Below are 60,948 nucleotides of genomic sequence, written 5' to 3'. Positions count from 1 at the left end.
ACACATCAATCTTAACTACAAGGTTGGGACCATTCTGCCAATTTGTTTGGGGACCCATAAACACCCTCCTGCGACCCTTCTGTGGGTCCCAACCCAGACTTTGGGAAACACTGTCATTAGAATGCATTTTCTGTGGTCGTGATTACACCTGTAGGTGCTGAAAATGCATTTTAACATCAGGTGTAAAGGCTGCTTTTCCAGTGCTCATTAAAGAACGAGGTCGGCCTCAGCGTCACATAGTAAATATCCATTCAGGCTGCAGCAGTAAACCAAGGCTCTTGTCCAAAGTACATATAAAAGACTTATTCTCAGGCTAAGAAAACCAAACACTGGTGTTTTTAAAGAGATTCATTAGAGATACTTACACTGGGTACACTGAGAGATAATGGCATCAGCAACTGGAAACCTCCAGTGTAGTGTTTTGGTTTATTTCCCTAACTTAAAACAGTTGATAGTGAGTGCCATGAGGTCTCTGTGAATCAGTGGAACAGTACACAGCTCTGTTGACACACACAAACTACACAGGGGCGTTCAAAGACTCACAGACCATCTGAGGTGACATGTCAGCTTTCATTTATTTTCTCAGTATTTCTACTTTTGTTTGTCTTCTCTGCATAAGAAGCTCTGTTGTTGAGTTGCACTGGAATCTACAGATGTTTATTTCACTGGAGAGGAATGCGAAGGCCTGTGAAGATCTTGGACAGATGTCAGTTCAGCTATTTACTCGGAGTGAGTGATAGAGGCAGTGTTCCCAAAAAAATCCCCAAGATCTGTGAACGCTATCTGGTTAAATATGAAGTTGGCGCTATCATGTGTATTTGGTGAATTCCTGCTGCACCAGCCTCTGCTGGTGATTTCCCTGAGAATAACATTCACTTTCACAAGTCATGGTGAGATTACAGCCACTCCTTCCTTCACGATGTGTACTTTCCTGCGCAGAAGAGATGAATGCACGATACTGGCAGTTCTTCACTTGGAAACACGTTTGTGCTTTCTTTGGTTATGTCCAGCGCAGAAAGAATAAAACTAAAACATGCCTCTGTAGTTTAGACCCTCGATGGCAATCAAGAAGAGGTACAGCAAATTGAAAGTCAGTTGCTTTCTTTTTCTTTGTGTTTTCCAACAGTTTCACAGATCCAGTTACCCTGTACACCCCACAATCAGCTGACTATTTCAATATACTACAGGTTTTTGGCGGCTTATTCATAAGATGTCAAATCCAAGATTCATCAGGGTCAACCACGGAGCTTAAAGCTGCAGTGAGTAACTTTTGGTCACATTTCTGACTGTCGATGTTATTATTCTGCCTCTATTTGGTCTTCATGAATACAATGCTTCAATACTATCAGACCCACCTGAGGGAGTGTTTGTGTGTATACAGCAGCAGTGCTAGAATCCTTTATCTGCTGCTGCTGCTGAATGATTGTGTTTTTTTTATCAGTATCAGAATCCACTTGTGAAACTTTGTGTTTTCAGTCATGTTCCAACCTGTTTACCTCTGTCCGTCATATAACAAATCATTTCCTGTGTGCGGCGCATGGATGTTAGCGGGAGACACGAGATCCAAACACTGAAACTCAGAGAGAGTCGTGTGGAGCTGATAGTATTTGACAGTGATTTGTGTTTTTCTTCTTCTTTTTTTTATTATCTACTTTTTTGGACTCATTTTTCTCCACTATTGTTCTTCCCGCTCTCCCATCTTTAAAGTCACGGCTTTGCCGCTCCCAGCGCCACAAAGCTGCGCGTTCCTGCGTAAAATAAATAAATAGTCCCACGCTCAGACACTCGCCAATCCCTAACACACTCAGGACTTAAATAAACCAAATACAGCCGGTCACTCACTGTGGACCGCTCTGCCTCTATGTGTTTTTTTGGTGTCTAATGAGCCTGCATGTTTACTGTTTACCTTTCACTGTATTTTTGTGTTTAACTTCATTTAATTGTTCTGTGGGTTTATTGTTTAGAGTGTGACTGTATTTTCTCCCTACTTTGTCTGGGAAACACAGTCTGGTGGTATTTTCTTTGTGCCGTGTGTGTGTGTGTGTGTGTGTGTGTGTGTGTGTGTACACGAGGCAGACATTCAGTGGGTTGGGTTTTCAGTTGCTTGTTTTTTTTCACCACGGAAATAAACCAATGTTTGTTCAGAAGTTACAGAGACGTAAATACGGTAGAAAACAAGTGAAGAGGAGGTGTAGTTTATTTACAACAGCAGTTCAAAGTGAGCGGCTGCAGTTGTCTGTAAAAGAAGATTTACAGAAGGTTATGACCCAAGGAAGAAATTGCTAAAAAAAAATTAAAAACGGTATTAAATTATACTTTAACTGTTACATTTTGTTACAATTGTCACTGGTTTGAAGCATTCTTTTCCACTTCTATTGGTGCTTCTATTTTACATGGCGCAGGAAGGCAATTATGCTCGGAACCTACACAGTACATTACAAAGTGACAACCGTAATGTGAAAAACAGCCATGTGACATATGTACAGTAGAGGTAATGTCATTCCAACGCAGCCGTAACCTGGAAATATGTCCACAGCAGTCTGAATGCAGGTCATATATTTTTTATCGCGCTCACTTTCACGGTGCATTAAAGAGTTTTATTGTCGCGTCTCACGCAAGAAAAAGCCAAAGGAGAAAATATGTGAGCTTGAATGCTGCAGGAGGTGTTTTTAGACAATGAGGCAGGTTTTCAGCATATGTTTACAGCCAGTGATGCATTTTAGTCACTGTAAGAGAATCAGCCACGGGGAAAATGAAGTAAATATGATGCAACATCAGCACAGGAAGTGGTACTTTCTGGGGGAACTTCCATGATTGTTGACATGTCTTGTTGAGATCTAATTAATGATCCTTATCCCTAATCATCAGTAAGTAACAATAATTGATAATTAGCTGAGCTCCAGTTGTTTTAGAGCACCACTTCCCTGATGGCAGCTCAAGTAATCAGGATTGGTTAATCAGTTCAAGTCCATTGGCGCTAAAGCTCGAAGGGTTTTCTCTGTGTGTGTGTGTGTGTGTGTCGCAAGCAGAGTCTGAGCACCGTGGGTGACCAGACCCCGGCCAACTGCCCTCACACTAAAAGATCTCCACGATTACTAGTAAAAGAATTGCTCACAGATTTCTCTCCTTGTGTGACTGTGCACAAGCAGCCGCTCCCACACGAGCACCGACAGCGTTCTTAAGAAAAAAGTTGTTTCCTTTCCGTCTCTAAACAACAGCAGGACCACAGAGCTGCAAATGGACCATTTTAGAAGAGCATTGCAATTTCTGCATCTCAGCTGACGACGCACTGTAACTTACCTTCGCTCTTTCACCGGCTGCCGAATGGTTCAGTAAAACATTAAAAAGAAGCGGAGACGGTGATAAATTAGCCACTTACTGTATGTATATGAAACACATGGAAGTGTCAGTGAGGGTTAAGCCCTTTAATGTGAAATCAAGTGAGATTTGCTCTTGTTTTCACTTTTTCGCGGTCGTCTCCTGTTCACATCCAAGCATTCGCATCGCAAGTGTTCAAGCTATCGAAGAAGATACAGAATATTCCTATATTTCTGCAGCTTCCCACTTCATCCACAGTGAACGGTTGATCCTCCTTAATGGAAGATCCTCCTTGATGGAGGATCAACTGGATAACAGCGCTGTAAAAATGAGTGGGGGATTAGGGGGCCTTTCTTTGGTTTGCTTTATTGTGTCATGTGTTGGCAAATCCCTGAAGTTCACTCACACTCCATATATCAAGAGAAAAAATAAAACAAGCTACCATTAGTTCTAATGGTGGAAAACACATTTAGCACATGCGTGTGTGTTGTGCACTTACAAATGGATTTTTTTTGTTTGACCCCTGAATTCTCACGTTTTCTTGTATTTAGTTTCTGCTTTTCTGTTTTTTCTTGTGAGCTTATTTTGAAGTATTCCTCCATTTGAGAGTCGCTTCCTGTTTTGTTTTGTAGTCTTGCTTGTGTCCTGTTTCATTTAGTTCCTGTGAGTGTAAGCCCCGCCCCGATGAGTTGCACCTCCATGTTCTCTGTTTCTTTGTCAATTCAGTTGCGACTCCTGTTGTGTTTGTATTTTTAACCGTCCCCTCCTGTCTGTGGTTTCACTTTGCCTTTTTGTTTAGTTTGGTTTTTAATTTTAAGCCCTTTTTCAACCTCTGTTTGGATCCTGTTTGTCTCAAAATTGCCTCATCCCAGTTTTTACTTTGTACATCAAGGTCAGCAACTGACGGCACGTGGGCCAAAACTGGCCCGCCAGGATCTATAACAATAAAGTACAAATAATTTGGAGAGGAAATTTGACACAATAGATCTGTCCCAATAGTCAAGGCTGCATCCTCCAAGTGTGCAGCCACTGAAGGCCACTGATGGAAATCACACACGTGTGAGAAATGAGACGGTCTAACTCACAACACTCACCACTTCCCCGTCTTCTTCTCCTAATACATTTCCGACAGGCTGTGCACCGAGAGGTGACACGCTGCCCTCCGCAGGTTGAATTCATGAACAGCTCTTCCTGCCCCTCGAAACATGAATGCTATTCAGGTTTTTTAAAAATCACATATATTTGAACATATCTGATATAAAATACATTTCCAATGTAGTTTTAGAACTAATAGTATGTTTTAGTAAGTCCAGTTTTGTGTTATTAGTTTTATTTTTTATTATTTTTGATGGATATTATTGTATGTAATAGTGGAGTAAATGAAGATGCAAAATGTAACTCTCTCTAATAAAAAGTAAAGAAATTCTTCTTCACGTTTTTAAAACAGTTGAACGGTGCATTAGTAACAGAGGCGAGGCAGAGCCTGACATCAGCTGCAGAACTGGGAAAGCAGCTTCAGTGTTTCGTCGGATGAAAACCATCTGGTCAGCAGCAACCATCGACCTTGTACAGCAGCATCATCCTAACCACTGCAACATATGTGAAGTGAAACATGGAAGTGCACTGTCAGGGCACGTTCTATGTTTACCCAGACACCGACGCTCAAACACAGCCTGGACCTGGGTACCTGCAGATGGTAAAAGGACGAGAGGCAGGCCAAAGAACCCCTGGTGCAGGGCATTCCGAGAAGATCTAATAAGGGCAAATGTCCTCTGGGAAGAAGTCGAGACAGTAGCTGTTGATCAGAGGAGATGGAAACTTGCTGCCCGATGTGCATTTGTCGGCCACATGTGAAGGATCTGACCATTCGCGCGTCAACGGTGACACATTTTGACAACATCCAGACAACAAACGCACATTCAGAAGACGCAGCCTTGACTATTGAGACACATCTAATGTCTCGATGTCTCGAATCACATCAAAAGCAGTCCCAATGAGTCGTGTGACAGACTTCAGACTTGACAGGTGAATGACAGAGGGCACCAGTGTGTGTAGTGCCCACTATGACTTTGTTATGATAAGAAATGCGAGAGATATCAGTAATAATATGACAGGGGTCGCAAAAAGAGCCACTTCCTCCGCCCTGACACTGGATTATTTCACTATTTGTCATTGCTATTATAAATATGTCACGTTTCAATATTTGTATTGAGGTTAAATTTAAAAAAAATAAAGAAATACAGTGACCATGCACATATTTAACGGTTATGCAGAGTTTTAATGAATACCAAGCCGAAGAAGAGAAATATAGCCAACTTTCACACTTAACTGCTTCAACATGTCTGTCAGACAGTTGAAGGATTTAAGATGAAAGTCCTGTTTGTTTGTTTGTTTGTTTGTATACAGGCCCAGCTGTTCCCATTTGCCTATCTGAATATTTGTCATGTCAAATCATCAACAACACACTGTCTGGTTGTTGGGACGTAGACCAGGGAAAATCGACCTGTGTCAGAAGAAACATAAGCTACAATACTTCAAATACTGATTATCAGAATGTCGAACAATGATTACGCTCCTGCTGCCTCTCACTGAACCAGTGGACAACCAGTGATTCCGCCTGATTTTGAAATAACGTCAAGTTACAGGTGTATTACCATTACACCTGTTCATTAAAGTAGATCTGGAGTGTATGTTCTGTATTTGTGTGTCCATATCAATTATTGAAAAATGTGTCTCGCTTTTGACTTCGTCGTCACGTCTGCTGTGTCTGACAGAGGACACTGTGGACATTCATACATAAACACCTCAGTAGTTTATAAGCCCAGTTCAGACTCCGCCCACTGCCAGATCGTCTTTTCATTTTTCCAGCATTTTTTCAGGGTTAGTTCTCTTTGTGTGTTCAATACTTTTATTTACCAGTGAATTTGATTGACTGTGGACTGAACCTACTTTTTGTCCACTAAACACTGACTTTTGCCTGAACCCTCTTGTGTCGTGTTATGCATGTAAGGCCACCTGAACACAGTTCATATTTTGGAAAATCTGTGGAAAATCGTGTATTTACTTGCACATTATTTATTTCAATAACCATGCAGATGTTTTTTTAGGTGGACTCAACACATTCCTCCAAAATACAGCAGCACACGTCAGCACAACTCTGCGGGAAAGGGGAGGGAATGGAGTGGACATTGGAAAGCGATCAGATGTCTGACACCACTGACGTCATCAGTGCTGTTGCACCTCACCGATGCTCTGACGCCGCGTGTACAGTGTGTGTGTGTGTGTGCGCGAGGGCGTCGTCCTGAGGAAGTGTCCGCCCTGACGCTGAAACTCCCCGCAGGGAGGGATGACACCACGTTAACATGTCCACCTATAATCTTCTTAGGTAACTGTCTGGAACACACCGTCACATCTGCCAAGAGACACACACACACACACACACACACACAGAGCTGGAGAGAGTATCAGTGATACACTGCAGAAATTACCCTCAACTGTGATCATTATTTTGCTCTTTAAAAAAAACCTGAAACTGGCAAGCTAGAAAGTAATTGAATATTAAGAAAGGCACACCTTTAACATCACAGCTCACTTTTCGCTTTAATGTCAGTAACAAGTTAAAAATATTGATTTGCAGTAAAATCATAAATTGGCCTGTGGCTGGGTTTCGTAAGCGTAATCAAATAAAGGCCTGTTTTAAGTTCAGTATTATAGCCAAGCAAAAATGTGCTCACCCCACTGGCAGGTTCTTTGTGTTAAAACAGTTAAATTTGGCTTATTTCTTAGTCTGACTCCAACAAACTCTCGTTCTGCATCCACCATCTCCGCTCTCACCTCAAATGAATGTGACCTCTGTGTGCACTTGGCTCTGACCCCGCCACGAGAAAAAGGGTGGATTTGGACCGGAGCATGTCTGTGTGTAAACGTAGGTGAGAAATCAATGTTTACTTCCAAATCAGCCGGGGAACTGAGACTGCACGCTCCTGTCTCGAAGACATGCAGCATGAACATCCCGCCCTGCTGCCGAAACACAAATACAGCTGCTCGTTCTTTCCTCTCTGCAGACGTGACACACATGTCAGGAGTAATTCCCATTAATCAAGTCGTGCAAACCTTTTTATCTCTTCCCCGGTATTCAAATATTCTTAAAAATGTGTCTAGGGAACATGAACGTCAGGAGCCATGGTTTGTTTCTGCAGCAGCTGTATCTTGTTTGTTAAAATGCTCTTTAGCTATCAGTACAGTGTGTGTGTGTAGTTACTGTAATATTAATATAAGTCATGTTTATACTGGTGTACCTGTTCACTTGCCACTGTGCCCTACATGTCTGGCAGCACAGTAGCAGAGTCTTCATAACACGCCAGAGAACCGGCGACGGAGACAATAAACAGAAGTGAGCAAGTGAGTCACAGAGAAAATGTCCAACAAAGTGCAGCCAGAATTCACAGTTCTGCAACAAATCATGATTTTTAGTGTTTTTGGGCAGTGGATGTTTGACGCAAGTGCTGACAGGAGGGGGGACGTAGCAGCTGCGAATGCTCAGGCTTTTAATCAGTCTAGTTAGTGTTATTGTTCTGTTTGTCCTCTGCGAGCCATGGATGGACGAATGGACAAAGATGTACTCCAAAACTGTAGGGGACTTTCCTTTTTTGGGGAACATTGGTGTTGTCAATGTTTTCCCGGCGGATTGAACTATTGATTCTGTGCTAACCATTTCACCATTTCATCAAATTAACACAAAGTACGGATGAAAGGCTCCGTCTGTCTCCACCTTTTCTGGAGAGTATAAATCGTACAAATGGGCCTTTTAGCTTCCAAACTGTCCCTTCGGTCTTTGTAACACAAGCATCACTCACAGCTATGTTGTGAAAGTTCTTTATGTCTACTAGGGATGTCCCAATGCAACTTTTCCACTTCCGATACAATACCGATATTGTAGCCTTGAGTATTGGCCGATACCGATATTGATTCGATACGATATCAGCACGAATCATACATACTTTATTACATATTTTGTAGTGAGGAATGTTAGAATAGGCTTGATCAAGTAATATTACTTAAACAGAGAACAATAGTCAGTAACAGTTGTAAGAGTTGATTTTTTGCCATGTTAATTTCATACAGTCTATGGTTAATTTCATCAGGAGGAAAGTACAAAGTGCTAATGGGGGTGTTTTCAGAGCACTCGTGTTTCACAGGTAACAGCGTGTCTTCAGAGAACACCCCTATTTTGGATTAGCCCTACCCACTCTGGGTGAGTGACTCGTCCCGCAGGTAAACCCGGAGCCCGACCCCGCAGGCGTACTTAGCTCTGTGTGTGGAGCTTCAGGACACATTTAAAACACAGAAAGCTCTTGGCATGCCTGGTTTTTGGGGTAAAGTTAACAAACGGAGGCTGTTTAAAGTCGACAGGTGGCGCTGGTTTATGAAATAATGTTGTTTCAGCAGCTCGCCTCATGATGAGCTAGTGTGGTGCTAATGGCTAACTCGCGCTCGCTGTGCCGCTTCGTAGCCTCAGATTTCAGAGGTTAAAGAAAAATGTTTCATCTCTGAAATAACAGTAGCACACGCGCTGTTGTTGTGATCATGTGTGCTCTACATGCATTCAACACGCAGAGCGCACAGACCGATATAATCTGATATGCATTTTTTGGCTGATATCGGACCGATATCCGATATCAATATCGGATCAGGACATCCCTTAATGTCTACTGATCGAACTTTTTTTGTTTTCCTTTATCTTGCTAACCAGATCCGGTGTGTGTCTTCCACCTTCCTGGAACTTACTGTTGTCTTAAAAAAATAAAACAAAAAACTATTAATCACAGCCACAGCAACCTCTAGTCATTAAAACAAATAAATGTCACATACACAGGGTTGCCACACCTTGGTTGACATAGAATTCAAGGACTTTTCAAGGATTTTCCGTGATCAATTTCCTCAAATTCAAGGCAACTTAAGAGCCTCTCCGTCCATGGCGTACACTTTCATTGATTTGCAGCACGAGCTGCATCTGGACAAGTGATTGTCCTTGGGATCTTGGTCAAAGTCAGTCAGAGATCTTGGAATTTTCATTTTCCAGGCATCACGTCATTCCGCTCTCTCTTACTTCACGTTACTCGCTCATTGTTCTGCACAGACTCTCACGTCTCAACGGCAGAGAGAGAGAGAGAGAGAGAGAGAGAGACATTGGACAGTGTCCACAGTGACTCCACAGGTCTAGTCTACGTACATCAAGCAGTGCAGGGCGAGATGGTGGTTACACCCGTGGACACCGTGGATAAAAAAAAACCAATATTTGGATGAAATAATTAAACAAATACATAAATAATACGTAGGTTAATATATTGACTAGATCTGAAACGGGAACATTCTAAAAACATTATTTTTCACGTTACTGTTCATGTTTCATGTTCATGAAACTGTCTCTATGTTTATTATTCTACTTGTTTTTCAATCTTCTATTTTTGCAATTGGGAAATAAAACATCTAACAAGAGAGAGACACGAGGATCTCGTGAAGAGAAGTGACCACTGGGCGACACACGTGCTGAGTGAGGGCTCCACCTCTTCACACACACACACACACACACACTCCACTGAGAGTTCGAGGGCGCCTCTCTCTCTCTCTCTGCGCGCGCGCGCGCGTGTGTGTGTGTGTTTAACAACAATTTAAGGGGAGTGGAGACTCAGGAAGTTTTCACTTTACTCCTCATCCACTTCACTTTCTGTCGTCACGCGCACGTGTCCGCGTCTCTCGCGCTCGCTTCTCTTTGTTTTTCCTTTAATTGAGGACAGTGACGTGGGCATGTGCAGCGCGTGACCGGAGGACGCCACAGGACAGTGCGCAGGTAGGAAAAAAGAAAGAATGAAAGAAAGAAAAACACAACAATGTCAGGTTAAAGTAAATGAATGTGCGGTTTTCACGTGAGGTTGCTCTGTCCCGTAATTAACTCAGTTAACTTGAAGCAGGTCGTAATTAGTGATTAGTGAGGTAATGGTTGTTTAGAGTTATTACTCGGCAATAAAGTTTCTGAATTTACAAACTTTCTCGAATAAAAAAAAATCAACTTATTTCTAATCGATTAATCGGTTTTGTTTTTATAATTAGAACAGATTGTCTGATTTATTGTTCCACATAAAGAAATCATTGAGACTGTACACATTTTGAAGACTTTATTTTTGGGATTTGAGAAACACTGGTCAACAATAACATGTCTTTATTTCAGTTTGTCTTATTTGCAACACCTGTAACTTCGACAGTATAAAGCCATCCAAAGAAACTGATTTATAAGGGTTTATATCAAATGTTAGATTGAAATGATCTTTTCAGATAACTTTATTAAAATGTTATATGAAATTAAGATGCTGGATAATTTTATCTAATCTCCTTTTCTCTAAAGTCTTAATAATGTACGTAATAATGTGTTAATCCAGAAACGATAGAGGCTCAGTTAATACAGTTGGCTTATTAGCCTCAGAATCATCATTATATATATTCTCACTGGTTTATAAGGCACAGTAAGATAGGACACTTGATTTGCTGTAGTTAATCTGCTTCAAGTTCACACTCTGAGTTTCAAACAGGTCTGGTCCTTTCTCCTCTGACCTCTGGCATCAACAGTCTCTCTCTGGATATTTTCTCTTTTTTAACATCATTCTCTGTAAACACTCGAGATAGTTCCCAGTAGATCAGCATTTTCTGAGATACTCAGACCAGCCCATCTTGACACCTACACCCATGCCTCTTAAATCACTTTTTTTTTAAAGCTTGTCTTTACCATGCCTTAATGCAGTGGGTTGTGGCTCTTTGAATGTGTGAAATTGAATTTATAACGTTATTGCGAAGCCAAAAGCACTCCCGTGAGCCCACAGTTATTCTCATTCTCATATCTGTTCATTTGAGTCTCCGGCACCTGTTTTCACTTTCTAAAGGTTTATCAAACTCTCCCTGCATGAGTTTTTTAGTCGAGCAGGTTGTTGTGAAATCGTCCAGGGAAACTGTCAGAGAAGGGGAGAGGTTGCACTTGTATGTGTGTGTGTATATTGATGTTTCTGGCAGTGTTTCAGGCTGTTTGATCAGCATATCTGAGGTGAATTATACATATAGATTCTTTCGCTTCAGGCCACAGAAGAACGACTCAGAAAAAGCCTGTCTGACTTTCCCCATGTAAACACTGTCCAGTTGCTGATGCTTTCAGCCAGACTGCTGTATATACACACAGCTGCAGGTTTACTCCACTGCCGGTGAAGTCACAGTCTGGAGCTCTGCACTCACAGGACTTTGAAGGAGACTTTTGCAAAGGTGTAAACTTAACGTTTCCTCTCTCTGTGGAAGAAAACACCGTGTACTAAATAACTCTGCAGTATTTTAATCTTCTCCTTTGTGTGGCGTGCACAGACGGATCCAGCAGGACTGTGAAAGTCACATCTTCAGTATTCAGCTGTGTTTTGAATGGCCTGCAGCACCATTCCTGCGCTCTGTGACGGCGTTATACAGTTCATGCCAAGGCTTCTTTTTTTTTTTTTTTCCTGGACGCTGATGAAAACTAAAAAAAAAACGGAACGAGCACGTTCTCCAGAACAAAACAGGCTTTGAGTGAAAAGCGTCACTAAAAACATAGTCGTAGCGATGCTGCACACTGGTGCGGCCTTATAAGGCCATGTTTCCAGAATTCTTCGGTGCAGACGGACAGACAGCGAGGCCACCTTTACTGCAGTGGTGATGTTAGTATGTTTAGAGAGTCTGTGCAGCAGCTAGGTGCCAATGACTCGCTGACAGACAGCCAGGCTGGGATCATGTGCCCTGCAGCTCTTTGTGTTTCCTCCTTCAATCATGAAATAATCCCGTGTTTCCCACACTTTCTGTTTGGGAATCGCTGCGATACGATATCACGATATTTTATACATATACACATTTTTACACTTGCAAAATCATATATTGCGATATACTCACACAAACGCTGTGGTGAGAGTGAGCACTTAGAGCACCATCTAGTGGACTGAAACGTCAATTGATCGTTTTTTATGCTAATCGTAACATTAGTAAAACACAAAATATCGCGATATTTCCCCGTATTGATCCCCCCACCAACCACCCCTAATGGGCGTCCACTTTTTAAAGATTATCATGACTTAAATCACAATATATATCATGACAAGAGCAAATTTGTAAATTAATCAATTTCCAAGAGATGGCTGATAAATGAACTAAAACAGCATGGTTTTTAAATTAAGAATGTATCGATCCAATACTGGTCCAAATCACTGGATCGGATAAAGAGGATTGAGAAAAATGCAAAATCCTTTTAAATCAGTTTAAAAGGTCTAAGAAAAGTGTATCGGACTGCTATCGCTATCAGTAGATACGCTAGGTGGTGTTATCGGTATTGAAAGTGGTATCATGCTTTCCCTAATTAAATGTATACACATAAATGAAAGGTTGAAAGGTCGGGGAAAATTCAGCGAATTTGTTTGGGGACAAAAAACAAATTTCCCGTGACTCATCTGTGGGTCCTGACCCAGAATCACTGAACTAATCTACTAAAGCTTTTCATACATGGGTGGCCTAGATGACTAAAAATGTTTTGTTTTTTTCTTAAAGTCAGCAGTAATGGTATCATATCATGGTTTTACAAAAAAAACTATACAGTCCATTTCAATCCTTCCTCTTCTCACTGAGGTTCTCTTTTGGACCCGGGTCTCCTCGGACTTGATTGATTCTCAGTGGCACATGAACCTGAAAGAACCTGAAAGAAAGCAAAGATACTGTTGCTGCCAGCTAACAGTAACCACCGTAACTGCTGACTTTGGCGACACATCGACCAAACTCAAACTCTCCCGCTTCCCTTCAAACGCCACTGTGAAAATATTTTGCGCTCCCCAACGTTTGCGCTGTTGAAAACTGTGGCGTGTAGCAAAGCACAGGACATCGCCGCGTGCATCATAAGACGTAGACATTAAAAAAACAACTGTAATAACACAGGCAACACTGCCTCGAAAGTTCAACTTGTGCTAAAAGGATAGCTAGCGCTATAGCCGTGTTTGTAGCATTGGACATGTGACTTTATTCAGTGGTGGAAAACCTTTGATTTAAGCATTTACTGGTTTTTGTTACATTCATATTGTTTGACAAGGAGGCCTTAATGTGGTACATTGCAAATTGAATCAAGGATTTGGAGAATCATGAAACCCAGAGTGCATGGGTTTTCTTTGGGTCCTCCGGGTTCCTAACATGAAGGAACCCGGAGGACCCGGAGGAGACAAGGCGGGTGTACCCCGCCTTTTGCCCTATGTCAGCTGGGAATGGCTCCAGCTCCCCATGAGCCTCATGTGGAGGATAAAGCAGTAGACAATAAGCAAGTTAATCTCCTCTCTGGCTGTCTCTCACATTTAATTCATTTAATTTCACTTTCGGCGGGATTATTGCTTCCTGCTCATAGCCTAGCTTAGACTTTACCTCAAAGCGGCAACATTTTGTTGGGAAACAATACCTTGGTAAATGGTAGATTAACTTTCAATATTAAGGAGTACAAACTGTGTGCAGCTTTATATGCCCATATATCTCGTGTATGGATACAGCCTAAAAATATCCAGATAGTATTTATAGGGCTGCCCACTCCTAAACTGATAAAGTACATTTTTAGGAGACAGTAATGCTCTCGAGAGGAGTCGTTCCATAGCATACATAGGTGTATCTTCGGGCTGTCAGGAGGTAAGTGTAAGCACTTACAACTGTCACTCTCTCATGCTTTTCTCTTATCGCTGCCATCTGCTTACGTCAGGATGGTGTTGGCTTTCACGTAAACATAAAGTCACAGTCGCTCACATGTACATACATGCAGGCGCTCGAACGCATCCCCGGGTCATGCCCTGCTCAACACGTGTAGAATTACTCGCTCTGTTGTTGTCCCTTATCAACGAAATGTTCATGTATATGACGTTGCCTTGGTTACATGGTTTGAACAAGTCTGTTGACTCGATGTTTTTCTGTTTCCGATCCAGTCTCACGCCAAACCCTTACACACACAGGCTGGTTTCCATAACTTCCGAGGACATTACATTGACTTACTTTCACTTCCTGGGAGCTTACTCTAACCATAACTACCACTGTCCTAACCCTAACCTTAACCCCATCCTAACCCTACAACATCTCTTCCATAATGTGACTGTGTAAAGGTCCCCACAACATGAGTAATACCTGGAATACACACACTCTCTCTCACCTCTCTATTCACCCTTTCTGTGACAGTCAACAAGAGCTGGCACTGTCTCACTCTCGTATGGCTGAGCAGAGTACTTTGTATTCTCCTCCACAAAGATTGTGGGGGATTTAAGTGCAACATTAACCATAAAGCCTCTCTTAACAAAAGGCAGCATAAGGACTATTATCTGTCTGTGGTTGGATTTGGTTACCATACCAGCATTCACTGTAGTATTCTATTACCGCTCTTTTCAGATAACAGCTTCGGGAAGGAGAAAATCTAAACACGCTGGACCTCAGGGCTGCAATTGTATCCATCTCTTTGGGATTTTCCCCGCAGGCATACTCTTGATTTCCAAAATGGAAAGAATTCTGAAGGAATGTCCTCTTATTATTATTTCATACAAGTACAGTCACCGTCTGACTCTGTAGGTGGGGTTTCCATCATCCATTCATCATGTGTTTGCACATCACAGTCAATGTGCTCAAAAGCTACCTAAATGACATTTCAGAAAGTAAAAATTAATTTTGAATAGGAGTTTTTACCCACTATAAAAAAACAACGTAATCTGTCAATAAAGCAGACAAGAGGAGGTGGATTGATGAGGAAACTACAACATTCTCACCGACTGTTTGTCTTTGAGACCTAAAAGTAGTGAATTTGCATTTTTTTCACTGTATTTTTATAAATAAATGATTCAACCAAGCTACTGTTGTTTCCCAAAACTTTAAAATAATGTCTCAAATGTCTTTTTTTTTTTACCACAAACTAAAGATATGTGTATATTTTTTTCTTATTTCTTTATCATATTTAGCTAATAAACACATTAAAATGGATTAAATCAATCAATTAATATACTGTTAAAATCAGCAATATTTAAATCATTATTCACCTTAAAATTCTATTTAATTTGTCCACACGGTAAATAAATGATTTCTTTCTTATTTCGTTGTAATATGGAGCTAACAGATGGGAACATATTCACATTTAAGAAGCTGAAAAGTCTCAAAAGGGTCATCAAAATAGTTTGATATTAATATAATGTTAATAATATTGCAGCTTTACTCAGCGAAAACCTCACATAAAGTCTTTTTTGTTCAAGCTCAATTGCAGTGGGGCATTCACTGAATATAAGATTTATTAGAATGTAAACGGCTGCAGGAAATACAGACTTTGCTAATGGAGAGGGATCAAATGATCGCTCCTCTGGTCCATGGAGAGGTATTGGATATCCTTACCTCACATGTTGTCCAATGCACTCATTCATTATTTGGGAAACATTTACTGCAGCATTTTAAACTTCAAAGACCTTCTGTGTCTGAATCACCATGGTTTGATTATTGAAGTTTTGCATGCAAGGCTACGTTTCAGCGATTTATTTAGCTTTTCTTTTGGAAGTGAAATGTAATTTCCCGAGAGAAGAGAACGCAACGCTGATAGATTCAGGTTTCGCTTCGATAAGGTATGGTAATGTTTTGGGTTGAATTCTGAAATGAAATGCAGCTTGGCTTCCTTTGTTGACTTTATGACGTTTACTAAACAAATCACAGGGAAATGAGCAAATCGTACAATGAAAGTTGCCAAATAGCCTCAGTATGTTGATGTCATTGGAGAAAAATCTTGTGTCACATGTTTCATATTTACATTGGAGCTTATAGGAAAACTCCAAGTGTGTATGTTAACATTGTTAAAGGGAATTGTTTGGACAAGGCAGTGAGGAGGTGAGAGTCTTCATATCAATATTTATGATTTCTTTATGAGCGTAACACAGGGCTATTGTACTTTGTTTCCTAAAGACATTTCGCCTGTCATAGAAAGTGGAACAGTGTAATGTTTACATCTTTGTAACTGTAGTTTATCACCAACACAACATCTTTTGAAATGTAATACTCCGTGCATTAGCTTTATAGTTTGTATAGAGTGAAAACACAAACGCTGCTGCCCAGTGGAAGTCCTGTGTTTCCCCTTACGAGACATGAACTCACACAGACCCACGTGGGAATTACATGCTTGCTTAAGTGCGGGCCAAAAAAGATGATTGACTATTCCCGACAAAACCAACAAAAGTCTTGAGAGAGGTACAAACAATTACCTATATTATTGTGTCGGGTCAGTGGCTGTGGTCGGGGAATGAAGACAAATAGCTGTGCTAATGCACTCCGTCCCGTGGAGATTGAGGGGTTTGATAAAAGTGTTCTTGAAGGGGCACCTTGAGTGTTGCTAAATGCCTGACTGGGGGTGGTCTTGGTATGAAAATGAACACTTTTCACAATCTGTGCCTTTTGCTTGTCAACTGAAAGTTTCTACTGGAAATATTTTATCTTTTAAAACTTTAAATTACTCACTTAAATTTCTTGATTTTGGATCACTGCTGATCGTTGGCCAAGTGGAAAGGGAACTTGGCTTGGAGCTCGGCGGGTTGCCATTTCGAGTCCCTGCCAGGTTGGGGTCTGGGGTGCCCCTGAGCAAGGTACCCAATCCCCATTGCTTATTGTTAATTGTACACTCTAAATTGGGGGGCGGCACATCCATTGTACTCACTTTGTGAAGCCTGGATAGATGAGAGGGCTACATCAGTGAGGGCATCCGGTGTAAGAAAATCTCTGCTGAATCTGCGGATCATCTGGTGTGGCGACCCCTAGAGGTGGAGAAGCTGAAAGGGAAAATAGGTTGATTAGTGATCGGTGCTGGTGAATGGCTAATATGGCACATTTTCTGTTGCGATACTGTATGTGTTTGATGTTGAGGCCCCACTGGAGCATTTCATTTTCTGAGATGACACTTATGCGGCGCTATATCTTTGGCCCGAGTGCCTCATTTCTGGCCGCTAGCTTTGAATCTGTCATCTGTCATTGCCGTCAGAATTGTTTTTCCATAACCCCCTGCACCGCGTGCTGGCCGCGCTGCCAAAGACAACAGGGAACAGGCTGTGGGCAGGAAATGGAGGCGTTAGCTTAACCCACATCACATGGCACAAGCTCTCTCTCCCCTTTTGTTTCTCACTCTCTTTCACTATAGAATTTTCATTCATTCATTTGTCAACTGCTTTATCCTCCACATGAGAGTTGCAGAGGGGCTGGAGCCAATACTAGCTGACATCGGGTGAAAGGCGGGGTACACGCTGGTCCATCACCACTGGAGATGAACAACCACTCTCTCTCACATTCACACCTATGCTCAATTTAGAGTGTCCAGTAAACCAATGCACGTTTTTGGACTCTGTGTGGAAACTGGAGAGAACCCATGTGCACATGGGGGAGAACATGTGAACTCCACACAGAAAGGCTCTCTATACCTCTCTATGCTCTCCATACCGGGGTTTGGACCGGCGACCTTCTTGCTGTGAAGCAACAGTGCTATATTCCTTTGCATATGGCCCACTATGGACTGTTTCACACTAAGATTAGTGATAACAACAATGCCATGGAGCTTAGTGTCAATGTTACAGTGGGTCTCTACAAACAGGTCTTGAGTTCCCACAGATGCCATTCAGAGCCGAAGCCTGTAAAGACCTGTGTCCATTACACACTTGTATGATCAAAGAGTAAATGCTGATTATACACATTCATGCACAGGTTTGACCAGAGGGAATTGAGTATATCTCTTTCCACTCTATTATCCTCTCTTTCTCACTGGCAACATGTACTGCATCCTTCCTTCCTGTCGTGCGTGTTGACGTCCTGTTGTCATCCTTTTACTTGTCTTTCAACACTTGAGCTTACTCAAGCTTTGTCAGGGGGACATTCTTCCCCAGTGTTGCCAGTAGCTCTGTACCACTGATAGATGTGTTCACTCAAGCAGTGAAGAGAGATACATTACTCGAGTGGTGGGTGAAATTGTGTCCCTGCTCCCCTCCCCAAGTTACTGTTGGGAAGACGAGCCCCACCAGCACCAGCACCAGCAGCAGCACCAGCACCAGCAGCAGCACCAGCAGCAGCCCTATGACTGTCGCTCTCACAACGTGCCAAGACTGCACAGATTGAAACCCTCTCACTCTCTTAGCTGATGGCCCATCTGTCACACACAGCTCTGTATCTGTGTTTCTAACCCTGAAGGTGTGAGGGCGCCTCAATTTGTCATCCTAAGTAAACAGCAGTCTGTTTATCGGGGTCTAATCCTCGGCCGCTTAAAGCCACGGGCCACTTGGACGCAATTCTCCGCGGTGAAGACGACAACAAAAGCAGACAGGGAGAATAAATGAAGTGAAATGATTGATGTAATGGAATACTTTAAAACCTCGTATCTGTCTGCCGTCGTACATGTTGTATGACATAGAATGTCACCTTTCATAATTAACTTTCATGGGCCATATTTTACCCAGATGGTGGTCGTGTCCTCTTGTGTCTGCGGATCCAAGTCGTCCGAGTGAAAACGCCACGCTTGGTTTTCTGAGACAGAGGTGTGAGCGTGTTTGCCAACGCTGAACCTTTCATTTCAGCGGACAGAGTTTATGTTGATGTGTGTTATGTGAAATGTGGACGGACTGAGGGGTAATGAGCTAGATGTAGCAGTCAGGTCTGAGGACAGAGACATGCTTTTAATGCTTTTACTCATTTCCTCCTTGTCAGGATTATTATTCGCGACATGGCTGTGGAAAATGCACTCATGCAGGTGAACTAACAACTTGGTGTGATGATGGTAAAACATGTGCAGGCAGCGTGGTCTGCTGATGAAAGAGTTGCATGTATAATTTCAATAATTGACAATAAACGGCAAATAACAACTAGTGGGAGCCTTTGGTAAAACATACTGTACTTTACTGTATTGCACTATATTACATCTTATTCATAGTAAATGGGGAACAATGAATTGAAAAAAATAACCAGAATGTAGATTAACAGATATTTATAAATGATTGGGTTTAGGCTCCATTGGGTTTAGGCTGCACGATATTGGACTTTTTGCTGATATGTGTAATGCTGATTTATTGGGAATGATTCTACACAAAAGAGATTTCAGAAGTAAATGTTGGAGATTAGCGCAAATTTTTCAGGATTTTTAAGTCTTTTTATGTGATCTACAGTTCGGCATTGTCCGGCTTGTTTCTTGTCTCGCTCATGACTCTTCCAGTGACCGTATTCGGGCCAATCAGTGGCCGGCAGTCTGTCAGTGTCACACATATTATCAGCGCCAGAGCAGGTACTGAAAAAAGTACCAGGAACTATCGCTAATGGAAACGCAAAATAAGGGAAGGGGAGCATCATTAGTCTCTTCTGTAGTGAAATTAACGTTTTACAAACACAGGTTGCAGCAGATGTTGATTTAAACTTTCTTCATTCTTCCTTGTGCCATGATATTGTGCATCCCTAATTTTAAGGTTTCCAAGCATTAGTTCAGTTTTATTTAGACATTATTCATGTTTATAAGATGCTGTGTGTAGATGATAAATGTAAAGTGCTCTCTGCAAACTCACTTACTGAGAAACATCAAAGGTCCAGCGTGTAACAGTTAGTGACATCTAATGGTGAAACAAAGGAAGGGCACATATCTTCAGGCCTTCATCCAGTATTGTTAAATGATTTACTGCCTGACTGCACTTTCAACGATTTTATTGAAAAATTGCTGATTGTGTGATTTTATAGTGCACATTGTATATTTTAAGTAGATTTTGTTTGCATGTTTCATTATTTTTACATTGTATGTAAACGAGTATGGAACGAGCGGATGTTGTTCGTCTTCATTTCTGTTGTAAGCTTTCACTTGAAAATGCAAAAGCTGGTTGATCCATTCAGGGTGGTGTCAGAACAAGACCCAAAGGGCCTCTCTGCATGGAGCTTGCATATTCTCCCCGTGTGTGTGAAAACATGCAGAGTTTGATTGGACACTCCTTAGGTGTGAATGTGAGAGTGAATGGTTGTCTGTCTCTGTGTCTCCGTGTCTCTGTGCGTTGGCCCTTCGGTGTCCGGGGTGTGACGCGGCCTTCTGTCCTGTGTCCGCTGGGATTGGCTCCAGCTCCCTGTGACCCTCACGTGGAGAATAAACGGGTAGACAATGAATGAATGAGAGAATAAATGTTCAGTCGGCGGGAGATTTGTCAGGGTTTGAAGCGATGTCACATTTGCATGTTCTTAATTGGCTTTGGTTGGAAAATTGGTCCAGTTTGCGCCGTAGTGTTACTCCTTCGCACATCGCTCATGTCCTCCGGCAGAGCGACTTGTGAGTGTTCCCATGACGGTTCAATCCTACAGCTCACTTTTCACACTTGGGACTAATGTCTTTGTACATGGCTCTTTAATGCACTGTGAAGTCCTGGACTGGGTACAAGGCCCATTTTTTACAGGATATAAAAGAGGCACTGACAGGGTCATCCAACAATGCTCAAACTATAGGGGAAGTATCACGTTTGCAAAGAATTCAATTAGCCATTGGTGTGAAAAGGAGATGGAGGACTGAAGGACAGCAGAATGTGACTCTCTCTCTTTTTTTTGTTAGCTTGACCTTTTTGTTTTTGGGCAAACAGATTAAAGGGCAACACAAAAGGTGAGCCGGGGACAGGCAACAGCTGATGTAGGAGAGGCGACATGCCTGTGGGGCTCCATGGTGAAACATCTGAATAGTCCCAACAGAGACATATGTACATGTCCTGTGTAAAGATAGATGAGACCGCACACACACACACACACACACACAGGCATTTATGATCGCTCCTCCCTGGCTTGACTCTTTACTCTGGTCTCTCTCCAGGGTTGCAGAAGAAGGACAGAGTGACAACAGAGCACAACCACTCCACACACTATGGAGACAGAAGACTCTGGCAGTGAGAGTCTGAAAGGAGCCGAGGCTCAGCTCTGCACGTCTGCGAGTCATTATGACAACCAAGGGAAGAGGATTAAAGCACCATCTCTTCCTGGTGTTCTCTTAGTGGGATTGATGTTTTTGGCCGCCCTCCCTGTTGGAGCAAGCATCAAACAGAGTGTCCCCCGGGTCAGACTCAGCCACAGAGGTAAGAATGGAAATATTGTTTCGATTTGTCCGTTGAATTTATTGTTATTATGTGTTTGTATTTACTTTCATGCTCTCTTTTGTTTTGCTTTTTCCAAAAAATAAAGTGTTTGGATAATTGGAGGTGATTTATATTGAACCACTTAAGCCAGCTGGAGTAGTGCAAACGGATGAAAATGACACGTTATCTCACATCTGATTGCCTTTTGTTTTCAGCCATTCACTGTTCATCCTCTACAGTCATGTGCAACTTTGTCACACTCTCCTCAGTTAAGGTTGACCAACATGGGTTTTGCTATGGCAACCATTAGAAATCAGTGCAGGAGATGATTTGATTCTGCTTTAGCCAATAATCTTTCTTGATGCACTTGTAAACTTTTATTTAAAAACACCTTTAGTCTGTTTCTCCAGTCCAGACTTTATATCTGCACTTTAGACAACAATGTTTTAAATTGAGTGTTTGTTTGAGCGTGTGTTCACTAATGGTGTATAGAAAAAGGAAGGGTTAAATTCACCAGTGAGTATACAAAAATAACTCATTCTCATTCCACTGTTCAGGTTACAATTTGTCTCTGTTTCTCTCCCACAGTTAAGATGAAAAGTGAAAAGAACAAATGGCAAACTTAGTCACACTATTTAAGTATACTGATCCACTTCACAATTCCACTTTTTTGTGAGTGCAATATTGTTTTTGAAATTCAATCTCTCAATAATCCCACCTGCATGAATCCTGAAGCCGGATTTGTATATTGAATATTTATGACAGTGATGACAGTAAGGCAAATGTTACTTTTTCATAAAACACACAGTTACTACAGTCCACTTCCATATAAATTTCACGTTGATGTGTGTCGTTCAATCCGTTCTGTGTGTGTTAGGCGGACGGCGTCCACGTGTTTAGTTCTGAGTCAACCTGCGTGTGTTTGCTTTGTGCCACTGAGGGAAAGCTAAAGTTATTGCTCCCCTTAAAACCCATTTGAAAGTTCAGTGCGAGCTTTACTTCAAAGTCTCCATCCCTCCATGCTATGCATCAACCACACAAATGAACTCCAGTCTTGCTCCATAAAACTGAATCCCCACTGTGACCTGTATGTAAACTCTAAATTCTCTCCTCTGGTCAAAGGCTTCCTCCAAAACCAGTATGGCTGGATATAGATACACATGCACGGCCCCAGTGTCCAAAATAAATACATGCAAGTAGCTGCAGTGAAATGATTGCTTGGGACAGTGTTTACTCAGCAGTTAGCCCAGTATTCAGCACCCCAGTTTGTTTAATTTTGTTGGTTTGCTCCAAACCGAGCAGTCAATAAAACGGAGCTTGTTATTTCTTATACGGTTTTATTTTTGGGGCTACATATTTAAAATTGGCTTTGCTTCTGTGTGTGTCGAATATTAGCCTCATCATTGGCATCATCAAGCTGGCGTCCCCTCACATGCTGTGCTTTATTGTTTATTTCCCTCTAAATGGGAACTTCATTTATTAAATTGACATGATTTTGTATTGGGGTGGTGGCAGCTCAGTCGTAGAGCCAGTCGTCTTCTAACTCGAGGGTTTTGGAGGGACATGCAGAGGTTTATTGGACACTCTAAATTCACCGTATCAACATTTGTATGGTTCCTTTGAATATTAATAGTGGATACGTGGATGTTGTTTGTGAAGAACAGTGTCCTTCATTCCCACTATTGTCATATTTACAGTTGGTTATGTCCTTTATAATATGAAGGCTATATAAAAATAAGGACTTTTTTTAACTTTTTGCTTCAAGATACAAAGTTACTTCTGTGTGAGGAAAAGACGAAGAAGACATTAATCTCCAGCTTCTTCCAGAATTGTTTTCTTGACGTGAAAGGTCAGAAAACCATCACAAACACAATGCTAATACAACTGTACGCTAAGTGTCTTGCATATATGAAAGATTAACACAATTGAATATGTAGACAATAAAGCTGGTAGTCAGGGAAGAGGGAATAAGACATTTATAAACTGTTTGAAAAGAAATCCACAGAATTTGCACCTTTAAAATGCAGGAAATAGTATTTCAGAGAGTTAACACATTTTTGCTGCGCATCATGTGAAGGTGTTAACAAACAAAAATGGACGCCCTCTAAGCTAAAAGCCTGCCTGTGAGCCTCAAGTGGTAGAGAATGAATGAATGAATGAGCCCCCTCAAATCTGTTCATGCATTAAGGACAGATTGGGAGCGTTCAAACCTGATTTCCACACAACACTGAATCACTTAGCACGGATATTAATATCTGAAATCTGTCCGGAGTCCATGAGTCTGGCTGAATAAACTTCTTTCAATTTCACTTTTCTTTGGACCACAGAATAACAACAATAGACCAACGTCCATATATGGCTCTTTAAGTAGGAATGACTGAAGCGGAGATGATTCTTTTCAAAAGTATCAAAAAATCACCCACAACCTCGTGCACACAGCTTGTCACCGGCTCATCAGTGCACACCGCTCAAAGACAACAGCGCCCAGCAGTGATCACTCATCAGACATCACACCGTATCACCCTCCCCCAGTGAAAGCACAGCATCAGTGAGTGAGGGGTGAAATGATCAAAGACCAATCAGCGGAGTCTGAGGAAAAAGCTCCAAACAACAGCCGTCTACTCTAAACTTTAACTCTGAAAAACACAGGTTCAAGTTTCATCCAGAGGCAGCGTCTGCCAAAGGAAAATGAAAATCATCTGGTCGCGATATAATATTATTAATGTGATGCAAACGCAGAATGTTGTTTTTTTCATTCTTAATGTGTGACCAAAAGGTTAAAGGGCTACAATTTGTCTTTTCGACCAACGAATTGGAGCGAGAATGTGAGGAACGGCGAATCATAACACGTGTAATTGAATTAAATCTTGGGCTCACATGTATTAGCTTTTTATTACTTTTTGACCTGTGACTGTGCTGGAGCCACGGACCCAACGTCCTGCACTGCATGTGAATGGCCCGGCTGAGGCGTGTGATCATGCAGCATGAAGACAGTGGGCCTCATATTGTGCTAATTCATGCCGAAGTTATGAGTTACGTGACTCTTGTCCTGATTCATAGCGTACACGGCATCAATAGAACAAAGCATGCTTCCCAGCCCATGCTCTCATTTCAAACACAACTATGTGGTTGATTAAGTTAGGCCATAGATGTTTGTTATTATTTCCACAGTCGATTAATCTGTCGTTTACGTTTTCAATGAATCGAGTACTTGTTATAAAATGTTATAAAATGATTTCTTTGTTGTACGGAGCAAACAACCAGAAAATTTAAGAAGCCGGTTTTAATTATTAAAAAAAAGACACTCGTTTAGTCCACTACCAAAATAGTCATCGATTTAATATTTGAATAATTATTGCAGCCCTACTTTGCTTTTAACTACAAACTCATCAGTCCAAAACTTTGGCGTGTTAATAAAAAGTAAATGTGAATACGTGCAGTGGAAACACATTCAGCAACAACGAAATCACAACAACGAAAGTTCACCCTATCTTTCCTCTTTCACTGCACTGGGGAAAAAACATGCAGAAGAATGGGTGGTAGTAATTATACATGGAAACCAAACTTCAACTTTGTGCAAGAAGCAAATATTAGCACAATAATAGATGGAAGTAGCAATGAAATGGAACCATGTGTCAGGAGCGACTGCGACTCTTGATTTACTAACACTACATTTAGGCTTTTGCGCCACCTACTGCCTATTATAATATTCACAGTGGGATGGGAACACATTTAGTTAAAATTTGTGATACAATCGATTGGAACCTCAACAGAATGTGTCCCAATAACCTTTTGTCATGTTAGGTACTGATATCACAACCTTGTGTATTGTTGCTTATATCAGTGTGATACAGTTATTTAGCTTCTTTTAAACTACTAAGTTGTTAAAAATACATTTTCACTAATATTGTATTATACTTCTTTCTTTTTTCCAATATCCGATCTGGTTATTTGGACCAGTATCGGACCGATTATTCAGGTGAAATGATCAATACTGCAATTTTTAGTGTCACGATCTCAGAAGTAGCCTGAAACAAACTTCACCACGGTCCTCTCTCTTCAAATACTCACAGTACAAGCACAGTGTACAGCATGAAGTACAAATATGCTCATTCAATAGTCTCCAAAACAGCAAATATACTGTATCTTCAGCCTGTCAAGAATTATACAATTTTCTCCGCTATCACTCAAGTCTGAACCCGTCTGTCGGCAGCCAAGCATCTCGACGATGTTCCTGCAGAGGAGCTGATCAAGAACCGTTGACGGGAGCGCGACGCTAAGCAGCGATAGCGAAGCGGACAGTTTCTTTAGGCTCCTAGTGATGTGGTGTTTATAGAACAGATTAGCATTAGCCAGGGGCTAGCAGACCTAATCTCCGTGAGCTTTAGTCTGTAGATGTGGGTGTAGGGGTGAAAGATATGAGCATGTGGGGGTTGCCCTCGCTCTATGTGTGTGTAGAAGGAGGTATTAAGCAGGATTGCATGGTGCGGAGGGGTCCTAGATGTTCAAATATTGGAGGTTGGTAACCTCTTCAGTCCTTCACACCAAGAGGGTAATCACATTGTCAATCCTTTCAGAGTGACTCCCACAGGACTCCCCCTGCACAGAGCCCATGTTTATTCAGCGCATGTTGCGATACTGACACAATGAACAGAGCCTGGTGATAGAAAAGATTTCCTCAGATCAAGGAGATGAAGGACACACAGTGAGCTGGGAATCTACTTTTCGGCTGCAAGAAAAAGTCTATTTATGGACATTTCTTGATGTTTTGCCTTTTGAGACACATTGATTTTTTTTTTGGACTATGACACTACTTTAAATGTATGCTTGATCAGCTTAAAGAATTAGACTATATAGTCTACATAGTCACATGCTCGACTATATAAACACAACAGTTAGATGACATTGCGACAATTCTGTTGAGTGTAAATAACCACAATTTGAATGGCTTGGGGGACACACGGTGGTGTAGTGGTTAGCACTCTCGCCTTGCAGCGAGAAGACCCGGGTTCGAGCCCCGGTTGGAACAAGGGCCTTTCTGCATGGAGTTTGCATGTTCTCCCCGTGTGTGCGTGGGTTCTCTCCGGGTTCTCCGGCTTCGTCCAACAGTCCAAAAACATGCAGTGTGGGGATTAGGTAAATTGGACACTCTAAATTGACCATAGGAGTGAGTGTGAGAGTGAATGGTTGTTTGTCTCTAGTTGTGTTTGGCCCTGCGCTGGACTGGCGAACTGTCCAGGGTGTACCCCGCCTATCGCCCGATGTAGCTGAGATTGGCACAGCACACCCCGCGACCCTCTGGTGGAGGATAAAGCGGTTAGATGATGACTGACTGACTGACTGAATGGCTTGGGGGAAGAAGTTCCTTCTCAGCCTCTCTGTCCTGGCCATGCAGGAGTGCAGGCCCTTCCCTTAGGTCAGCCACTGGAACAGGGTGTTGTTGCTGATGTGGTGAATGTCTTTCATGATATTTCTGGTTCTGCTGTAGATGTCCTGGAGGCTGGGTAGCGCTGATCTGGTCGTGTGCTTGGATCATCGGATCCCTTCAAAGCAACTGGATGTTTAACTGGAAACCGCCTAATACTAATAAACTGAAAGTGGTTCCAACTTCCTATTGTCTTCTGTAATTTCAGACACCAACTCCAACCACTAACAACACTTAATCCTCATTAGCGGTGGTTTTACTTGACTTGACTTCACGAAGATGTCCCCTCGGCATTTCACCAGCATTTCATAGACCCGTCTCTGGTACTGGAGGATCTTCTGAAGGTTGATTTTCCACAAAATCAAACAACCTGGTATAAAGACACTGCAATGGCTTCTTCACATACAGGCCTTTGAGCCACAGAGCTTTTCCTTGTTCCCTGGATGAGGAAAAAAGCCTCAGCACAGCTTTGCCTCCACATTCCCGTCTTGTCCGCAGCCGATCCTTTAAAGACCAGCTGTTAGGAACCCCTGACTGCACAAACAGTAGCCGTTTTTCAAGAAGACATGTTTACTTTCAAAGTTGTTCTGTCTGCTGTGTAAAGCGACGCGACCGCTGACCGTCAATGCCAAACCAGAAGTCTTTCAAACTAATAATGGCGGACGTCGACTTCCATGTTGCTGCCAAACATAAGGTCAACACCGGGACTTGGACAGTGGTGGAATTGAACAGCTCGACATGACAGTGCATGGAAACACACTTGATTGTGATCTCATAGCCGGCTTAGGCTAAAGCCACGGTTCAGTTTATAGAAATCCTCCTTGTCTGATTGTGAACAGCTGGTAAACCGAAATAGCTTTATTGTTGAAATTATGAAGTTATAAAAATACCCCAATGATAGTGGAACCAGTGTGTTATTGTGACTCTTCTCTGTCTGTGTGTGTAGCTCGTGTGTTGAACCACAACTGCTTTAAGTCAACACCTGCTTTCATTTTCATCACTTTAATTTATATCACTTTGAAATACACAGTGTGCAAAATCCTTTCTGAGAAACATAATATGCCACCTTGTTTTATGCCCTGTGTTATCCCCTTAGAAATAGTTAAGCTTGGCAGCTTAATGCTGTTGAATTATACACATTATACACCAAACACTGGCATATTCTCATTTAGAAGTCCATCTTTGGTCTGCCACCTTCATATCTTAAGGCCTACATTCATCAGAACAGCATATGGAGTTCGATCCCAGGACTTGTTGTCAATTCCATGGGTCCTGCGGCCTCCCCCCCTCCCTCCCTCCCTCCCTCTTCCTGGAAAAAGTTGTTTGAGACTGAAGGATCTGGTCTCATTGGACACTTTTATTGTATTTTTAAATGATTTGGTTGAAGATGTTTTGCCTAAATACACTTTTATGTTCAATTTTATTATTTTGAGGTTGTTTCTGATTACGCTTTATGCTTGAACAGTTCCATTCCACTCTTGCAAAATAGATTTCGTACACATGCTAAATACTGGTATTTATTAAACTAGTTGTACGTCTCTCTGTCTCTTTGGGTCAGAACTGCTTCATGGTGGAAGTGTGTCTCTGTTCCTGGGACCTGCCGACGGCCTCCACTCCCACTCGCTGCTGCTGGACGAAGAAAGAGGTCGTCTTCTGTTGGGAGCCAGGGATTACATCTATCTGCTGGACCCTGACAACCTCAGCAGAGAGCCCAGAAAGGTACACGATATGAAAAAGTAAAAAAAATGATGATTTACAAAAAAAAAATAAACAGCATCATTTGCTTTTGTCACTGTTGAGGCCATTTGCTATACTTGAGAGGTTTGTTTAGGTCGACTGCGAAGTGTTTACAGCAGCTTAAGAATCCACACACTCTCTCACAGAGGCATAGTGCTGGAAGAAAATCAAGACAGAGAATCTCCGTCTGCACACTCTAATCGTCAGGACAGGCAGAATCATGCTGTGAGTCACTTGAGACCGCCTAATAAGTTGTGTTAATCGTGCTGAACAGCTCATTACTGTGGAGACAGTCATTCACCTTCAGCTCGTGGCACTTGTGATTAAAGCGAGGTGATGTAAGGTAAGGTATCGTTTTTCCACGCCTGTGTTGCTAAGCTGGAATGCTCTCAGCCGTGTATTGTTTTAGCGAAGAGCTCACCTTTCAGTCAGAGTCAGCCTGAAACTGTCTGTCTGAGTGAGGTCAGGGTCATCGTGTTGGAGGGCGCACACTCACACGCACACGCACACGCAGAGTATATACACTTCCACACACGCTTGCACTTTATACAAACACACCGATGCATTTGGACAGACGCCATATGTTAAAGTTTGTGGAAGTGAGTGTGTGTTTATGCAGCTGAGGTCGATGACAAGAGGCTACGGCCGTGTGTTTATTTGATCGTTATCTATTTGTTATAACTCTTAGTCGTTACTCTCAGAGTGTTGCCTTTTTCTTGCCTCTCTGGTAAGTGATACTGATGGGAGATAGACACCCGCACTCTAATTCTCTGAGCCCCTATGGGACCAGGTCCTCAGAGTAAATCTGATCTAGAGACACAAACTTCATCAGTTAATGAAGTGGCACACCGAGAAAAGGACCCGGGGCACTAAAATGGAAGACAATATTTTGCTAGCGAGCGTTCCAGTTGTTTCAGTAGACGGCTCATCTACCATTACCAGATAGGGGTGCACAATATTATCGGCACAATATCGGTTTCAGTCAATATTGGTTGAAAATACACAATCAATGGACAGAGGAGACGCATATTTGGAGTCGGTCGGGCGTTTTCACATCACTCACGTTTTTCTGTGTCGCTCCGTGACGCCGTTGAGATTCTTCGTGAGATGAAGGAAAAAAAAACATCATCTCTGCTCTGTGTGCACACCTGCTCTACAACACTAGACGTTTTATCTCCAGAGACAGTTCAAAACAGGACAGAGTTTGGACTAAAATCAGAGCAGAGGTCTCTAGTATGTGTATGTGAATGCACACAAGAATAGCACAACAATGATGTAAGGTGGGAATTTCTTGACTTTTATGCTGGCGCCCTCCAACTATTATTTTAACTATGTTTTATATTTTATTTTGCACAATGAAGAAAATGCATAGCTACATCTTCTGTGACATGAGTATAAAAATATGTTCATTTCTCTACAGAAGAGACTACATGACCTCTGACCTTGGGCACAGGGGAAATGTATATACTGGTATTGATTATCGTCTCCTGATCGGCATCTCATGTATCAGTGAAAACTGCAATATCATTCATCCCTTGTTCCAGGGTTAATTTTCTATTTACAGGTTATAAACTGTCACAAAGACATAGACTCTACATCCAGTCTCATCAACAAAGTGTGCAGGGTTGTGCAGATGAAAACAAAAATGTAATAATATGAATATAAATATGTATGGCAGTTGAAAGAATACAAACAAGCAATATGTGTACAGAGCCGTCCACCGTCATATTACTTAGATGTGAAGGTAAAATAATGTAACATAGAAGCATATAAATAAGTGCTGGTTGATATGACTCAAAAATCACACCAAACTGGGAAAAAAATGATCAAAAATCTTTATGAAAAGCAGGAATTTTTGCTTTTCATTTTGCTTTTGTGTTTACTTGTTACTTTTCCCCTTTGAAATGCAAGAAAATACAAGCATATACACAAAATAACAGGCCCTGCCTTTGTAAACACCAGCAAAAATCTTTTCTGCTTGTTCAAAATTCATTGATATAATATGAATATACACATATGCACAGAGACCACAGGTTTAATGTAGAACTGAGTCCATTTTCCATATTTTTTTTGAACCCAAATAAAATGGGGGATCAACCTCATCTGCAAGAGTAAAGGAAAGAAGAAGAAGAAGAGAGAAGATGTTGCTATGTTGAAACCCCGTCCATCAAAGTTTTTAAATATCCCCATATGCTGTAGTAAGATGACCCCACTCGTCTTTTCAGATTCTGTCTTTCAAACATCAAATTCCTGAATATCATGCCATGATTTTTGGAATCTCAAGGTGTTTTATAATTTGTGCCGGTGTGTTTCTCAGGCCTGCTTTTCAAAGCTGTGTTGCAATCATTTTTGGCGATCGCTCTCCATGGTGGGATTTAAGGGAGGGAACATGCAAAGCACACGAGCCTGTTATAATGCATGTGTGAGCAGGATTTATACATCCATCCCTCTCTCCTACCAGCACCCAAAGCTGTAGGTTATTGTATAACTGAGATTTGTTGTGTAATAGTTACAAACGATGAGTTATGAAACAGAAGAAAAGCTGAAAAGGCAAAAAGGACGATTGTGCCGAACATATAGATGGCACTGAGGTGCAGTGTATAAACGTAATGCATTATTTATGACTTGTTACTGTCATTTCAAAGTCATTTGTTACATTTTAATATTAATGTATTTGAATTGCAAGGCATTACATTCACCAAAATAACAGGAAATATGGATTTAGCATTCTCACTGCAGCTCATTACACATCCAGTAGGAGGTGATGTGGTACAGAGCTAGGCTTAAGGCTAACGACAGTACAATATAATTGCTGCAGTCATGGCTCATGGTGCAATAAATAGATATACATAAATATTATTTGATCTACATTTGTATGCAAAACATTATGTTCATTTCACGACAGAAAAGATTAAATTACCTCTGCAGTGCATCCCCTCAATTATCATCTCCTTATTTCAAAGTTATTATGTACTAATACTATACCATTACCATAATGTTACAGTACTGTAATGCAAAGTGTCACCAAGTTCATTCAAACTAAGAGTTGTATGAAAAATGTTGAAATAGTTAAGTATAACTATTACTTAACTAGCATTTGTTAGCAATTTAGGCTAAATTCTTGTTCTTGTGTAAAGTGTAGCACATAAAATAAAAACAGACCTGACGTCTGGGGTTAGAAGCTATGCAGAGATATGTAAAATATAATAATAATGTTTTTTTTCTTATCTGTCTTCAGTTTCACTGGCCTGCTTCCCGGGACAGAGTTGAAATGTGCAGACTGGCAGGAAAAAATGCAAATGTAAGTGCACAAAATGTGCAAAACATCACTGTGTAAAATATAGCAGTTTAATAAGTTGTTAAAGTTCTTTTTTTTCTGCTTCTGCTTCTGCAGCTGGAGTGTGCTAACTTTGTCCGAGTCCTGCACAACTACAATCGCACACACGTCTACGCCTGTGGGACAGGAGCTTTCCACCCGATCTGCGCTTTCTTTGAAATCACTGGTCGTCGAGAGGTAAAGTATTTATATGAGGGGGAGAATTTGAGGGGAATGATTTTGTTATAGGCGTTACAATTCTAATTTCGTCCCAGGATGGTGTGTTCCAGCTGCTGTCGAGCACAGTGGAGTCTGGCAGGTTGAAATGTCCCTTTGATCCCTTGCAGCCATTCACCTCAGTCCTCACAAGTAAGATGAGCCGTCACACAACATACTGCAGCGTGGCAGGGTGTCCTCTGTCTGCCTTATCTTCCATGCAGCAGAATTGCACCCCTCTAAAGCACCATGTCCTTAGGAATAAGTGACGTTTCTCCTCATATCTCCACTCACTCTTAAGTATGTTTGCATTCATGTACACAGTTTGTCTCCCCGGGATTTTAAATGATTTTGGTCAGTGCAGCAGCAGAGTAGTTGTGTTTTTTGAGCGTGTTTGTTTCTCGAACTCTGATTGAAATGTTTTTTTTTTCTAATTATATTTTCACTGTGAACATATCGAAGATACAAGGGGCAGCCTATGACTTAGCGGAAAGGGAAGTCGGCTTGTAACTGGAGGTTCAAATCCTGACAGGTCAATGGCTGGGGTACCTCTTAGCAAGGCACCCAATCCCCATTGCTTCCCATTGATTGCTCAACCAACCAAATCAAATATGTGGATATGCTGTGACTCTTAGAGGGGGAGGAGCCAAATGGAAACCTATGGAGGAGGCATATTTGAATGAACCTCACTCTGATCTCTACACAGGCCAGTACCTGTATGCGGGTACGTCTTCAGACTTCCTGGGCAAAGACACAACCTTCACGCGCTCCCTTGGCCCTCCACCTGACCAGCACTACATACGCACAGACATCTCTGAAGACTACTGGATCAATGGTAAATAAGCACTTGTACTTGGACTCTTATTAAGGGATAGTTCTGTTTTTCTTGAACACTGATGTCATTGAGTTTGCTGCCTCCAGGGCCTCCATTTCTGTCAACCAGCTTGGCAGTCAGACCCTTGCTCTTATTGAAAACACGGCAGCCAAGGAAAAACATTCACGCATGCATTCATTCATTCATTATCTACCATTTTATCTTCCTTGGGAGCTGGAACCAATCCCAGCTGACAAAGGGCGAAAGGTGGAATACACCCTGGACTGCTCGTCAGTCCATTGCAGGTCCAAGAATGAATGAATACATTCTCTGCCTGGTTCATTGTACAATGTCTCAAGAATGAGTTGACTAAATTTGAGGTATCATTTGGAAACAGAAGTTCGTAAACCTCTCAGTCTCCTTCTCTTAAACCAAAACCCATAGAGAAATCTTGCATTTTTACCTTGTGGTGACACAGGAGCTGCTGCTCTGCAGGTTTGTGTCACCGACGTCACAAAATAACACATTTAAACGTCATTTAAAAACATCTCCTGTGTTCTGGACTTTGGCGCACTGGAGAGAGCAGTTTATAAATGTCAGTTTGTTGCCAGACGGGCTGTCGTAAACTCAAGCAGGCATATATTTTACGAGCTGAGCCTTTTTGTCAAGTGGCTAAAATCTGCTTTCCCTTCTGCCCCCCGCTGGTAAACATGTTTTCAGTTGATAGAAATTGAGGTGCACTGAGTCGGTGTTGATCACTTGTGAATATCTCTTCCGACGCCACTTAAAAACACTGAACTATCCCTTTCACTCGTCCATGTCTTTGCCCTCTGTGCACTGATACAAAGAGCCTTTCTGTGCCTTCAGGATTGTTATTGGCATTCCAGCACGGAAGAAACAACACACTTATTCATTTAGCCGGGATCTTTATATGAATGCCACAGCTGAGCAGGGACCACACCTACAGGGGAATTTACAGTGTGCCACAAAGTTCACGGTCCTAGTCCCACCACCGCATCGCCACACACACACACACACACACACAGGCAGACACGCACAGTCATCACCTCTGTATACATCTCCAGTCTCCAGCGTGCTTCAGAAAGTGATGGGTTATCGTGCAACCACATTCGTCACCAGGATCCAAATCCTTACACATGGTCTCCACATTTCACAACCACAGAGTCAGATGTTTGGAGTGATTACGCCTCTCTCTCTCTCTCTCTCTTGCTCAGCGTGTGTCGTGTAAGTGGCGTGTGCTGGCGCCGCGCATGCAGAGAGCGCACAGCACATCATTCCTCTGCTTGTCTGTCTGTGGAGCATCTTTTTTCACTGCTGCAGGACTAACAATGACCTTCTGTCTGACTGTGTTAGCACCAGGACATTCAGCTGTTTCACCGCAGGAAATCACCCTCTGGTGGTTTGCTGGGCTGCTAGCGGCGGAGCTAAAGTTGATGTAATGTCACTGTAATACTGTGTAGTCTTTAATATAACTTTTACTACTGTGCAACAACATAAATTAAATGCATGCGACCTACAGAGGCACATATTTACTGATCTACACTTGTCTAGTCATTTTTTGACAGCTATAAAAATGTTTTTCAGAATAAGATTTTGGAGGTCGATATTTTTTAATATTCTACCCACAAGTGTATAATCACTTTCAAATGAAAACAGTTTTTCAAGCTTGTGCCATCCGTGAGGTTCTACTTTGGGGAGGGCATTTTGAGAACATTTCTTTTATTATTCAATGAATATTCAAATGTTCTTAACTCCAGTAGCAAAGCAGGTTTCGCAGTGTGTTAATGAGATTCATTCAAAGTCAAGTTTAGAGGAGCTGCTTCAAGATGCATTCAAGGAACATTGTGAATTTCATCAAACACACATAATAATCCACTAAATAATGGAGTGTATCCACTGGCTCGACTCAGCATGGTACGGCACGGTTAAGCACTAGCTTGCGGCACTAGCTTTTTTTAGCGAGCTGAGGCGATACTATGTGTGACGTCGCCAGAATCAAGCCGAACAGTGCCGAAACTGTAGATCGGCTACAAAGACTTAACATCTCTTAACATCTCACTCTCCAACAATTATCAGAAAAATCTCAAAATTTACCAACCTAAACCGTGCCATGCTGAGGCGAGGCGAGCTGGGACCATAGGTGGTAAAGGGCCATATGTTCCTGCTGCTGCTGCTGCTGCTGCTGCCACCCTGTGATAATAAAAGCCCCACATATTAAGTCATCATTGGAGTACAACTCAGAAATTCCCAGTTCTAAATGGAACTGTCATCAGATGAGCGGCAGGCAAACATATTTTAGCATTTAGAGTGTGTAGAACCAAAGTAGAGCTAAAAGAAGAGCTGATTTGCTCTTCATCGGTTTCCTGACGTACCACTCTAAATGATTGCTAGGTCTGCTCAGTATGTAAATAAGCATGTTGACTGTTTTAAGGTTGTCAGTGTTGTGTGTACTTGTTTTATGCTTCCCCAAGAGGCAAATCAATCAGTGAAGACACTTTAAATAAAGTAATCAAGGATCGTAATCCAGTATTTACGTTGTCCGCACTGCGTTTAATTAAACACTATGGAGACTGAAGATCATTGTAGACGTGATTAGCGTATTTATCCTGCGTGTCCAATTAAAGGATGATTTAGAACGGTTACCTACTAAAGTAGTAATCAGTTATTAGTGCTTGTAGTAAACCGTACAACACGTCTAGGATCTCTGTTCAGTTTCAGTTTTAGTTTCCTGAGTAGAAATTGCAATATCTCTGTGTAACTAGAGAGAGAGACTGTAAATAAACATGTGCAGTCCTGTGTGTTTATGCCACCTCTTGACTACATCACATGGAAAAGCCATTACTGGACCCGTGTAACACTTCCCTATTTCCCTCTGTCTCCATGTCTGTCTTCAGAGGGCAGGTTCATATCTGCTCATCCCATCGCGGACACCTACAACCCAGATGATGATAAGATATACTTTTTCTTCCGGGAAGTTTCGTGGGAAGGCAACGACAAAAGCATCCTGACCCGAGTGGCTCGTGTGTGCAAGGTGAGCTGGTACACAGGAGAGGTGAGGTGAGGACATGACATATGGGTCGGAAGGTCAGAGTATGGGGGGGGGAGATGGCGGGTGGAAAAGAGAAAGACCAAGATTCTGAACATGGATGTTGAGACTCAAGTTAGTAACATGAAGTAATGAGTGGTCGACATCAGTGTGTGTCGGTGAACTATATCCATTTATATCATGCTACCTGGGAGTGCCACATGGGTCAGTTTTAGGACCACTGCTCTTTCTCATGATGGCCTTTCAAATGACAGGGACGACAGATGCAAATTAGCTCTAACATTGTGATCTAATAGAGTGAATCACCTGGTAATGTTTGTTTTAACCGTATACCGTCCATTTTCAATAAATAAATATGAACCTAATAAAGGAAATGCATTAGGATAATGAATAACTACTGGAATAGAATGTTACCATGTTATTTTGGTAAAAATGCGTGTGGGAAAGTATGAAAGAGAATTAGGTTTTTATGTTATTTTGTTTTCACAAACATATTCACATGTGGCCCTCACCCTTTTCCATAGGAATAACTGCGCTCTTGCAACATATTTGTACAAATGTGTCAACTATTGAGATTTGGTGGGGTGGGATATGGGAATGATAATGTTTGTGGAATTTCATGACCTTTATTTTCATTTTACATTATTTCCATCCTATAATGTTGTGAATTTAATTGTTCACCTTCTTAGCCAGGGAAATATCAGCATTGCTCAAACCTGGTACGTCAAACATTACATGACAAGTGAGATTGTGTAATAAGACACAGTGATCTGACTAAAACTAAAATAAATCAGTGTGGATGTAGCCTTTGTGTCAGCCAGTGTTTTTATGTCCCTCAGGAGGAGACCTTCCTGATAATTCCGTCTTTTGTAGTCATCTGAAAGACTCGTTGCTGCTGTCAGACGCAGTAAATCATGCTTTTTTTCCCCCCCTTTTAACCCCTTTGTGCTCTGCTGCATTCAAAGACCTGCTGCCTCCATTGTCCCTGAGATCCGTGCAGCGACAAGAGAGTGATAAATACTTGACATTTTCATTTTTTTTAACCTTGAAGACATTTAATTTATTAACATTACATAACATTCATTTGGCAGATTGTTTTGTCCAGTGCAAATTTTGGCCTCCAAGGCGACAAAACTTAAAACTCATCTTTTTAAGGTCTGTCAAGTTGCCAAAGAATAAACAGTAATACTAATAACAAAGTGCAATCCTGGTTCACACTGTAAATATTAAGCTAATTTCCACACAGAAACAAATGTAGGTGAATTCACAGAGGGTCTATTTTATTTTATTTTATTTTATTTTATTTTATTTTATTTTATTTTATTTTATTTTATTTTATTTTATTTTATTTTATTTTATTTCATCCACACCGGAACAGTTCTTCGGGAGACCTGAAATGTTATTTTTTTGGGAAAATGCCTAAACACCGCCCTTGCATTTTCATGTAGACAGCAAATACGCTACTTTGGGAAAACGATGATGTCATAGTCCACCCATTCTCTGTACTGCGCTGACGTTCACTGTCTCTATCTTTGTTGCCAACTACTGTCAATGAAAAGCAACTAAAGTCGTCAGAGAGTTCAGACACGGGAGTGAAGAAAAACACTTTAGAGAAGATTAAGAGTGAAACAGATCTGTTTGTTTTATGATCATTTAATTTAATTTATTTATTTCTTTATCCCTTCCCCTGGCTTGGTTATTTTGTGATTGTACGACATCGTCTTCTCCGTTTTTGCTGTTAAAACAGTGCAACAGCGCCACTTACAGGCCTGGCATACGTACTACAGCGCTTTGAGTCGTTTGGGAGGTTTCCGTGTGGATGGAGACATTTGGTGAAACGATGCCATGTTTGCGGGAAACATTTTCAAAGATTGTTTTGTTTGTTCCGTGTTCATAAGGATATGGCCTAATAAAGGATTATCTTATACTTACTTTAACGCATGTATTTTCTGTTTCTCCACTTCTTGGATGCTGCAGGACTTTTTGTGAAGCTTATCACGTTTCCGAGCCTGTTCACTCAGATTTGACAGCGTGTCAAAACAGCTGTAAGGCTGGATAGACACAGCACAGCTGACAGACTTTAATGATTACACTAGAGCGTGCCAGTTGTCATTAAAAAGAAAAGAAAAAAAAAGGGGGGATGAGTTCATGCAGCCATTTATTTGTATTTGGAAGTGTATCGCTACATTCCAGCGTGTTTATGACTTGAGGGTAAGCTGTAAGGCAGACTGGACGGAGATTCCTCTGGATTACAGCTCTCTCCTCCTTTTCTTTTGGGAATCCTTCTCTCTTGGTCTTTGTGTTTGTCCCTCCCTTTCATTTTACATAAGTGCACCCCCACCCCACCCCCCAATTTAAAAGCAACTTCAGCCGAATCCTCTTTGAAGAAAAAAAAAATCCTCATTAAGTGCTTGCTTTTTTTGGCCTCTTAAACAAAAAAAAGCGGTTTCTATACCACTTAGTGCCCTGGCTAAGTTTAACAGGGAGGTTCTTTTTGCATTACAAAGACGTTGCACTTGAACCCTCTTATCATAGCTCGGTCTCAGGTGGCTCCTTAGAACAGCAGTTCATATGCTAAGATAAAAATCGGCATTATTAATCCGCCGCCGCTCTGGATTTTATTTTGTATTTTCTCTTGTTTCTCCGTTTCCGTCTCTCTTTTCAATCACTCTTGGCTGTTGTTACAATAACGAGACGGATCTCCTTTGTGCTCGTCCAGTACATCTGTCTGCTGAACATCTGTTTATTTTCCTAATCAGTGCAGGAAATCATACTCAGGCTTTTAGTCTTTGTGTTGTGCGTGTGCGTGTGTGCGTGCGTGTGTGTGTGTGTGTGGTACAGATGTATAAAAGTGTTTTGTTTTTTTTCTTTTGACCACCTACTGGACTTAATATGATTAAATATGCATGTGCTTTTAGAGTCTCATATCTATTTCTATAAATAAGCTCTAAATATGGGTTTGATTCCCATCTCTGCCAGTCTACATGCCGGTGGTCAAGACCCTTAACCCCCACGTTGCTCCTGGGTGAGCTGGCAGCGTGTGAATGGGTCTGTATGACCGTATTAAGTGAATGGGTGAATGGCAAAACTGTAGCGTAAAGCAGCTGTGGGTGGTCATCAAGACGAGACTTGGGGAGTTTCTACATTTAGGGAATCACATATGCCGATGGTGTAAACTCTCTCTTAACATAAATAAATCTAATTTCATTATATTTTGTAACAGAAATATGAAATATACAACAGAACATGATTTAGTTTTGCTTAAAGTGACTCTCTCCAGGAAATGCAAACTTCCATCATATATATCAGACGGATAAATATGGACACGCGATCCATGACGTGTCAGAGACTCACATTAGACCCCGTGAAGTTTTGTTGGACCTCTACATTGTTTTCATTTAAGAAAAGCTTGAGGACGTCTCTCTTGTTTATGCTCTTTGTGTGTGTTTTCTTTTCTTTTAATATGATTTGTCTGATGTCAGCACTGAACTATGTAGCTGTTCATTCTTTATGCCTGCTTTCTGTTGTTGTTTCGAGGGCTGGTGTCTTTCTAAGCCTTTTTTAACCTCCCCTGCACAATGTCTTATCTATATTGATAGTTTTTTCTTTAATATTATGTGTAAATAGACTAAACTAAAACTGTACATGTGGAAGCACTTATATTATGTCTTTTTGGGGTGGATTAGTTCTCATCCTTTGTGGATTTGATGGATCTATGTTAATGTTGCTCCGTGAGGGATTAAAAACAACATGCATGTGGTCGTGTTTCAGAATGACGTCGGTGGCCTGAGGAGTCTGACCAATAAATGGACCACCTTCCTCAAAGCCAGGCTCGTGTGCTCGATCCCCGGTCCGGACGGAGTGGACACTCACTTTGATGAGCTGCGTGAGTGACCTCTCCTCTCAGGCCGGCACTCTTGGTTTTATCCTCCGTGAATTAAGTTCAGAGTGCAAAAAAAATGGAGTAAAAATACAGTAAAGGTTGTCTTTTAAATGCCCTTCAAAGGGATTTTTAATGAATATGTTACAGTTGCAATCTACACAAAGAACTCAGGATAAAGGATAAAGACCAGACCACCCTTGCTAAAACACCATCTCAGCTGACACATGGATGGTATTATGCATTAAAAACAGTGACAGGGAAGTGAAGATGTGAGGAAACTCACAAACGGCTGCAGACTGAAACACCAGTCAGCTAAAAACAGGATGTAAAAGAAAATTAAAGACGTAAATAGAAACAAATAAAATGGAATAGATACATGTAAACTCTTACATAAAAAGAAAGCGTAAGGATAAGATAAACTAGAACATGATAAAATAATGCATGCAGTAAAATAGAAAGGAAAAATTCAGTAAAAAGAGATGAAAGGCTAGAATAAAATAATGTCAGATCCTAAAAATAAAGTCAAAAGAGTTTAAATAATTGATGAAAGCCACGTTAACATTGTCAGACATGGACTATAGGAACAGAGGAGGCCTCGACGATGTCTCAGTTCTTACTTTGAGAATTAAAGAAAAAAACAAAGAAACTTCACTAAATATGTTAAAACTGCACTTTTTTGTGCAGCAGAAGTCAAAAATGTGCATAACAAGTTTGGAAACAACAAACCTATGTTTGCTGTCTCCCTTTTCCAGAGGACATCTTTCTTCTCCCCACTCGAGATGAAAAACACCCCAAAGTGTACGCAGTCTTCACCACCTCCAGGTAAGTTCATCATCATACTTACTCTCCGTCTTTTTCTTTTTTGTTTTTAAAGTAGAGCTTCTTCTCCCCACTGTCTCCTGCCAGCTCCATCTTCCGTGGCTCGGCGGTGTGTGTGTACAGCATGGCAGATATACGAGCTGCGTTTAATGGACCTTACGCTCACAAGGAAGGGCCTGACCACAGATGGGTGGAATATGAGGGGAAGATTCCATATCCACGGCCTGGAACGGTGTGTTTCCCACATGATTAGTCCGAGAGGCAGACCACACACACACACACACACACACACACACAAAGTTGTTGCTATATCTTAGTCAGGACACATCATTGACATAATGCATTCCCCTCACCTTAACCATCACAACTAAGTGCATAATCTTAACTTTTACCCTAAGCCTAAACAAAGCCCAAGTCTTAACCCTGAAAAAGTCCTTTAAAGTTGTGAGGGCCCTATGAAGACAAGTTTTTACTAGGGCTGTCAATCGATCACTGTCATAAAATGAACTAATTAATCGCACAATCTTCTGTAATTAATTGCGAAAATAAAGCTCATAACAGATATTTATTTATATAAAATCATGGAATGAACGTAGAATCAACACAAACAGTGTTGTTTAATGGCTTTCTTTAAACTTTAAACACTTAATTATAACACATTTAGGTCTAATAAAAGGCATCTTGGTGTTTTAAACAAAAGAAAACAAGCACTGACACAGATCGAAGTGGTGGGTGATCGATTAAAGGGGGAGGGGGAGAGAGAGAGAGACACAGGGAGAGATAGAGAGAGACACTAAGGCGGAGAGAGACACACATGACAGACAGAGAGAGAGACAGAGAAATACAACACACACAGAAAACACTGGTGGACACTGAAAGAGAGCGCACAAACACACACAAGTCAGGGAGGGCAAGAGAGAAAACACAAACTCACATAGAGAGGAAAGAGGGAGAGCGTAAGCAGCGTGTGCACACACACACACACACTTCTCCCTAACCTTTATCATAACCGGGCAACGCTTTAGCCCAACATTGATTTAACCACACCTCACCTTTGACCTTAACCACTTCATCTGCCTGTACATGAAAGTGCATGTAGCTATTATCCACTAGGGGACGCCACTGACACAGATCATGATGCACATTTTCTAAATGATGTTTCCATTGTTTGGGGGTAAATAGACAATAAAGCACATGAGCAGACACCAGCGGGACTGACAGCTCGTACACAGCATGGACACAAGTGACGTCAAAACAAGTCAAAGCTGTAGAGACAACTGGGAAACGACAATCACTTCTTATACAGTTTATTGCTCTGCCTCATTAGTACCAGGCTTTGTTTGCAGCAGGAAGGATCGTGAATACTCACACACACACACACACACACACACCGTATATCACTACAATCTTCAGCTTTCTGACTAATTACGAAATAATAATATAATCAGGATCATATCGGATTCAAGGGTGAAATGTTCAATATGCTGTAGGGCATGTGTGCGTGTGCACATCTGCAGCTGACATATCAGGTTTTTATTTAATTGAGTTTGCATGAGTTAGGGAGGGGAGCTTTGGTGTGTGTGTGTGTGTGTGTGTGTGGTTGGGGGTCGGGTCAGGTTTAAGGTCACAGATTGTTCAGATTTGCTTCAGCTCTTGCACATTTTTTATTCAACCACCAGAGGGCGATGTGTCTCTGTGAACCAGTGAGCGCTCAGTTGTTGCTGCAGCAGGCCTTCGATGATTCACTGTTGAATTTTGCTTTTTGCTTTTTCTCAGTGTCCCAGCAAGACATACGATCCAAAGATCAAGACCACGAAAGACTTCCCTGATGAGGTCGTCAGCTTCGTCCGATTCCACCCGCTGATGTACCGCTCCGTCTACCCTCTGACCGGCCGGCCCGTGTTCACACGTGTGCGAGTGGACTACACCCTCACCAAGATTGTGGTGGACAGAGTTTTGGCTGAAGACGGACAATATGAGGTCATGTTTCTGGGAACAGGTGAGACACTCACACATGCACACATGCAGCTAGTCTGAGGACATTACATTGACTTCCATTCATTTTGGACGGCCTCAACAAAGTGATATCCCTGAACTTAACCATAACCAGATAATACTTAATCCTATGTATCTATTATTAACATATTAGCCCTAAATGTAACCAGTTCCTCAGAAATCTTGGTCTCCATGAGGACTACTGGTCAGTGTTTATGCCAGAAAAGCATGACTTGCATGCATTTCCTGGAGACCTAACCTTAACTATAACTAGCCTTAACTACTACTGGTCCAACCCTAACCTTATCCTAACCATGCAACATGTCTTCACCTTAAAATAATTTGCTTAATGGGGACTTCATTTTTGTCCCCTTAAGGAAGACAAGCCCCCATAATGTGAACATTCAAATTGTGTGTCTCTTGCAAATCCAAACCTTACCAGCAGAGGGCACTAGATGATAAGAACAGCAGCCTTGTTTTTGTCAGGTCTTGTTAACGCTCTTCTGATGTTGGTAACTCAACAGAACATTTTTGCAAGTATTATAAAGCATTTTTGGAATTCACCTGATTCAGCTTCCTGTGTCACGCTCTGTTTTAGACGTGGGCTCAGTTCTGAAGGTGGTGAGCATCACTCAAGAGAACTGGTCAACGGAGGCAGTGGTGCTTGAAGAACTTGAAGTTTTCCAGGTTTCCTGAACAGAACATTTCAAATAACACTTTATTTAACAATTTTCTGAGATTTTAATCAGTGAGGGAACATGATGGAGTCTGTTTGTCCACCATGTTTTGCAGGTTCCAACTCCCATCCTCAGTATGGAGATGTCTTCCAAACAGGTTGGACCTCACTGTCGGTCATTGTTTCCCAATGCTCTTTGCTGTTTATTCATATTTTCCACATCAGAACAAATACTTTTACTTTGAAAGTCTGTAAAATATCATCATAAATGGCGTTATTGGATATCATAATGGAACATTGATTACTACGTTTTAAGCTCATATTACTCACCGTCTATTGAACAGTTGTTTTTCCTCCACATTTCTTTCTAGACCTGCCCCCTCTTGACCAGATTAGACACTTATTGGTGTCTAATCAGATTCTTTAAATTTGAGACCCCTGTTTTACTGTCATGTGTAAAATCCACAAATCATATTGAATATACCATTTTCACTCCATCTTCTCTTTTTTTCTGACTGTCTTAATCCCTTCTTCCTCGTTATCCACGGGTCAGGAGTGTCGGTAGACTCTGCAACTCCAGTCACAGCTTCCATTAATCATCAGCAGTGCTTGACCTGTGTGTGTGTGTGTGTGTGTGTGTGTGTGTGTGTGTGTGCCTGCTCACTAGTTTTTTTGTGGAATGTTTTCATTAGCAATCCCTTAAATCTCTTATGAGTCAGACAAGGTGTCACATTTTAATAAAAAAAACAAAACAACAAAATATGCAATTAACCCCCTTTTTTCATTGGTTAATCTGTGGATTGTTTTCTTCATTAATTCATTAGTTTTTTGGTTTATTTAGTGTAATACAACTGATGGAAATATCAACTAGTGTTTCAACAACAACAATGACTTCAAAATTCATTTTTAATTGTATTTCATCTGATGAAATGAATCATAAAGAAAACTTATGACTACTTTCACAATTGATGTTTTGGTCAGTGTTTCCCAAACCTGAAACCAGAAAACTTGTTTTAATGATAAAAAAATACACACAAACTGATCATTGAATTATCCAATTAGTTGGCGATTTATTGACTAATGGATTATAATTAACCCTTATTAACTTACAAACAATTATTTATAATTGAATTGTTGCAGGCCTGAATCTCTCTAAGAAAACCAAAAAAAAACAAAGAATTTTCATGGTTTTTATTTCAATGCTTTGACTCGCACTTATTTACCGACTTGATTTCCTTGATTTTCCTCCAGAACAAAGCTGTTTTCAGATGATTTGACCGTGTGTTGACCTTCCTTAAAGACTGTGGGTTTCTTTTTACTTCCAGCAACAGCTGTACGTGGGCTCGAGCGAGGGACTCGCTCAGGTTTCCCTCAGTCGGTGTAACCTTTACGGCCACGCCTGCGCTGAATGCTGCCTCGCCCGCGATCCGTACTGTGCCTGGGATGGACAAACATGCTCCCGATACGTCCCTGCATCTAAGAGGTGCTGTGTCTTATGTGATATATGTGTAATATAGACTTTTAAAACTAAAATAATTGGTAGCAGTGTTAAATTACACAACTTTAATGCAAACGTGTGTGTACTGATTTGTTAATTGTTGTAATTGTCTACAAAAACAGTGTGCGCATGATGAATCTTTTTATATTTTCAACGTCGTCACCTTTTATGTCCAAAGAATTTGATAAAAGTTGATAAAATAGTTTTAACTAAAGCCCCACATGGGTATCTAGTAATGTTATTTGTTGTTCCAGGTTCACAGTTTAATAAAAAGTACTAAAATGATATGTTGTGATAAAAATCAGTGCATCTACTGCCCTCTCTGGTCAAACACCGGCTACTACATTCAAATTTTGCCATTGGCTTTCTTCGTCCAAGCTTGTCTCGTTGTCATGTTCATTTTTGTCACCAATTTGTATAATTGTTAAAGTATTTGCACATTGGAAATATTTTACGAATTCACATCATTCCCGTCCTAATTTTGCTGTTCTAAAATTGCGACTTTTATTTTTTCCGAATGTGGATTTTCGATTTTCCCCGAGTTTTCTTTTCCGATGAATTCACAGCTAACTAATGAAAACAGTCCAAATATTTAACTCAGCAGCTGATTTCTTGCTCGATTGTATTTGTTTTCCAAAACCTCGATCTTTTTAACAAACAAGAAAAACACTATACAACGATTACAAGGCATGTGTAGGTGGGTCGCAATGGCACGAGCGATGTTCACTCTAAGCTGCTGTCTCTGCATCCGAATTATAGACTATAAGTCTTAGCCTTGTTTCAAATGTCCTTATCAGTCTTTGTCATATTTAGTCATTCATATACTTCTTTTTGTTAGTCAAGTTTTAGTCGAGTAAAAGTCTTGTTTTAGTATTTTCTTATTAACAAAAAATCTAATTATTTCAGTCAAATATTGATTAAATATCATAATTACACTTTGAATGTTTATTTTGTGAGTTATTCAGTTGGCTGTTGTAACTGAAGGGTTGCCAGTTCAAATCCCAACAGGTCCAAGGGCTGAGGTGCCTCTAAGAATGGAACCCAACCCTCATTTGCTCCCTGGACCCTGTTCCTAGTTCTAGAAAGGTTCCTAGTAGAGGATGGGTTAAATAAACAAAATAAAAAAGGTAATCACTATAATTTGTTCACTTAAAAACAAAAAAATGTAAAGAAAATGAATAAAGCATGCGTGTGTTTAAAGCTTTAAAGATCACAATCTTCTTCATGGTAGAATTGAATGTGTTTTTTTAAATATTGATGATTTTTATTCCTGGTTAAAAAAGTGTGTTCCAACAATGACACTCCTTTTTTTATTATTTTGCTTCTCCTCACCTCTTCATTCTTTTTTTTTCCCATGCCAGATGGTGGCTTCTTCTTTTCTTTCTTATTTTTACCTGACTGGTCATCTGGACATGTCCTAAAGGCACCGCACACTTCAGACCATGTGTTTACATCTTTGAGCACATGCTCCAAACCTTGCGGAGACTTAACCCTGAGAGTTCAGCTTCAAATTAGACAAACGCGCTGCAAGCACTTCATCTGTGTGCTTGTGCTGCATTTCCTGCATGTGTTTTCAAATTGAGGTAGATGTTTCCCAATGCACAACTGTCATATAACTCAAACGTACGTGCTCGTGAAAAGTCGGAATAGTGGGACGTCTGAAACACCACAGATTACTGTTATCCAACCTTTTAAGTGAATGTTTTAAATAACATGAGTAAAACACGACGTTGTAAATCATATCTTGGAGAGAATGTGTTTCCAATTCCAAAATAATATTTTGTGTCACAGATACGGCTGTAAATAAATAAGTAAATAAATAAATGAATAATAATTGTGTGTTTGTTCTTCAGACGGGCCAGGAGACAGGACATCAAGCATGGAGACCCTGCCAGTCAGTGCTGGGACACAGAAGACAGTATGTAGATGTTGTCTTTTACGGATTCTTCAGATATGTCTTTGTTAATCAGTTGGGGCCATGACAGAAAACTTCACTCAACATTCGTAAAGATGAGGAAATGAAGTGCAAGAATAAAGGAAAGAAAAGCAGACTCACATCCTGGATTAAAGAATTAAAGGACTAAAGTACAACTGTACAATAAAGGATTTGTAGATAAAATAATGAAAGATAAAGTATGAAAGTTTCAAAAGACTCAATATAATAGTGATAAGAAGACATTGTTATTATTATTATTATTACCACCATAATAATAAGTAAAACAAAATCTAATAAAGACATATTTAATTGAATATAAGCAATAAAAGTTAAGAAATAAGCAAATGAAGAAAAAATATAATTTGTCATCATTTTAAAACGTGCAGAACATCTTTTTTTCAGGAGAAGTTGAACTGCTGAAAAGTGTGAAAAATGATTTCATGACAAAAGTGTGAACCCTGCTGTGAGGCTGCAGTACCACTATTAAAGAAAGAGGGAGACAGAGAGCAGGACTGGGGCTAAAACTGCGACCACAATGGTGAAAATGTCACTCCGTTACATGATTGTTTATCGAGTGGTTTGATACTGAAGCGTTCACAATAACATTCAGTACAAACTCTGCCGAACAGTGACGTTGATCTGCTTTGGTCTCCTCCAGCGGTCAAGTACTTAGTAAAACATGAAAAAGCCAGAAAGAGACATAGCTTTGCACGCACTTTGTTTCACTTGTTTCAGCAGCAGGGCTTGGAGCAGACAGTCGGATGTAAAATAAACAATATACAAAGAGACAAATGCAAACAAATGTGATAAAGCACGTGATAAATAAAAACCCTAAGCAAGTTTCCATAGTTGTTGTGCTTTTCGTTGTCTCTTTTGACCAAGACAAGATAACACAGAGTGTGGCACCAACTCCAGTGGAAAGATTTGTGCGACAGGGAACATGTGCAATGACAATGTACACTATGATTTGGCCCTTAATCCTGCACAACATCCTGTCCTTGAGGCAATTTCTGAAGGTTCTGGAATCAAACTGGCTGAAAAGATTCTCAGTGATCCATCACCACCTTCAGGCAGATGTTCCAGAGCAAGCAAATGCAAAAACAACCACCGCAACCTCTCGTCTGTCATGTATTCCTTACTTATTTGCCTCTTTTAATTTATTTGGTTCTTTGTCGTTAAAATTCGGTGACGTATGTGAACCAGACTATGCTGCTCTGCAGCTGTTTTACAAACTTAAACTTAAAAACTTCCCTGTGGGGACAATATTGGAATTGTGAATATTGGGATTTCATTTGATTTGAACACAGAGACTCATCGATCAGTAACGGCCACGTTTTCTTCAGGTCTTGGTGGAGGACAAGTGGAGGAGAAGGTTCTCTTTGGCGTGCAAAGCAACTCCACATTCCTCGAGTGTATCCCAAAATCTCAACAAGCACAGATCCGGTGGTACATCCAGAGATCGGGATCTGAGCGCAGGGAGGAGGTGAGTGAGAGTGAACTCATGTACAAACTTGTAAGCACACAAATGGCTCATTTTTACGTCCCTTGTCTCTTTTTTACAACGTACTTTGTCTATGTAATTCCAAAGGTGTGTGTTTTCCTTTAATGTACCTGAGGGAGGTCACATTTTTTAAGGATTTGAGGTCAAAAAGCAGGAAGGTTTATTACAAAGGTACTTCAAAGCATCTAAAAACTTCAGACTTTATGTCCATCTCAATGACTTTGAACTCGTAAACCAGTGTTTGTGCCACAAATCACCTGGCTGCAGGTATTGCTTATCTTGGGGAAGATAAAAACAGTGCTGGGTTGGTGATAATGCATTTTGCAACTCATATGCAGGGTTTTATACCCAAAAGCCACATATATCGGTGAAATATAGCTTATAAGGGAGTTATGCATGGTCTCTCGTTCCCTGAATAAGATTGTTATTGATGTTTATGAGCGTTCAGGGCTTTTTGAAATTTTTCTGCACACTCCACTGTTTTGAAAGGTGAGGAATGAGTTACCTCAAATAAATCTGAGAAAAAGTAGAATAAAAAGTTACACAGATGACATTGCATCACATAGAAAAGCCAAGTATTTGGGCTGCAATGCAACTGCTTTTCCATGTTGGCAACCTTAAGCTATTCAAGGAAGAGCTTTGATCCTCTTTTCTATATTGTTTTGAAATGAAAATTAAACATGAGAAAACAACTTGTAGAATATGCAGATTTCTGGCTGATTTTGGACTAGAGTTGAATAGAATGTGGGTTTTCCTAAAGGATATAAACAGCATATTAATAAAAACAAAGGTACAAATGTGGTTCAGAATAACTTTTGGTAAAATATTACCAAAGCCCCTTTTCCACTCATTTAAAAAACATGATTTATCTGCAGTGGGAAGTGATGGAAGTATGGAAAAATGTAAACTATTTTTCTCTATTATTCTATTTTATTATTATTATTATTATTATTGTTATTATTTTCATTTGTATAAATGACAAGTCCCAATCAAGTAGCCGTCTTAAATCATAGAGTGATTAGTGAGTTTGTAAGAGAGAAAATAAGAATGTAGAGTTCATTTTTCTCACATTTAGTGCAAACAACTGCAGTTTCCAGTCTTGAACAGCAAAGTGCGCTGTGACGCTTCGAACATCACTGACAGACGCCCACTGTGGTGTCCTGTAACAGAGCAGGCAGCGTCATAGATAGATAGATAGATAGATAGATAGATAGATAGATTTAGTTTATTGAACAGGGACCATGTAGACCAGCATTAATCATAGAGGATTAATACTGAGCTCTCTGAGCTCATTTCCGTCTGCAGTCCCTGAGACACAGACACACTATACCCAGAACAGAACAGAAGACATTACTGAGAAGATGGACAAGTAAAGTATTGTACAATCGTGAAAAAATACAATGAAGTAATTGTGATTATACCCTGTTCATGTGTGCATTTCTGACACAATAGGATTAAGTTAGTGTTACATGTGTCTACCGATGCTATTTGAATGGTTTCTTCAGTCCATTGTCCTCTACAATGCTAATCTGATCAAATGTTCAGCTACATTAAGTGTTACTCCACCCTTCTGTATCATATTTTAAAGTTCCTGTAAAGTGATAAAAAATATCTCTTCTGACTTTGGCAGCCCACAGAAGAATGTGTTTCAGATTTGAATGACCAAGAACGTAAATGAGGGTTTAAAAATTAGGTTTCAAATCATGTTAAATTCAGCAAAGTTTTCTGCTCACACACACACACATACTACACGTCTACTCGCAAACATCGCTGTTCATCAATGTTTGTCTGGAATATCATTGTAAACGCACTTGTATTAAACTTCCTGTTGAACAGACGTGTAGAGAAGTGACATTTTCACCATTTTGGTCGCAGTTTAACGACATACTGTACACAAACAAAGAGCTGGTTTAGCGCCAGGCCTGCTCTCTGTCTCCCCCTCTCTCCATCAGTGGTTCTGCAGCCTCATTGCAGGAGCAGCTTTTCTGTGTGAAGAGGAGAAACTGTGCTTTGGCTTGAATTTTCCACCTTGACCTTGATCGCAGTATGAATGTGAAGTTGCTAGTGGCTCTTTCCTCCTTCATTCAGGCCCTTGTTTTTCTTCTCCTCTGGTCAAAAACAAAGACATAGGTAGCAAGGCTTTTTAGGTTTGGTAACACTAAGCATTTTTTGGCGTCGCGGGAACGGCTACTGTCAGGGAAGCATACGATGTGAACACTTTACGACAAATGTGAACAAATGAAGGCAATTAGGAGTTTTCTTATACAAAAACTGGACGGCTCCTTCACGTAGGGGGTAACGCTACTGCACATGCTCATGCTCTACACAACCCGGAAATAAGCGCGGAAGTCGGAAACTCTGCGGAAGTCGGAGCAACTCCATAGGAATGAACGGAACCAGAGGGGCGGAGCTCTATCCAGTTCTTATAATACATCCATGGCTAAGGGCTTAGCTGAAGATGTGAAGGCCTGTACAAGGACAGAGACAGTTGTTCTCTCTCCCAGGGCTACAAGGAAAGAATGGTGTTGTTATTTTCTTGCAGCTCTCATTTCTGAGTTCTTGCTGCTTGTTCTTGACAAATCATCTTGGCCGAACTTTTTTTCCTTCCGTGGTTTCCGACAACTATTGTGTGATTGGACCACAAATTTGAAGTGGACGTGGTCGTCATTCCGTGTGAGGACTTCCCGGGAGTTAAGTATGAGATGTCCTGACCTGAACTAACTTTGTTCTTGCTCTTGTCACCTCAAAAACAAGAACACATGTATCTGTTTCTGAGTATGTACGGGCCATAACTGTGAGAGTAATTGCAGCAATTAACAATTTACTCCACCGCCCATGTACGTTGTAACATTTACACACACACACACACACACGCACACAGCTGCACCGCTCACTCAGTACGAGCACACACGCTAGAGTGCGTCTGCATTTTTTCTGTCTGAACTCGACAGAAAATATTGAAAGACATCCCATAATTTTTGTCCGAATCCAACATGCTTTTTTTTTTTTCCTCTGGAGCCAGACACAGTTAGAGCGAGCTGCAGCTTTTCTGACAGGAGGCTGTAAATCACCAATATGTGTGTGTGTGTGTGTGTGTGCACACTGTCTACAGTCAGTGATTTAGTAGCGCCATCACAGTGACAAAAGTTAAAGGGCTGTTTCACCCACTTTTTCCACTTGTTCAAGAGTAGAATAAGCTTAAGATCCTTGTGAGAGGCAATTTTATTTTATTTTTTTCAATCCCAACTTCCTCTCATGTTTTGGGAATGAGACATGTGACTCAGAGCGGCTGTTTGATGATCACATGACACATTTATCTCTGAAAATGATTAAAAAAACAACAACTACTTGCCCCATGATCTAAACTGTGAGCTATCAAAATCAAAATTTAAAACGTTAATAAATTGGCCATACCACCGTTATCAGTGAAGACGTTATTTCACACGTTTCCTAAATATCTGATGACCATTTCTTTCATATTGCACCTTTAACAAGTTGATTTTGCTGGGCAGCGGGAAGCGCTTTGTTCTCGCCGGTTCACCTGTGTTTTAAAATTAATAAATAAATAATGGTGTAAAATAGGTATGAGAGGCACAGTGGTGTGAAGAGGACGATGCACAAGAGATAATGTGTTTGTGTTTGTGAAGGTGTGGAAAGAAACTCCTTGATGATGACACTTGTCTCCTGAATGAGAATGGAGAATGGATGGAGAGCCGCGTACTCGTCCCTCTGCTGTCCCAACACGTCCAAACCTTCCTCCACACCCATTGTTTACCGCCAGTCCCCGTCTCTTTCCGCTTCTCACTGCACTTACTCACTTCCACAAATGCACTGCTGTCCTCACCCTCTGGGGTGAATGTAAACACAACGACAGGTGCGGAGGCCACTCAAGACCCATGTGTTCCTTTATAGGCTGTCACAGCACAAAAGCCCTGTGTGTGTGTGTGTGTGATCCCCTACAGAGCGCTCCCTGGGGACAGCCATGTGTTTTAGGGTAATGAGGACAATGGGGTGTTTTTCTGTGTTTGTGTGCGTAGGCATGCGATGATATGTGACCTACTGTACTCTAGACAAAGTGATGAAGGAGTGAAGGCAGGGGGTCTTCCTCCCTCAGGATTGTCATGAGATAAACACGGAGGCAAAGAAAACACTACACGACGTGTAAAATATATATAATAAGGAATCGAACGCAGATTCCGTGGGTTTTATGACAAGAAAGCCTTTAGGAACATTAGTTTATCTCACTGTCTGACATGAAACATGCATCACCTGGATTTACTGGCAGGGTAACACAGTTTTTAGTCCCAGAATCTTTCTGATGCCTCGTTTAGATAATAAATCAGACCAAAGTAAGTGGTTTTTTATAGCAAAAACACTTACAAATGTCCCTCATAATGGCCAATGCCAATACTTGAAATGAAAAAATATTGCTTCAGTGTTTAAAGAGTGTCCCGAGCCTAAAAAAAAATGATATGTCATTATATTTAAAAGGGAAAATAGGTCAAGGACATTGCAACTTTCACAGTGCAACAGACTTTCCATCAATAAATTAATATAGAGTTGAAGAAAAACAACCATCAACAATCTGCAAACACACATGCTTGCTGCTGCTGCCACGTTGTGCAAATAGATGCACCTTTGCACAGAACTGCACAGTTGCACTAAATATTCATTATTGTTGAATTATTATTTTTTTTTGTGGTTAAATACAATTTCCTAAACATTTTAACATTTTCTACCTTCTTATGTTGTCTGTATCTTTTTTTTAACTTCTTATTGTATATTTAGTTTTTCTCTACATATATATATATAGCACGTTTCTAGTCTTGCTGACCACACTTCAGTATTACATTCACACCCATGTAGATTAGCAGAGCCGGGATTCAAACCCTCACACTTCGACTTGAACCGCTGTCTGTCTGTCTGTCTGTCTGTCTGTCTGTGAATGTATTAGACGTTTTCCCTGCTCCAACACACCTGATGAGCGGGTCATTATCTGGCTTGTGCAGAGCTTGCTGATGAGCTGAGCGTTTGAAACATGCAGCGCAGTCGATCCTCAGGATCAGGCTTGAGAAACACTGACCTACAGCGCGAGTGTGTGTGTGTGTGTGCGTGTGTGTGTGAGAGACTTGGGTTTAGCTTCTCTCAGCTGGGCGTGTGATAATGGACCAGGTGATGTCGGAAGTGTCTGGTTCACTTCAACCTCTCACTCCCCTGCTCTTTTCTTCCCATCATTTCTCCCCGTCTGTCATCCCATCTCCCTGTGTCCTTCAACCCCATCAGTGCCACCTTAATCTCTCCTCACTTCCTTCCTTCGCGCTCTGTACTCCCTCCACTTTGTTTGCTCATACTTGTCCGTGTCCCACAGTCTCTTTCTCTCCGCGCTCGCTGCCTCCTGATGGGTTTTGAGAAAAAAAACAAAAAACGTCCTTGACCAGCTGCTCACAGCACCTGCAGCCATCTATCCTGATACAACTCTCCTCATTCACTCATTCATTTACTCCCACTTCTTATTCCCTATGAAAGATGTGAGCTGGAGGATATTCCACTGTCTTTCTCACAATGACTCCTTAACTTAATTTCATGCAAACTTTTCATGAAAAAAAACAAAACATAGTCTTTTTTGGGAGGTTGTAAAGCGATAGTTCTGTATTTTTACTGAAAAGTACTGGTGCAATGAGAAACTTGATCTATGTTTTATTATAAGACCGGGCGATGTGGCTTATAAATAATATCTAGATATTTTTAGGCTATATCCTGGTATATGAGATATAAAGTTGAGAGTAACAATACACTGTGAATACACTCTAAAATAAAATATCAACTCTTTATTACCTTTTATTTCTTTGGCTTTTTTAATGTTAAATGAAGGATATTTACGTGTGTAAGAAACATTGACTATAAAGTTGGTCAAATTCCGCTATAACACAAATAATTACGCTTAAAACGAAAGTGACTTCTTGAAATAATAATTTTGACTCCTTGTGTAATCAATATATAATATTTCATTTAGACTATTTAGTGTATTTCACTCATTTATTAATTATTACAAATATGATGATTATCAATGCAACATCCTTTAAAACCAGGAAGTCATCACATAGACTTTATCATAAATATCTTGACTCATGTCACGTTATAGATAGAATACTAACATATTGCTCCAATACCTATTTTGTATATAGCATGCATGTATTACCGGTAGCTGTAAATGTCCTCTGTGGCCCTGGCACTGAGAAACATACGGATTATTGGGAGGATAAGAAGATAAATTGATTTCCACTCCTGGTTTTGGGTCTTGGTCCTGGTCCACCTTGCTGAATTGGCTCATTAAAAGCAGGTATGGGTTGCAGAGCTGCACCTGGCACCACTTTAGTTTGGTTTGGCAGAAAACTGTCAACAAAACAATTTTCACATCTGTTTTCCAATGTTGCCAAAAGAAACATTACAAAATTGAAGTTATTAAAAACCAAGACGGCGATAGCCATATTACCTCCATGTTAAGTTACTTTGAAGTACGATGTGTCCTGTCCTGGTTTGTGGACTGTTTAGATGTTTGCAGAAACATTTTCAAGGTTTCTTGAATACATCTTGAAGCTGCTCCTCTAAGCTCCACATGCTGTGGACCCCCCAGAAGTTAAAATACACCAGGGTCATTGAAAACATCTTGTTAGCTGCTCCTTGTTACCGCTCATGTTTCAACACACTGTGAACCCTGGATTAATCTAACTTGCCCTCATGCACTGGAGTTGGTTGCTGCTGTTATATTCATTGAGAGGAGAATTGGCCTCTTTTTAGCTATGTAAAAGAAAACATAGCTATATTGAGATTTTTGAAATGTCCTTTGTCAAATATTGGAGATGAACATGTTTTTAGGATTTTTAAGTCTTTTTAACTGACAGCTCAGTATTGTTCAGTTTGATTCTTGTGTCAGGCGTCGCACTCGTGACTCTTCCAGTGACAACCAAAGGTATTATCCTTAATGGAAAAGCAAAGTCGTGCTGGAACAAGTTACAAAGCTCCATAGCTGAAGAAAACCAACAGTGCCAAAGCGGTGTTATACAGTGGACCACAACACGCACTTCAAAAAAGTGTTCAATCCCAGACATGACACAGGGCAAAAGGTCGAGTACACCCTGGACAGGTCACCAATCCATCACAGGAGAAACACACTGAGACTCACAATCCTTCACTCTATAGATTAACCTAATCTGCACGTCTTTGGACTGTGGGAGGAACCTGGAGAACCTGTTCACGCAAACTCCACACAGAAATGCTGAACTGGAATCCGAACCAGTCGCCCACCCAGTCATGCTGTGAGGCAATAATTCTAGCCACTGTAGCACAGTGTATCCCAACACATTTAATCCATTAAAAAAAAATTGTATAACTCCATGATGTTTTGGGTCTCGACAAACACAGACGTCAAAGCTGCATTGGTGTTCTCTGCAGGAGGTCGTTGTCTTGATCAGATTTCCACACACACACACACACACAGTCTGGACAGAGTTTAAATGGTTGGCATCGCCGTTTCGTCACAGATATTTTGAGGAAAGAAAGGAAGAGCGTCTGCACAGATGCTCTGCATAGGTCACTTCTACGTTCTCAATAGATTTCTGGAGGTTTTTTTTTATTGCTGGCAAATCAGTCGTGGGCAGAAGTTGGTAGAAGTGAAGGCCATAAGTTTAACACGAGTGAGGGCTGGAGGTATGCTTTTGAAGAGTCCACACGCTCTTTGACTGTCCTCTGAACACAGCTGTGTTGTTTTAGGTTCCAGCAGCGGACATGCACCCTGATGAGTCATGGTGGACTATAAACATTAGCACGCTACTTAGCCTTACACCTTAACAACAAGCACATGCACCCTCCCACACCAGCACACAGAGAGAGACTGCCATTTGTTTGGTTAGGCTAACCAATCGTTATTCTCAACTGTATTGATACGGCTGAAGTGAGTCTTTTTTTTTTATTTTTATTAAAAGTACAACATTTTAACCCAAATCTAACCAGTTAGTGTCAAATTGTGCATTCCATTTGTAGTTGGAACTTGGAATTTCCAACTTGGGAACTCGAAGCAACCTCATATAATCCAAGTTAGGATTCCGAGAAGGCCGCTGTCATACAAACAAACACTGTTGTTTTTACTGTCATATTTGATTGACAGTAAATCAGTTGTACACACAGTAGTGAAATTGTCATCACCAGATAATGTGTAGAGGTTGTTATCAACTGGTATTGCTAACAATTCCTAGACTGAGGTTGGTTTGCGTCCCATTATTTTTCCATCTTCTCTCTGGAATGCAGTAATTCGGGAGGGGGGGGGGGTAACGTCACACTTTGCTCCGACTTTCAAGTTCGGATGTAAATGGAACCCAACATAACCCTTACGCTAACCTCATCGCAATTTGCATTTGCATGTTATCCCTTAAGTCTGACCAGAGACTCAGGAATGAGGTTTTACCTCATAACAACCAGGATTTGGTCCCCATGAGGACCACAGGTCCTGACAAGGTCAGTGCGTATGCCAGAAGAGGTCCTGAAGGGGTAATAAATACAAAGCCACACACACATTCTCGCCCAGCATGCTTACTGAGGACATAGGATAAGGGTTAGGGTTAGTCACAGGTCCAGGTCTATGAAAATCAGAAAAAAAGACATTAAGGTAACTTAATCCACAATGAAGCAGCTGTAGAAAAGAACAGAGATCCAGAATCTTAGGTTTTGTTGGTGGGTTCACCTGTGAGGGGACAGAGGCAGGTGGTCGGGTTTTTGTCACCAGAGTTTTAAATTGAGTTTTAAAATTTTAAATGTTTCTGAGTTAGTTGTGTTGTGAACATTTTAATCCTCCTGATCCAGTGACTCCTACCTCATCCCATCAGTTTAGGGCTGATTTTCTCAGTTCATCCATCATTTTGATAGAATTAGTGGGTAGCTGTGGGGAGTTTTATTCCCTCTGCCATCTTTTAGAAAACACAATAGTGCATTTGTGCAGTGTTTCTAATGTTGTTACTTTCCCAGATGCAACCCTGACCTTCAATTTTTTATTTTTTTTTCTGGGGAAATCTAACCATTTAACATTTTAATGTTTGTTTTTTTTGGTGAACACTGAACTAAACTAATCAGTTTCCTTTCCAGCTTCCACCCACAGTCTAAAAACATGCAGCGCTTAATTGTTCATGTTAAATTGACCGTTGGTGTGAATGTGAGAGTGAATGGTTGTTCATCTCTGGATGTTGGTCCTGAGATGGACTGGCGACCTGTCCAGGGCGTGACCCCATGCTTCATAAAAGGGGGAGGAGTCGGGGACAACAAGCCTTGTGCTTGAAGAAAGCTTGTATCGGTGACACAAATTGGACTCAGAAATCCAATGGCAACATTTTAATTTAGTAGATCCACTGATTTTTATTTAATTTCAATATTTTACACTAAACTGGGAAGATTTTCACTTGGATCAACAACACTAGATACATATATACACTTCTTTAGGGGTTAAGGGGTTTGTTTACACTTAAATTGTGAACTGGCTTATGTAGTTTTTTGTTTATTTTTTGATTTTCCCGCAGGTCAAGTTGGACGACCGCGTGGTTCCCACTGACCGAGGTCTCCTGATCCGCTCCCTCCATGCCTCCGACGCTGGCGTGTACATCTGTGTAGCTCAAGAACACACACACTTCACGCACACTCTCCTCCGTCTCACGCTACAACTTGTTACACACGGCCAGCTGGACGGAAAGCCCAAGCCCAGCGAGGACCCCGCGCTGCAGCTGCGGCACGGCGCGGAGTCCCGCCAGCGCTACAAAGACTACCTGCGAGTGATGAGCTCTCCTTTCGCGTCCCTGGAGGAATACTGCAGCTCGCTTTGGTCCGAGAAGAAGCCGCCGCGGCCGCGAGGGCGAGTCGGCAAATGGAAACACATGCAGGAAATGAAGAAGAGCAGGAACAGGAGGCATCATGGAGAGAGGGAGGAAGAGAGAGAGGCAGGGTGGTGATGAGGTTCGACGGAAAATCAGGATTAGCTGTGTGCACTCACTGAGCGATGACGCATTCGTGACAGAACTGTTCAACTGCAGCGACACAAAACCTAACTCTGAGTTCATAGAGCGCGAACGACGAATGCTGAAATAGTTCAAAAGTAATATTAAAGGGATAGTTCAGGTTTTTTTTTTGAACAACAACAATTCACACATTCTTTGGATGTTAGTGAGGACAGCAGAGAAAAGTCTTAGAATATAATAATCATTCTTTGCTGTATTTGAAATACTTTGAAATGAAAATCCAAACAGCTGATCTACCACTGCGTCTGCACTGTTGTGATAAATGATTGTGTAAAATATTCAAACTGGTTAACGCTGTAGATGGTATGTGTGGTTACAATGGTAATAGTGTGCTAATAAAGAGATCATATTATAGTAATATCATGTTATAGCTCATGTAATATAGTTAATATGTTATGCCCCACACATATTTTCCGTGGTTATCACAAAGATATGAATTAGTAAAAACTAAGGAATTGCATGATTGGATAATATTGCCTCTCTGTGTCACTGACTCTGTTTAACTCTCTCACACACCGTAGAAAACTGAACTATCCCTTTAATTTAAATCATCAGTTTTAAGTATGACGTTTCTTTGTGTTAACGACAGAACATTTTGTTCACTTAGAAAAAAAAAACCATGATATATATATAAACAGTAGTAGTGTGAGATTGTTCATGGCGTTGACAATGCATTCATGTTGAATGACTGTAAATATTTGTATAACATGTACAGGGGATACAGCATGCTTCGTTTACTGGTCTGTATAACACTAATAATAATAATAATAACAATAATAATAATCGTTTTATGCTCCTGCAACTGAAAAAAGGTAACATTTTTGTACAAACATTTAACATGTGTATGGTAGGTCCAGTAGATGTTTTTGTTATTGCTGTTTGTTTTTCAGTTATTTAAATAAATGTTGGTTCTTTTCCAAAGATTCTGTTCTCTGAATTCTTCCGAGATGAAAATCTATGCACAAGATATCTATATAAGTCTATGCAGTGCATGCAGATACCATCGTGATTTAGAAGCACCTGCTCTTGTTTTGTGGAAGTTAGCGTGTGGCAGGGAATGAGAAGACAGAGAGAGAGAGAGACGGAGAGGAGGAGAGGAGGAGGAGAAGAAGCTGTGTGTCTTCAGGTGATGCCGTACGACAGCATGTGAGCAAACTACGTTACAGATTTCACAGAATAAACTGATAAAGCTGCAGTGACATCAGCAGCAGGTAGGAGCATGAAAAGAAGACTTATGTAACATAGTGACTCTGATCTGGAACAGATACTGCACTTTCAGACTTGTATAACATAGTAGATAATATCTATATATATATATATATATATATATATATATATATAGAAAAGTCATGGGAGTCTGCTGTGACGGACAGCGTTCTCTATGTTTAGAATCTAAATACTTAGAAAACGTATAGTTATGAAAATGTATGTATATATACACACACACGCACACACATATATATACATATAAAGGGTAAATATATATACATATATATATAAAGGGTAAATATATATATATATATATACATATATACACACACATATATACATATAAAGGGTAAACATATATATATACATATATACACACATATATATACATATAAAGGGTAAATATGTATATATATACACACACACATATATATATATATAAAGGGTACATATATATACATATATACACACATATATACATATAAAGGGTAAATATATATATATATATATACATATATATACACACACATATATATATATATATATATACATATATAGGGTAAATATATATATATATATATATAAAAATTCACATGTACCAAATTAAATGAAACACATATTATAATATGGCTGATAGATCATTTTGTTTAGTTATTCACTATTTAAATACTCTTTATTTTATTTTAGAAGAAAAATAAAACTACTAATTTCAACTTTTTCTGTTTACTTTAATGTTGTATCTCGACATTCCCCTTAAGGTCATGTTATTTCTTTCTGTCATGTCTCCTCTCCTCTCATTTCAGAGCCTTCTTGCTATTCATTGTGATGTTTTTCTTGTCTTTTTGGACTATCACCTGTTCACTGACTCCCACCTTTGCCTTTTTTTACATGTGTTTGTGAAACTGATTGATCTTTGTGCACCGAACCAGCCTTTTGAGATACGTAAAGAGATTTTGCTTTAAAATCTGAACAGTTTTTGGAGTCTTGCTTTTCACTAACTCTTACTAATAATCATACTAAGCCAGGAATGGGCCTTGGAATTTTTTTCAGAATCCTTTGAGGCTTCAAACCTGTAAAGTTTGGAAAGCTCAGTTTTATAGACCTTAGTTTCAACATCTTTACTTGACCTACACCATACATACATACACGCATACATACGTACATCCTGTTTTCTCCAGTGATTCCTCCACATGGGCTGAAACACGACTATGAATATTTCAAACACTTCCTCTATGTCTATACTTTATTCATCAGTTGACAACAAAGAACAAACTGAAAGAGAAAAACGGCATAATGACAGCACAAAGGGAGTAACAATAAAAGATGGAACTATCTTT

At 40.7% G+C, this 60,948-nt stretch overlaps 1 protein-coding gene across 1 annotated transcript; it reads left to right on the top strand.

The window, feature by feature from the left end:
- The first annotated feature begins 9,977 nt into the window (after positions 1-9,977).
- On the top strand, positions 9,978-59,307 carry sema3d (sema domain, immunoglobulin domain (Ig), short basic domain, secreted, (semaphorin) 3D). Its single transcript, XM_044036742.1, has 18 exons — positions 9,978-10,168; positions 21,206-21,464; positions 28,448-28,608; positions 31,865-31,927; positions 32,021-32,140; positions 32,218-32,311; positions 32,865-32,993; positions 35,888-36,024; positions 39,811-39,925; positions 40,675-40,744; positions 40,829-40,973; positions 42,518-42,740; positions 43,335-43,423; positions 43,529-43,570; positions 44,738-44,895; positions 46,764-46,828; positions 48,190-48,329; positions 57,911-59,307. Exons 2-18 carry the CDS (start codon positions 21,257-21,259, stop codon positions 58,334-58,336), a joined length of 2,385 nt encoding a protein of 794 aa, XP_043892677.1. The 5' UTR covers positions 9,978-10,168; positions 21,206-21,256; the 3' UTR covers positions 58,337-59,307.
- The last annotated feature ends 1,641 nt before the right edge of the window (positions 59,308-60,948 follow it).

The sequence above is a fragment of the Solea senegalensis genome, linkage group LG10 (assembly GCF_019176455.1).
Source record: "Solea senegalensis isolate Sse05_10M linkage group LG10, IFAPA_SoseM_1, whole genome shotgun sequence".
Classification (NCBI taxonomy): domain Eukaryota; kingdom Metazoa; phylum Chordata; class Actinopteri; order Pleuronectiformes; family Soleidae; genus Solea; species Solea senegalensis.
The sequence above is the reverse complement of the archived record's forward strand: the minus strand, read 5'-3'. Positions and strand labels throughout refer to the sequence as shown.

Coding starts and splice junctions, on each gene's coding strand:
- sema3d (XM_044036742.1), top strand. CDS start 21,257: ATGGAGACAGAAGACTCTGGCAGTGAGAGTCTGAAAGGAGCCGAGGCT. Junction 40,974..42,517: donor CATATCCACGGCCTGGAACG/GTGTGTTTCCCA, acceptor GCTTTTTCTCAG/TGTCCCAGCAAGACATACGA. Junction 46,829..48,189: donor GTGCTGGGACACAGAAGACA/GTATGTAGATGT, acceptor CGTTTTCTTCAG/GTCTTGGTGGAGGACAAGTG.